This window comes from Aulonocara sp. 'chitande type north' Nkhata Bay, linkage group LG3 (genome assembly GCF_057382095.1).
Source record: "Aulonocara sp. 'chitande type north' Nkhata Bay isolate Kocher_YH1m ecotype deep benthic linkage group LG3, A_spYH_male_GT1.1, whole genome shotgun sequence".
Lineage (NCBI taxonomy): Eukaryota > Metazoa > Chordata > Actinopteri > Cichliformes > Cichlidae > Aulonocara > Aulonocara sp. 'chitande type north' Nkhata Bay.
This window is the reverse complement of record NC_141346.1, coordinates 43,116,708-43,184,701: the sequence shown is the minus strand read 5'-3', so window position 1 is coordinate 43,184,701 and position 67,994 is coordinate 43,116,708. Positions and strand designations below refer to the sequence as shown.

Genomic DNA, 67,994 nt, shown 5'->3' with positions numbered 1-67,994 from the left:
AACAAATAAATGAACTAAACAAACCACAGCTAGTCAGGGTGCGAGTAAAAGCTGATTGACTGCCCATCCTGAGCACTGGGAGAGACTGAGCCGAAACTGTAAAGCTGCTGCTGCAGAACCACAACAACATCCTGAAAGATGCTAAATAGCTCCATAGTGCATACAAGACATTAGTCAGTGCATTGTGCAAGAAAGTTTTCACAGGACTATGTAGCCCAGCGGCGCAATCGTCACTGCACTCTTACTACTTCCATAAGGAATTAAGAAGGTAACAAGCATCAGATGCTGATAATGAAATGCACTTGATTAACTGATCGTCAGCAAGTTTGAGAGCTTCTATAAAAGCAGACGTTTTCACAATTTGCAGATTTAGAGCATTTAGGTGTGTGGTAACACAAAACCACAGCCGTCTCAGGAGTGCACATCCTGGGAAATTTAGCCAATAGTCAGCACTAAAGTCAAACGTGAGGACATCCGTCTGACAGCTACAGCTAACCTGGGTCATACAGCACAACAACGATCCTCAGCATTTAAATCTACAACAGAATGAGTGAAAAAGAAAATAACTTAGGTCAAAGTTCACATCAAAACTTGACTGAAATACTGGAGGCTCACAAATCTGAAAGAACTGAAGGAATGTTTTATAGAAGAGAAAATTCCTCTGCAGTGATGTGAAAGACTAATAAAATCGTACAGACGAGCTGTTTCTACAAGCTATTGAATCACAGGGTGCACTTCAGGGAGTACTGGGAAAACTTCCTGTGTTGCAGGTGGATACCCAGATTAAACACGGCCAAAGTTTAAGTAAGGAGGTCAATATAAGGACAAGTAATCCATGTGAGCCACTGGATCACATGCTTTTCAAACCTTCTGTTTGCGAGTCACAGCCAATCAGAAAAGAAGATTTTTTAAATGAGAGAGGCACTAAAACGACACCGTAGGAGGGTATAAGATGAAAAGGGATTAATGTAAACTCTCAGGAATGCAAAGCTACTACAGCAGAATCCAAGAATTAAAATGTTTTTGTGGAAATGAGCTTAACGGGTTTTAATTTTTGGAGGATTTCAAAGTCACCTATTCTAAACTGGGTCTTTCCCCCAGTCCACACTTTGGCTTGTCACAGCAGGTAAAGCAAAAGTGTTACTGTTAACATTATTGATGGCCTGGTTCTATTTTTAGACACCGGGAGGTCACGACTGTATCAGTGAAACCCTGAAACTGAAACAACTACAGCAAATTCTGCCTCTTCTCTCTTCGATACATCCATGCGGCGCCTTCTTGCTTTCAAATGCGCGGCTGCGTAACAAAGCCGCAGGGTTCTGTTTTCCTTCCGTGCGCTCATGAAAGATTAACAGGATATTAAAAGACGTCATTAACGGCAGCATCTCCTCTTTCCTTCTCCGCGTCCACGTCTTGCAAATCTTCCCTCCTCCTTTTCTCGGGAAGCAATTGCTACCTAACTGCCGACTGTCCTCGAGCAGCCGGAAAAATTCTATCAGAAAATCTTGTGCTTATTAAACAGCGACACGCATATTTGTGGTTATTGCTGTGCTGTCAAAGGCGGGGACGTTGATTTTCTGGTGATGACAAATAACGCATTCCTAATGATCAAATCAAAGCTTTCACAGAGGCGAGGAGAAGGAAAGGCTCGATTTCTAATGTCACACGAACGTTAACTCAGCGTGACAGAGACGTCTTATCAAAGACGTCGCTTTGAGCGACTTCATTGTGGGAGCTGCAGAATTACTCCTACCAGCATGGGAGCCGCAGCATCTGTGTCTCACCTGGTAATCCATTCTCTTGATGTTGGGGACGTCCATGTTGTGAGTGGAGGGACAAATATCTTCATACTTCTTACCAGAGAATATGTCGATGCCAACCAAGTGCACCTGCGCACAAAAACACACACAGGATGAACAATCTCCTTTCTAATGGGCGTGCAAAGAGAGCACTTCAGCTACCTGCTATCCTCTAAAAGGCATGATTTGCTAGAAATAATATTTCCAAGTTTAGTACATGTAATTTTCCAAGTACTTGAAGAGTTGAAAGCTACAACCCTGATGAGGCACAATGTTTTTGAACAGGCTGAAAGCGTCAGTTCATATGCATTAATATTAGTGACCGTGACCGCGCAGTGCTAATTCACCGACTCTCGTCGCTAATTCTCCCTCAGCTGAAGCTCCAATGAAACTTCTTTCAGAACTGCGTTTATACTGTGTCCAGATTGGAGAAGACCTTTTTTTATTACAGTCATTATTCTTATTTTGCGGATAGATGTGTCCCGGCATGAAGATCCCCTGTGTAATTCTGTACATCAGGAATTTACCGACCTTGGCGTGGCCGTGCTTGCCAGTCTTGGAGGTGGACATCTCAACAATCTTGCAGGGTCTGCCTTTCAGGACAACAAAGCCGTTTTTGCGCAGGGCAGAACACTGCATGGGGTAGGTGGAGGATGCCCCAGCATCACCAGTCTGGAAATCCAGCTCTGCATCTGCCATGCCTGCTGCAGAGGCCAAAGAAAGGAGAGTAAGGAGGTGTTTGTACTTAGCATTTCAGCTAAAACTGAATCTAGTTTTAATCTTTACCAGCTTAACCGGTCCTACCAACACTAACAGCTAGAAGCGGGCGGACTGGTCCAAGTATCGGTGCTGGTATCGGTGTCAGATCGATACAAGGATGACAGGATCAATAGTTTGTTTCTGTCTGTAGTGTTTGTGTGAATTGTGGTTTTTTTTTGTTTGTGTGTTTGTTTTTTGGAGTGTGTGTGGTGGGGTATACTTCAAACATGATTATGAATAATGCCTGAATCTTTTTGTGCTGACTGTCATGTCTATTTTATTTGAGCCTATAGCGCATTTAAACAACGGAAGTTGACCCAAAGTGCAAAATGCGTACCCGAATAAAGAAATACTGATCATTTACGCACAATTTCTTACGTTTAACTCACGAATCCGAACATTTTAACTTTGGGAAATCTTTTTGTGCGTACAAATGTCTAAAACTACTCCTCTCGCATTTGAAATCCGTAAGTAAATCAAAGAGGCGTCTCCGTAGGGTGACTTATTAAACCCGCTTGTTGTGAAGCAAAATAAAAAATGTTTCGGTAAGTCACACCCCGGGTGGTAAAAGTCTGTGTGCTCACTCCGCAGTGTACTGCGGCCTAGAGCTCACAGGACGTGCCACGGCCCGTCGGCTGCAACGTCGCTGTACCCCCCGTATTCATGCGCACTGGCGGCTGCACTCTGGCCGAGGCCCTCCAGATGAAGGCGGACAGCCCGCATTTTATGACCCTTAAACCCTCCGCACCATTAAGGAAAGCTTCTGCATCACAGTGGCGCCGGGAGCCCACACGCCCACAGACGTGGAGATTTGACTGAATGTTGTGCCTGTACCTCACAGTAATGACTAAGCTAATACCATGGCTACAGCAGCAGTCCGAGGAGATGATGCCTGCGAGTTTTTCGCAAAGTTTGTGCGCTGACTGTGAGAGTTCACAGAGGCGGTGGCAGAGTCTGCTCTCATTGACAATTTCAGCAGTGCCTTTTTTTAGGATTTGAAGAGCAAAATAAATTATAATGATAATGGCGAAACGGCTATGTTTCGCTCTCCCCCCCTCCAAACAAGAAACAGGGAGGAAAGCGTCAGTGTAACCAGACTGTAGCAGGATGTGATGGGTTAGCGGAGGGTGTGCTGGAGCTCTGGGTAATTAGGCTGCTGCTGGCAGCCTGAGGTTGGGGTTAAAGGGACTATAACAGGGCTTCGGACGGACATGTGCACAGGATAACTGAACTGCTCAGGCGCAAACACGCCCCGTCTATAGGATGTTTTGATTAGGAACTCACCCTAGTGATAATGGGTCTCCTCTCCTGTGTCACTTGTCAGCCTTTCTCCCCTTATTCCTCCTCCTCCTCCTCTTTTGCCTCTCAGTGTCCGTGCTAACCGGTCGTCTGGCCCGGAGCCTGTTTCCTCCTTGGTGGCTCGTTTGCGATGTCCCCAAATGTCTCTCTTTTTTTCCTCCAAACAAACAAACAAACAAAAAGCTATTCGCTACCTCCTTTATTCCGCTTTCATTCCGGGTCTTTTAGCACACCTGTCCTGTCCCAGAGAGCAGTTTACCTCGTAAAGAGGTACACCGCCGCTAAACTCAGCCGCCTGGCCCAAAAGAATCAGAGCCCTAAACCCCGCTATGTATGTGCTGGCTGTACCCTGCACTCCACCTTCTCCGTCTCTTCCCTCATCCAGCTCCCCACCACTGTCAGGGCATGGGGAAAAAAGAAGTCTAAACTGCCCGCTTCCCTTTGGAACTATCAAAATAAAATCCCCATCCATGTTATTGCGTCTTTATTGCGCAGTTGTAACCGCTTTTCCAGGGTTTTAAAAATAAAATACAGCCTGAAGGTTTTTTTTTATGTGATTCTAATGTTTGCAGATGGAGAGAGGGCAAAGGGAGGGCTCGTTATCCAGTAACGTTAGCTAGCACTGGTTAATTAGTTACATGCAGTTAGAATAGAGTGTATACTGCAGTGTAGCTACAGTGTAGCACATTCAATGCAATGTCTACAGTATTTATGGCAATACAATGACATTTCACATCACTGCATGAGCAAGCCTTCTTGATAGGAAAAATATATAATAATAATAATAATAATAATAATAACAATAATAATAATAATAATAATAATAATAATAATAATAATAATAATAATAATAATAAATAAGACAGGGTACACTTTAAAACTAGATCTGTTAGAGATCTACTGTGGGCTCACTGTAAATGTACTGTCTGATGTGCAGAAGTCTAAAGCCACCCCTCATTTCTTTATATTTTGCTTCCAGTGAGCCACACTCTTTGAACACACCTTAAAAGTGGTCTTGAGCAAAAGTTCTCCCGACTCTCTGAAGGTCTTTTCTCTTTGGACATTGGATGCTTTTTCATTCATTTTCAGAGGAGTGCTTTTGTTCTTGTTGTTAACCCACTTCACACTGACCTAATCATTCAGGCATAAAAAGTCACCCAACAGACAACTTAGCAAAGATTGTATCTTTAGGGACTTTGTTACAAGCAGCCTGTAGCAAAAACAGAATTTATTTTTAGCTCCACAAAATCGATGTGTTCTTAAAAAATGGAGGAAAATGAACAAGTGGAGGACAAAAGAAGAAATGGGCTGGAAAAAAACCGTCTCCCACAAGTGACAGTACTTATATGTGCTGTATTACCCTGTATATTTGTATGCGTTTCAATAAATCACTCCAACTATTCCCCATTTGTCTAGCCAAAATACAAAGAAATGAGGGGTTGCACAAGACGTCTAAGCAGCACTGTGTATACTGCTACAGATACACAATCACACAGAATAACATGACACTGATTTTCATAGAGTGTGAATTGACCAGATTTTGAACCTTTTTTTTTTTTTAAATTTTCTGCTTCTCAATAAAACACGAAAGCTGTCTGTGCTCCAGTACTACAATACTACAATTCAATACTACAAATAACATAACTGCTCGTTAAAACGCAAAACCACGTCTCCTTTCATTATTACAATAATATGCTTTTATACTAAAGGGGAAGTTTTGACTTTTCCGGTCTTTCTCTGGCTAATTTATAGCGGCTTGATGCTACTTTTATACCAATGTCCACGAAACCTCGACAATTGGATGTATTCTGCGCATGCGTGGCTTTTCTAGCGCAGCGTGCATTCAGTCCTGCTCTTATTTACCTTGCCCGGTGGGGTGTAGTTCGTAAACGCTACGACCAATGTGTGTACCAAGAATTTTACAGCAGTTTTCAGAGTTCCATTTTTTTTTCCAATAGCAGAAATTATTCCTTAAAACTACCATCTGTTAAATTCCTGTTCCAGAGCTACAGTGCGTTCAGTAGAGCCCACCAGATACACTGTCCAGAAAGTGCTGGCCATCCTGCCAGTGTGCCTCTCTGCATCCTGCAATTCCCTCTGTTACTAATTATTACTCTTCTCATTAGCGTCTTTTCTCTGTCCAGAGACCCATGGCATCTGCGTATCCAGCGAACTATCTCGTTGAACTTGGCAGTTCTTGGAGCTGCTGGGTTAAATTTAGTGCTGTGAAATTAGAGTCCTATGACCTATGAGGGCTGCAGTTAAAGGTATACTGCAGCTTAACCCCCAAATTAAAAGGCTCTTATTGTTGCCCCTTTTTAACTTCATGGAAAGTCACAGCAACCTACACATCAAGGCAACAGTCCTCAAACGGGGAAAATACATGTATGGGTAAAAAAATGACTATTGAACCCCTGAAGAGAGCTCATCCACCAATCAATTACAATTTTAAAGTTGATCCTTGGCCAGGTTTTATTTGGTAGAGGTGGGTGGATTGATCCAAATATTGAGAGCATCGATACCAATGCTGATGTTGGTGCTTGAGCAATACTGGCACGATATGATCAATAGTTTGTTTCTCTAATCTAAGTTCAGTATGTAGCCCACAGAACATTGCTCTGTGAAAAATCCCTGAACCTTTTTATGTTCACTGTCACATCTATTTTATTTATAGCACACTTAAACAACAGAAGCTGACCCAAGGCGCACATTTACATTCCAGGTCTCCAGGTCCAGGAATATTATATTGTCTGGTGCACAGACTATCTATGTTGGCTTATTTTTTTTAAACATGGATACATAACTGGACAAACATTTATACCAGGTCATGTAATACACAGGCATTTAAATGAATGAAAAACACTTAAGACTCTTTATTGTCATTGTGCAAGCATAACAATATTACACGTATACTGCCTCACATAGCGCGCAAATTTAAATAACAGATAAATATACTAACCAAAAATGGTACAAAAGAAGTGTATATATAAGGAGTGCATACATATATATGCATTTATCAAGATCTGCTCCTTTTTCATAATAAAAAGTGAAACCTGAATGAATACTTTCAGCCTGGTTTACTGTCGCCTTCATTGACAAAAATGAAGACAAGGCTTCGTTAAAACACAGAGAGACAGCGCTGAGTGGAACATTACCTATAGTCATGCAATTTGTTTTTAAACAGATGACTGGAGTTATGATGTACTTTTTAAAAAAATGCTGTGATAATTTACAACAGTCCCTGGCTTGCCGAAGATAAGGATTCATCGCAGGTCAGGATTAAACATTTAAACTGTTTAGGTTGGCTCACCTTCATGTAAAATGTTTATTTCTGTTAAACTAATGTAAAAACCATCTGTAACCTATTTTTCTAGCTCACTACTAGAAAACTTAACGCCTGTAACTCCAACAAACACAACATAGTTGAATGGTACCAGGCTTCTACAGACAGTGGATGTCTATGTCTTGATTTGAATATCTTGAAAAAAAGTCTTTTCGACTTTATGACAGAAAGAAATTTCAAACCGCTGAGATACATAATAGAGACCCATGGACAACCCCCAGAGAAAATGTTAAACTGACTGCCCAGTTTTTCTGCAGAGCGTTAAATTCCTGCAACAACTACCACTCTAGGTAAACTCAAGGTACCTGCTACTTCACCACTGCTCTGGTTAATCCTGTATACCAGTCTTTACACTTATAAGCATATTACTTATTTTCTAACCTTTGATTTTTAACGTATTGTAAAACATAAATTTTGTGCTGCCCATTGGTCCAGTGTGCTAACAAGTTTCTCTATCTTTTCAGACGGCTAAATAATATTTCCAAGAGTTTGGGATTCAGTTCTTGGACAAAAGAAGAATAAATTTGAGTTCTCTGGATGACCTTTTACGTGTAACTATTTTTGACCATTGAGTGGGCAAAAAAATAAGAACTTATTTCTGTGGCGAACATAACACATGCAAATAAAAAAGTATCTAGAAGTGCTGATGGATATAAATAATCAGGGGTATAGTGAAATAAAGGACATTTTGATCAATTAAAATTGCACTCTTCATCCATCCAAATAGCATCCATCTATAACGTACCAACAAGCTGATTCTGCTACTGACTTTTGCCTTAAGCTTCTTGTACCCCAGATACTGTGACTCTGCTACCGTGGTCATTTGGTGTCTGATCCAAGCATGCCACATTTGACTGGTCTACATAGCATCCGTGCCATGTGGCAGAAAACTTAGTGTCGTGCCCCCCCCCCCAGTCTGAGCTTTTATTTTTTTTTATTTTTAATCAATTAATTAATGACATTTAAAAAATATATATTTTGAGAAATTTGTTGTTCAGGAGCAGAAAAAAATATCAGAAACTTCTCATTGCTGTATTTACATATGGGGAAAAATGCTCCCAGATCACTCAGAGTTCTTTTGAAGACCTGAAACAGTTTAACAGCAGGTAAAAATGCTAATGTGTATCAGACTGTATGTGTCTAACTTCTACAGTTTCACTGTTGCTGTTATATTGCTGGCAGCTATTGGCTGTCTACATGTTGTATATGCATATTGGGATTTTCACTCACCGATATAAACAGCATTGTATCACAAAGAGACGTTTACCCACTAGCAGCTAAGTTCTGCAGTTATTTATGTTCTGTGAAAAAGACACTACAAGGCTGTGTTTTTAAGCTATAACATATAGATCGATAGAGATGAATGGCCTCTCAAAAACAGACTCCAGTCATTCTATTTTTATATAAATAGAACCTGGCGATTGTCGATTCTATTTTTCTAGTAATATATATATATATATATATATATATATATATATATATACATATATATATATATATATATATATATATATATATATATATCATCATTTCATTCATATATATATATATATATATATATATATATATATATATATATATATATATATATATATATATATATATGAATGAAATGAAATGAAAACAAATCAGCTTCATTTCACTCATGTCTGTCCTCCACCTGACAATTTTCCGTCCCAATTGCCGCCCTCGCTTGACCAATCAGATTCGAGCTCGCGCTTTCGTGGAAACCAATGAGGGCGCGGCTTCCGTCCGGCAGTCCGAGGGGATGCCGGGATAAAAACTTAGCAGTGGCGCTTGGGAAAGTTTCGGGAAGAGTAGGAGGGAGGGGACTCGGGAGTGGAAGTGTAGTAACCCGACAGCGAGCATGACCGACGCCGAGGCGCAGAGCGCTCCACCATCGGCACCGGTGGAAGACAAACCACAGCCGGAGAGGAAAGTTATAGGTGGGTGTAGAAGTACTCTATCCGCCAAGATTTCTTGGTAAATATCCAGAAAACGTTTAAAGTTAGCGCCTTCTGACCGAGCCTGGGTGTGAAAAACAGAATGTGTGTGTTTTTATTTATATATATATATATATATATATATATATATATATATATATATATATATATATATATATATATATATATTTTTTTTTTTTTTTTTTACCCTTCCTTCTGTGATATTTCTTGAAGTGTGTGATCCAAGCTGGTTGAATTTGTGTTAATTACAGCAGCCTGGGGTGCCACTGCTGTCTCCGGTGTGGTACTTTTTAGGCAACACGTGTTTGAGGCTGAGTTTTTCAGGTTTTTCTGGGGACTATATTCCCAAAAAAAAAAAAAAAGCTTAAACTCGCGCTGTTGAAAACGAAGTTATTTGACTGTCACACATATTGGCTTGTAAAGCTCACGCCTATTAATAAAAGGCCTCGAGGACACAGGTGCTTTTTAAAAAAAAAAAAAAGTTTTCCCCACATGTCAGTCCAGTGGCTGCCTCTGGTTTAATCGCAGGTGTTTGTGTAGGTATGGAGCTGATTCAGACTGTATAGAAGTCCATGTTAACCGAACACTTTGAACGCATGACCCAATTGTTCTTCTTTATCAGCTGTCGTTCACGCGCTTGGTAAGCGAAACACGCGCACGCGCCCTCCCAGCTGCAAATCATTGCAGAAGGAAATTTGGCCAAATTGAACTAGTTTAGACTGCCGTAAAACACACAAACGAGCCGGCTTTGAGCTTGTCTCTGTGAGGAAGAATACATCGTTCAGGTGTCCGTGTGACTCGTCTTGAACTCCTTAATTGTCGGAAGTGTTCCCATGTCGCCTCGTGACCTAGTGCAGGCCTGGTTTCAAAGTCTTGCGGTTAATGATTGATCCATAGAGCTCTCACTTGCGAGCAGGTCACCGCTGATGTAATCAAGATAACGGTGTGAGCTCTGAATGACTACTTGCTCTATTACACTTCCTTATTCTTTTGATGTGCTCTTGTTGTAGCCACTTTGGTCCAAGGCACAGTGAAATGGTTCAATGTGCGTAATGGGTATGGATTCATTAACAGGTAAGGTGTTTCGAATTCTCCCTTATTTCTTTTTAGTATTCCTCACTTTTTTCAGTCTATTGTTTGCTAATGAAGTTTCATTTCTTGCAGGAATGACACCAAAGAAGATGTATTTGTTCATCAGGTAAGGTCTTTCTTTTTTCTTCATGGGAGTTAATTGTACCCACATTTTTAATGCTAGCCATGTCTCCTCAGACAGCAATCACGAAGAACAATCCCAGGAAATTTCTCCGCAGCGTTGGAGATGGGGAAATTGTAGAGTTTGACGTGATTGAAGCAGCTAAGGTATGGCAAGGACAAAATGTGACATTCTCGGCTGTTTAAAAAGGTATAAAAAAAAAAACTGCTCTTGGAGAAAGCATTTCAGGCATGTCTCTGTTCCAAAGGGCTCCGAAGCAGCTAATGTTACCGGTCCAGGTGGTGTTCCGGTAAAAGGAAGCCGCTATGCGCCCAACAAACGGCGATTCCGTCGACGGTTCTTTCCCCGAAGCCCTCGGCCCGGCGACCAGAACAAGCCAGCCGATGGGCAAGGTCCTGATACTGACCGATCGGGAGAGAGTGAGGGAGCGAGGCCTCAGCAACGCCGCCGTAGGCCGCGCAGGCCACGGCCGGAGACACAAGATGTAAGCTAAAGCGGAAAGACGGGTGTGAGGGAGACTACAACCTTTAGGATGATGCTGGACATTGAGATGGATTGTAGTTGAACGCTTATGTTGTTAATGGTCTTTTGTCTGTTTTTTTCCAATTTAGGGTGAAGTTGGTGAGCAGAAGGATGGAGACGAAGAGGGTGGTCAGACACAGAGTGATCAGACCCAGAGTGATCAGACCCAGCGGCCGCCACGACGCAGATTCTGGCGCCCATACCGCAGGTAACTTAACGGTCCTGCTTAGACATCCTGTTTGAAGGACTTCTTGATTCTTGAGGCAATTTAATGTGCTTTCCTCGGATTCAGGCCATTCCGTCCTCGCCCACCTCCCAATCAGGCTGTAGAAGACCAGCAGGCGGCTGCACCAGCAGAGAGCCTGGAGAAGAGTGAGCTAAAGCAGCAGCAGCAGCAGCCACAGCACGAGGTGGCGACGGCGGCGGCACCTGACAGCCCTCAGACCAATGGAGAAGCAGGGGAGGGCCAAGGCCAGAAACAACGCCGCCAGTTCAGACGACGCAGGCAAAGGAATTCAGAGTCCTCTGTCTCCAAAGTAAGATATTTTTGATCTTCAGCTATATCAAGATCACTCAGTGAGGAAACTATGCACAGATGAGCTGTTAGTGATGTTTGGGGAGGAAAAGATCACTACCCACATGAGCTTATTTTTCACTGCCAAGCTGTCCTGGTCACAGAAAACGATTATCAGAAGATATTAAGGCTCTAATGCAAGCAGTAAAATGCTGAACACTTATCGTCACCATGCCCGGCGGATGGGCTGGCGGGCGAAACGCACCTAAGTTTGAATACAAGAACGAGGTGATGTAATAATAGTAATAATAATAATGGATTTCATATATATAGTGCTTTTTGGGGCCCTCGAAGCGCTTTACAAAACACTGGTGGAGGCAAACTACAGTTGTAGCCATAGCTGCCCTGGGGTAGACTGACAGAGGATACCATGGGTGTGTCTACAAAAGTCTTGTACAAGTTCAAATCTCAGAGGTCACACTTTCTCTAAATCACCTAGGATTTTCAAATTTATAACTTGGTTGCATCTGATAGGGTGCTGGGGGGAGCACTGAGAGCTGCCATCATTTTTAAATATACTTGTACTGTAAATGTTTTTGTATATTTTACAGTCAATGTGGTGTTCTCATTGGCTTTAATCAGGATTTGAGTGGAAAAACTACAGTTCGCCTCATCTGAAAATATGCCTGATTGACAATGAAAACCCTTAAGTCCCTGTAATATTTATACTGTCTAGATGGTAGACAGGAGTCTAACTATTAGATGAATTTCTATGGTTTTGTGCCTGTATGATGGTTTAGCTGGATCTTCTGAAGTTCTAAAGCTTTGGTATTTTACTAATATTTTCACATCTTTTCCATGTATTGAAGAATGATACAGAGAAGTCTGCATCAGAGCCTAGTACCCCACCACAGACCTCAAAGCCATCTGATACAAAACCCACATCAAAGTCGCCAAAGACCTCTCCTAAAATCTCCCCCAAAACGGTAAAATCGCCTGAGGTAAGACATTAAAGTTGCTCTTTGCTTTCCCAGCTGGTTCATTTTTCATTGGTAGGTGTTTTGTTGACAAATCTCAGCTGTGTTCTTCACTTCAGCAGGCAGCTCCAACAACTGTCCCAGCACCAGCAGAGTGATGACCACGAGGATGGTCACACGACCCTTGGCAAGAGGTGGGACCCCACACTAAAGTGGCGCAACCTTGGATTAGACAGGGTGGGAGACGTGAGGGTGTAGGGTTGCACTTGTGCTGCATGTGCAACATTAGCAGTCTGTCACAGAGGGCCTGATGATGGACATTAACTCTTTAGTCAAGTAAATGGATTTAAGGCGGAATGATGGCATTGAAAGGAGTCTTTGAGAACGCTGCCTGTGTTTGGAGTCAGACTTTTGTTTAACACAGGGAAGATTTTTGGCTCAAATTCTGGGAAATTGGATTTTCTTTCAATATAATCCTTGGCTCGGGATTAAAAGTGCCCTTTTTATTTTTTTATTTTTAAATTAAAGGTCTTCTTTTTTTTTTTTTTTTTTTTTGGGGTCTTTCTTTCAATCCATCTCTCCTGCGCTTTCTTTTGTTTCTCATAGGTCCTAGGGTTGGAGGACTGGACCTATTTCAGACCACATGCACTGCTCTCCCCTCCCTGCACTCCCCCAATCCTCCATCCTACCACTTCTCACAGTCATCCTTCAGGCCCCTTCCCCACCCCCTCATCTTGTCTTGTCCTGTCCACACTGACATCTGGAGAGGGTGGGAAGGGAGCGCAGGTTAAGGGGATACAGGTAGTTGGTGGGTGCACATTTAGAAATTGAAAGTACAGCTTTTAAAAAGGGGGAGAGAGGAAAAAATGGGAATGTTATTCCACCCCCTTAGAAATATTTCCTTTAATAGAGCAGATGGGGCCCATCATGTAGTTTAATTTGGCTTCTGATTAATTTGGTTAAAGAGGGGAAAGCTAAGCAGGTCTGCGATTGGTGATGCATAATGGGAGTCTGTTTAGTTCTGTTAACACCTCAAATCAATTCTTGAAACGTACTACTCCCTTAATCTTCTTGGTTGAGGTTGGATTAGAAAGAAGCTTAATTTCCTTTTTATTTTACTTGTGTGTGCTTTTCTTTGGAGGGGATTATGTGCAATGTTAATACTTAAAATGCTAATTAATAAATCATGTTTGCAAATCAAGATTCATTCCCTTCTGACTGGAGTGCAGATTCACTGATGCCTTTGTACCTTTTTTTTTTTTTTTTTTTTTTTTTTTTTTTTTTTTTTTTTTTTTTTTGGCCAAAGAAATTGGATTACTTTTGTAGTGAAGAAATTGAAGGTGTAGAAATGAGGGTTCTTCAGGTGGTTTCATTAACAATATTTGCAGTACTTTCACTCTGGTTACATAACCACTGCATCAACATTCACACTATACAGATTACAGATCTCTGACACATTAAAGAATAGACTGCAAACGGCACACGTGACGGATGCAAAGAAAACACAACAAAAACTTGGCGATTGTGTGGCACAAACCTTGAAAGTCGGTGCTTGTACTTGGAAATTTCTCGAGTCTGCCTACAAAGCCGAACACCAGCTGGAGTGCGTAAAGAATTTAAAACCTAGACCCTCAAACACACTATGTACACATGAAATACAAAAGGCTTGATCAGAAGTAGCATTTCTGTGGTGCAGTGAGTTTCCTATTAGAGGAGTACTTTCACACTTAAGTTGAGAACACATGTGAAAACTCCAAAATATCAGCATTTTGGTACTGATGCAGAAAACGCTTTTGGTAACCTAACAACCAGAGGAGTATGAAGGCTCATGTTCAAATTTGAGGCAAAATTTTGTTTCTTTACTGAAACTCATTTCCCCAGAGCACTACCTATACTGAGCAAATCACAACCATGCATCCAACAACGATAGTTTGTTACGACAGTTTACACTTTCAGGTCACACCGTACTGCGTCACACTATAATCAGATTGGTTGCAGTCCAGTCCTGTCAACATGAACTTAGAATTACCTTTGCTGTAATTTGTGCAAATGAAATCATGTGGACAGAAGCTGGCAGGGGCAGACCATTAACTGTCCAGACTATATGAATGTGACACTCGTGTCCTGGGATGACCCCTCCATCGGCTAATATCTGGAGGAGTTCAGAGCAATGTCTGTGAAATCAACTCCAGAGGCATTTTGGTCCGCTTGATAATGCCCCTTGAGAAGTTTCAGACTGGTATTTTTACATTGATGCCAGGTTACACTTTGGATACATGAACATAGCACATAAAATCAGTTTCTAAAAGTATAACATGATTAAATGCATCTGTTACCTGTTCTTAAAGAACAAAAACACTACCTACCCATCATACTACCTTTTCTACATCTGCTTTGAGTAAATAACGGCTATAAATACCGGGTGTTACAGACACACTTCATTTGGCGCCAAAAAAGATTCAAAACCCACAGTATGTCGACGTGATTCCTGTCATTGGAGATCAAAAAATCAATTCATATGTTAATCTCTTAAATGTGTGTTCCCATCTTTGGTAAAAACAGGCATGCTCCATCACACTCCTGGCTGCTGATCCTATTGTTTCTATGCCTAAAAACTTTGAAAACTGTAGATATCTGTTTATAAAGTGCAGGAATCCCCAAGTCTCTCCACACCCATCTGTCAATACTGCAACTGATTGCCATCACCATGGAATAAAGTCTTATTGCACTGGCAGTCAATGCCAGACAGGCTGTTCTTATTAGCATCTTCTTCCCTTGAAACTACAGCAGTCGACCTTTACTCCACTGGTTCGTAGCCTTTCAAGTGAAGCCAGAATTCATAACTATTAACCCTGTACTGCAGTGCTACCACCAAAGGACAATTCCATAACACCCAAATTGTCACACACTTTTAACACTGCTTTTTCACCACAATCTATGTGGAAAAAAAATAAAGATCTCAATATACATATTAGCAAATAAAAGTTTGGTGTCATGCCCCTTTACCCAACTTTTCTCAAGCTGAGCTCAGTTCCATTTTTCTCAGTTCCATGGGGCATCTTCAGTTCATGGTATCCTCCCCCAAGTAGTCCATCTCAGTGATGGGTTTGTCTATGTCCATACCCATGCCTATGCTCATATCCATATCCATCATCCCTCCAGCTGAATGCTGGTGAAAATTGGCTGCAATCTGGTCAAAGGTCTTGCCCCGTGTCTCTGGTACCCGGAAAAATGTGAAGATGAGGAAGAACAGAAGAAGAGCTGCGAAGATCAGGAAGACATATGGCCCACAGAGGTCCTGCAGAAGGACGGGAAGAAGGTCGGATTATAAAGAGTTGAACTTGATGCCACGTGCCTCTATTAACCGGTCAAGTAGCGGTTTTCATGTTTTCATCTGTCTGTCCAGACTTAACTTTTCAAATGTGAATAAAAAATTTGATTTTGTAAGGTTGGTAACCTTTAAAGACCAAAATCTAATCAGTTTATCTAAGAGGATAAAAGATTGTCGAGCCAAAAAAGAATAACAAAACTGAAGTGGGTGAAAAATGGAAAAGCATTTGTGGACATACACAACATCCATTGTGGATACTCACAGCGACATACTGGAAGCACATGCCAATAATAAAGTTGGCAGTCCAGTTGGAAAAGCCTGCAACAGCCATGGCAGCTGGCCTTGGACCTTGAGAGAACAGCTCAGCTACAAAGAACCAGGGGATGGGACCTGGGCCAACCTCAAAGAAGGCCACAAAACCAAAGATAGAAAGCATGCTGATGTAGCTCATCCATGGAACACTGTCCTATAGAGCAGAAGAAAAGTGGGTTCAGATGTTTGTGGAGACTAGAAATCATATATAAAATACCGAAGTCTGGAATACCATAGTCTGGATTTTATTTATTTTCCTTTTTTTTGGATCGGGGCTTACTTACAAGTAAAGCAAGAGCCACGGTCATGATGACGGCACAGATGCACATTCCACCAAGTCCTAGCATGTGGAGCGTCCGTCGACCCGTCCTCTCTACCAGGAAAAGCTGTTAATATGAAGGTAAAGGGGGGATGGGGGGTTAACCTCAGCTGACATTTGGAGCTAAAGCATTTGATTTGGTCAGATTCTTTCTCAAATATGTATAACGTCAGGTCACTATAATGCTAAAACCACATTTACCATATACCTAACTGCAGTTCAGGACTTCTAAAACAGTGTTAACCATAGTTTAGCAGTGATTTTACAAGCGTGCGCTCATAAAACAATCTATTGTATCAAATTACAATAGTCAGTCTCTAACCCTGAAGCCGTGGCACTCTTACGGCTAAAGTCGTACATCTTTATCCGCTTGATGACACTGAAACATTTTGACTCCTCTTATCTTGTTTACCCTTTGATAACAGTGTTAAACAGTAATAGAGTGACTCTGTGACAGGGCGTGAATGTTTATTGTTCCAAATTCAAAAAGTTATTTAAACGCTCCCAAATTGAATTTCAAAAGTGCGATAAAGGCATGTCGGTGCGATTTCTCACCGAGACTACCGTGAAGGCACAGTTCACCACCCCGGCTCCTATGGTGGCATAAACTGGACTCTGGACTCCTGCTTTCATGAAGATACTGGTGGAATAGTAGAAGATCTGCCAGAGGAGTAAACAAATTTAGGTCAATGTTGAACAGCACTGGCTCCTGATTTTAAAGGACTGCTTGTTTCTGGAACTTTAGGTGAGTCAGTGTAATTTGAAGGACTCACTGCATTAACCCCCGACAGTTGCTGGGAGAGCTGCAGGAGGATGGCGATGATGATGGGCTGGCGGTAAAGCGAAGAGCGAAAGAGTTCGGGTATGGACACCTTCCTCTCCATGTCCATCCTCCGCTTCTCCTCCTTCATCTCTGCCAGCATGTCGCCCACCTCCTGTCTGCCTGTTAGCCTCCTCAGGCCTGCAGAAAGTAGAAATGTAGGAAGTTTTTTTTTTCATGTACAAAAACTCATCTGACATTTTAGCAGCTAATTCCGTAAGTCCAACTGATACTCTGTACATTGAGTCCTGTAAATGTCTGATAAACCCAGACATCATGAGTGCGGAGTTGATCTGACCGAGGAACTGGAGACACCACACAGTATGTAAAGGCAAGGCCAAATAGCCGTGGTTTAAACTATAACCTGATTTATCTACTATTTAACTCACCGTGAGACTATGATTTACAGAATTAGTTAAAAAATATTTTAAAGTAATTACTGAGGCCATAAACTCAGCAGAAAAAACAGTTTACTGTGGTCAGAGATAAGACTTTGGTAGAATCAGACTTCTTTTTGCAACCAGAGGAGTCTCCCCCTGCTGGCCAAAAGAAAGAATGCAGATTTCAGGCACTTCGAGTTAGTTTCGCTTCTCAGGTACGAACATTAGTATCCATCAGTTATATATAAGAACGTATAAAGTGATATGGGTCAAAGTGGGACAAACCCAAACACAGTAGCTGACTGCCCCTCGCTGAGCTTGGTTGAACTGAAGGTTTCTTCCTGTTAAAAGGGAGTTTTTCCTTCCCACTGTCACTAAGTGCAGTTTTCTCTTTATTATTGTAGGGTCTTTATCTTACAACATCAAGTGCCTTCAGATGACTGCTGTTGTGATTTTGCGATATATAAATTAAATTGAATTGAATTGAAATGAAATTGCAAAAAAAAAAAAAAAAAGATCCTACATTTCCCAAAATGCAACTCAGCAGCTTATTTTATAAGGCCCTATCTGCCTCCTAATGCTAAAAATCCAGTTTATAGTGTAGAATTTAAAATGTAAAACTTAGTTACATAATAAGAATAATAATAGTAAACCAAGACCTTAAAATAACGCAGCCCTACTTACCACTCTTGGCGTGGTGCTCCTGACACCGGACGATGTAGAGGAATCGGGGGCTCTCGGGGCAGAAGGGCAGCAGAGCCATCTGAAGTACAGTCGGCACAACAGTTAATCCCAGCAGAACAGGCCATAAGTGCTCACTGCCGAGTAGCGACTCCAAGCCGAGGACCTGCACAGGGAGAGGAAGCAAGTTTGAGTGTGTGACATTTCAAAAGATAATATGATAAAGCACCTAAAGACAATCCTTTATAGGTGGAAGTAAAGGAAAAGACGGGGAGGTGCACAGACAAAGAGAATGGATTTGAGGATTCAAGATGTGTTTTTTGTGAGCAGACTTTTTAAACGTGGCCTGGAAAGGCCCACTGAATGTCGAGGACATGGAGACAGAGAGAAGATGCCGATGCTATTTATAGACGGTCGTTCCTGCCATACCTGTGCGAAGAGAATGCCAGTGACAATAGCCAGTTGGTGCAGCGTCCCCAAAGCTCCTCTGAGACTCGTAGGTGCTATCTCACCCACGTACATTGGTGTCAAGCCAGATGCCAATCCTGCATCAAAGGAAGAGTTAAGGAAGCAAGAGATTGTTAAACCACTTATTAAATGGACACATTAATGGAGAGTAAAAGAGGGAAGAGACAGTGGCCAGCTCACCACAGTAGGCACCAATGATAAAACGTCCAAGGATCATCATTTCAAAGGAGCGGCAGAGCTTGGACATTCCCATCAGACTTCCTCCAATAAAGGCAAACAAGTTGTTTATAAGCATGGCTTTCCTCCTGAAAGAAGCACAGACCTGCATTTTTGAAACCATTTTGAAATGATAAAACAGCAGGTTTTTTGTCCAGCAGAGTTGTGCACATCTAGTTTGGATATGCACACTGTTTAGTAGTGAAAAACACTAAGAAGCCACTAGAGGGCAGTATCACACAAAATTATTCAGTATCGCACAGAGACACTGGTTTATTCAGCACTTTAACATTTGATCCACAAAATCCTGTAGAAGGCACAGAGGAGTATTAAAAAAAGTAACATTTGTGACTAGATTTTGCAGTCTGGTGTTATTTTACTTTACTAGACTGTGATCGGAACCAAAAAAGAGTCTTTCCCACCTAATTTAGAAGTAGCACGGTTCCTACAGCTCAGCTTACACTGTCAGGAATTTACTTGACACAAGCAACAAGGTACCTCACGTATATATTTTGTAACATTCTGTTAATACCTTGGGTTGAAAATGTTTTTTTAATATATATTTTAAAAGTCACTGAAAAGTTGCTTCTGATGAGGTTGTAAGCTTATGTAAGCTGCACATTCAGGACTCTGTTAAAATGTCCTTTCAGCCAGTGGAAGCTGTGGACTGCAGCCCAGTTTGCACAGACTCAGGTTACAGCGGGAAACTGGGTCATAACATCCCGGACAGAGCTTTCACTGAATGACTGGTTTTATTTTTGGGCTTATACAGAACTGAGAAGGAGATATTTATGTATCACAATGAAGGCTAGCTAGAGAAGGCTTTGGACTAGTATTGTCGTTTGCTTAGATTAAGGTTTTAATTGCTCTGTTTATAATGACGATTTATCATTTGCTGTTGAACACTGTGTGGTGTTTTGTCGTGTCTGCCTGGCTGTTTCCTAAAACAGTCTTGGTTATCGTTGTAGTGCATTAAAACTTGAAGTCTCTGTTTGTGGTGCTTTTTAAAATTGCTTTCTTGTTTTTCATTCACCCTTAAAACCACGTTTATATGGATCCACTCCCGCTGCATGCAAAATCCTACTTTCCTTACATAAGTGTGTCTTTTTGTGTGTGTTTGAGTGGACTGGGTGCTGCTTTCTTTCTTTTTTTAACTGAAGATACTTCAGACAAACTCCCTACCCACTTCACTCTTTATTAACCTACAGCTTCTATCCATTTACACATGAAAAATCAGACCTTTCATTTGTATGTAAGGAGACTGCGAAGTATGTGTGTCATTCAGGAAGAAGAAATGTGTACTTCTTAAATCTTTGCTCATGTATTCAGACTTTGTGCAGTTTGTTTCAGATTTCCAGAAAATCTTGTGGTTTGCTTTGAGTAATCTGTGCAACCATGGGCACAGACGGAAACCATCCTCTAAATGTTACAGTTAAAGCAGAGTGTAAGATTAATGAGCTGCAGCCTGTTCTATCTGCTCCATCTCATAAAACAGTATTTCATAGGCTTAGCTTCATGAACCCATCAGGATAAAAGCAACGTATCCCCTCGAGACCACTAGAAAAGGCTAAGCTTGACCTGCGTTGTCTCACCTGCCCAGCCATTCAGAAACAAAACCCACACAGAAGGAGGAGACCATGCCGCCGATGGAGAAGATGGCAACGGACAGCGACCAGAGCGAGGTGAGGGTCCCTGTGGGGATGGGCTCCCCGTACCGGTACATCCATGTTGCATTGTAGTCCCCCTCAATGATCTGCAAGGAGTGCCAAGATAAGTTGGAGCAAGTGACTAGAGGAGTGAGAGAAGAGCAGCACAAACTGCACTGAAAAAAAGGCCATGTTGGATTTACTTGATTCAATAGTGGACATTGGTTGCACACAAATGTTTTGCTTTGGCAGAAACTTAAACAATTGTGTTCAATCAACACAACTTTTTCATATTCAATAAACATGTGCATTTTGTGTTCATAAAACGCGATTGAAACATGTTTAGATGAAGTAAGTTGAGCCTTTGGAATATTTTAATCCTTCACAATTTTGTCATTTTATTTCAACACTATTAAATAACATTTACCCCAATACTACTTGCTCATTTAAATACTACATGTTGTCTTCATATTACATAATGTTCAACAAAGTCTAGAGTCTGGTTAACATAAAAATTTAATGGATCTACAACAACTAACATCCTATCTTTATCCTGGTTGCAGGGGGGCTGGGAAATAACCCTGAATTGTTAGGCAGGGTACACCCTAGACAACCATTTGCACTTACATTGACAGGTAATTTAGAATCATCAATTAACCTAACTCTAACAACTGCACAACTTTTAACTGTGGGAAGAAACCGGAATACCCAGAGAGAAACCAGTGCAAACTAGCCAGATTGTAGATTTGAACCCAGGATCTTCTTACTGTGAAGCAACAGCACTAACCACCATGCCACCAATCCAGACTTAACAAAAGTAGGAAAGCTATGATTTCAAGGCTTGATGCAGAATTTTTTTGTACGTTTTTGTCCTTGACAGGTTAATCCACAATAAATAGCAATAGCATACACGTGGTGTGTCGTAGTTGTCTGCCTCTTATAACGCCAGTGATTTTCCTACAGTTTGACATCTCGTGCGATCTTGTGAATTTCACGAGTTCAGCAACTAACCACTCTTACTAGATTGTATCATGTCATCTTAACAAGGACAAATTAAGTTGTTGAATTTCGTACAGATCCTTCATGATTTAATTACGTTCATAGAAGCATGAAATTATTGTGTTTAAATTACAAGTTAGAGTTTTTTAATGTAAAAAACACCGAATTTACTTTTTTCAGTATATCAAAAAAAGTAGTGGAGGCTACTCGATTTGACTGAGATGGATTCCTGAAACCACGATCCAAAGTATACGAGACTGAAAGTTATTGACTTACTTCACTCGAACATGACATGAACAATTTAATCTAGCCTCTCTGTAGATCATGTAGTTTCTACACTATGTAGTTACACTTAACTTTAAAGCATGAGGCGCTTATGTTAAATACACGCAAGATGCTTACGTAAATCCAAGAGTTGGCCAATCCCTTTTTTTCAGTGTGGGTAAAAGGGAAGGTAAGTTTGGAGCGAGGTCTTGCAGACAGGGCCCGAGTAGAGCTTAAAATCAGCTTTTGTAAACATGGAGTATATAAAATGGGCTGCTTGAAGGCTGGTGGTTAAGTCACTTGTCTGCATGGCTTTGGGCGAGATACTAAATACAGTGAACTACGACAGGAAAAAAAAGCTATATGTCACTTTAAATATGAACTTGGATTAGATAAAGGCTTGCAGCGTGAAGCGCTTTGAATGGCTGCATGGACCACAAGAGTACTATGTAAATCAGGCCATGGGCTATTTAAATAGACAAGCACACCGTGTAAGTAACAGCTTACTCCCATGAGTTCATATTTTCAGAATGCTTTCCTCATTTTTTTTTAAATATAGACTTATATTATCTCACATATACACACTTGTGCACATTCTCATATTAAAAATTGGGAGGTTTCAGTTAATGAGATCTTTGTATGTACAAGTAACCACCGAGAGCCAGAGGTTTCGAGTTCAGAGTGCTCTAAATACTCGGTTTCAGAGGGTTTTTCTCTGTTCTTGGATCTACATGATGTCATAGAGAGTGGAAAACCCAAACATGGTCACAAATCAGCCCCACCCAGCTGCTGTTTAAGTGATCGCTTTACGTGGGGCAGCCAATCAGAAGAAAGCAGGATTAAAAAGGCTTAAAAATAGAGTGACCTTAAAGGGAGTGTTGCTCTTTGTGTCACACTATTTGTAAGAAAGATGTATTTTGTTAAATCAAACAAGTGATCTGTAGATAATTATGCTCACATTTTCCCAAGTATCAGACAAGTTTAGTTGATAGCTGCCCTCACCCGTGCCAGGATTTTAATGATGGATGTCAGAGCTGAGATGCCCATAAATGCAAAAGGCTTTTCTACACAGCGTCCAAGTACCGTGGCACACAAATGAAGGGCCGCTCTGTTTAAAGAGATAAATGCGGATAAACGCACAAAATTTGCTTTCAGATGTGGGAAATGAATCATATTTCTCACGCCTTTTTCTCATCATGCAAACAGAAACATTTCCTTGTTTCCATGACACCTGGAGCAGGGATGTGTTGTCATTTTTGTGATGACACGTAAAGATGGAAAGGAGCCTCGCCCTGCTGTGTCTGTGTCACCTGACTTTGCTTCGGAAGGCTTCACATGACATAGTTTTATTCTTTTTGGTTTATTGTCTAAACATCACCAGGCAGCGTGTTGTGGTGTCAAAGCACACCACCTTGTGAAATCAGGCGAAGCGACTTTGTTGACGTCTGGTTAAATGACAGTGTTAGACTCGTGCATGACACCAGTGTTACATGTTTTATTCTTTCATTTTATATTATGTCCATTCGTCTTTCTTTCTTTTTTTTTACCTTCTGTGGCGCATTGATGACACCGATGTTATATCCAAACTCCAAAGATCCAAGGACAGCCGTGAAGACTGACAGAGCGAGGGTTCCAGTCACTGTCTGCAGCAGAAACACGCACACACACACACACATAGACACACACACACACAAAGAAGTGAATTACAAATAATTTGTTTTTCAGAACAGTGAATAATCCTGAAAGGTGTTTTCATAACTGTAACAATAAGATAACTGTTGGACAACCACGATTATCTTTTTAACTCTCACTCACTCACTCTCTCTCTCTCTCTCTCTCACACACACACACACACACACACACACACACACACACACACACACACACACACACACACACACACAACACTGCTGCTCAGCTAACGTCAACTATATATATAACCGTGATCCTGACTAGAGACAATCTCTGCAGTGCTGTTCATGACTTCTCTGACTACTTTCATGTCGACGCCTGAACTTTAGCTTCCCTCCAGTTTCCCATCAGCCCTCTGCCACCTGTCTGCAGGGTGACAGACAGGATGACCTTGGGGAAAATGAACTTCTTCCACTCCAGCATGGTTATAAAATTTTAAATTTCATTTATTTATAGGTCTTTTGTGCTTTTGGAGTTACGCCGCCTGTAAGATTTAAGTCTGTGATGAACTGTTGGATGAACACACAAACACAGACGGGTACTGTCGAAACAACGAGCTTCCTGAAAAGTTTTTTTTCCCATTTTGGTGACGTGGGCTTATGGACTGATACAACAGCAACATGATGCTGGTGATGCTGGTAAAATTTGCTGGACCTAATTTGACCCCGCAGTTCTGCTCAGCCACCTTCTGCAAATATGTTGTCCGTGTAAATCTGTAACTCTTGACCTTGCTGAGTTGAGCTTTTGATAAGTGCTGCTTAACATTCACAAACCACAACAAAGAGGTGTGTAGTGGTGAGCGTGTGCGTCCTTGTGGAAAAGGTAAAGTGCCAGAAGTGGCCACTAATGTTTCATTACACATCTCGCACTTCACTGCATGCACACTTTGCAGTAAATTTCCAGGCATTATGCATGAATCTGCACCTGCTTGTATTTACTGTGAGATACAACACAAGCCCAGATTAAACACAAAACTATCTCAGGTTGTGCAGGTTATCTCCGTCTTTAAGTGATTTCAATAGAGACAAGCACATGACTGCTTCTTCCCCTTTTCAGATTTTATGCTTAGGGGAAATATTTTTGCATTAAACACAAACACACACACACACGTACGTACGCACACACACACACCACATCCCAGCATAGTTTAGTCTGTTTCCAGTTTATTCCCAAAGGGGAAACTTTGGGAATTGTTGCCTTAATTCCAGCGTGGATAGCAGCCTATTCTTCCTATTAATAAGATGATGGAAATCTACATCAGGGGAAAGTCAGGCTTAAAACCAGCACTTAGAAACGATTTCTCCAATGGAGTTTGAGCTGGGCAGTAAACACAGAGTTTGTTTATGAAGGCGGTGGCCTGTCATAAGCTTGCAGTTACGAGGCCTGACTTGTAAACTCAGTTTTGGCCGCTCAAGGTCACCACTAAGGACAGAAAGGCTTCCCCCTCTCTTTGAAACAGAGTTACTCAAAGCTTCTTCTAGATTCATGACTTTCTCAACATTCGGATTTTGCCTTTAAAATTCTGTTAAAAGTGTATAACGGCTCATGGGATTATTTTAAAGAAGCGCACTACAATCAGGAGATATTTAAAGGTTTCAGGTCAGGAAAAAGTGCTGTGCGTAAAATCTTTCCATAGCTGAAAGTACACATTGCAAAGTTCACAAATAACGGCTATCCCTGCAGAAACTTTCTAAACAGGCACAGCTAGATTAACAAACTGTTTATAACAAACTCCAGAAGAAATTACCTCCGCTCCAAGCTGCTGAAACCCGGCCGGCATGATTTTGGCAACTCCTGGCTCCCAGTAGGAGTCTGGTGATAGATGCGTCTGGTGCCAAACGGAGACAAACCCGGGCGTCTTAAAACTGGAGCACTTTAGCACTGAAATCGAACCGAGCTACTAAATCCAAAAGAGAAGAACAAAGAGCTCTGGTGCGTTGTGCCCCGCAGGTTGTCCTCTCTCCTTTGAAGTTTGTGTTGTCTGTCCAGCTGTTAAAGAGTTGACACCGGCATACCCACGTGCACGCCTCTCAGGAGAGGGGCGGGGTGGGGGGTGGGTGGGGGGGAGGCAGACGCAGAGAGGCCCTGCAACAGAGGTCAAGACGCAAGCGGGAAGCTCTCCTGACCTAATCTATCTTGGGCCGCAGAGGTGGTGGTGGAAGGAGGGTGGGGGTGGGGTTATTTAGAAGAGGTGTCTGGTTTTTATTATGGTGCTAAGAGATGAAGAATTAAATAACAAAAGGTGTGATTACATTTTCAGATTCCTGTTTAAATCAACAATAATTTATCATTCTCTGGAGCCGTAAGCCAGAGCGACGCAGAGGCCCAAATTTGGTCTCATTTTGGACCGTTTTCATGAGCTTTGTTACGTAATGGCCATAGATCCCCACCCCCCACAAAGAACGATAAACTCAATCTGCAAAGCATGTGCAAAGATGCTTCTCCCTTATCACTGACAGCTCAAGGTTAATCACCTCATTTCTGGACCTGCAAATGGAGGACACACAGTTGTGGAGATGTTAAATGTCAGGTGACCTAAAAGTCGGAGTCCGCCATTATGACTCAACTTCCCTAATGGGAAGTGAAAAGGGGGCTCGTCTTTGCCGCTGTGGTCGCCATTGTCTGCCTTCCCAACAGATACAAATCCCTTTCTATTTCAGATCACATGCCAAAGAGGTCATCAGCCTCATTTAACCCCCCTTCCTCCCTTCTCTGTTGCACACAACAAAGCTAAATCCTCTTCCAGCAGGCAACAGGTGGGCCCTAAAATTGGGCCCTGCCACCTGAGTTAGGAGTGTACAGTAGGTGTGGTCAGGGGGAAAGTTTGGGGAGGGACCAGAGGCGTAGATTAGGGAGTGTGTTGTGGGAGGGTTTTGCATTGGGCGGGAGGAATGGAGATCCTGCAAGCAAGCTCAGTGGGAGAAAAAAAAACCTACTCTAGATCTCCCAATGAAATGAGTCATGACCACCCCTCGCAGACACACCCCCACCTCACACCACTCTCTGGTCAGAGCATGCTGCCCTCTCCTTTGCCTTTTGCTGCCCTCAAACAGTGGGAGAACCCGACACCCCTCATCCAAAGCCAGGGCCCCAAGCACAGTCATGTGCGACTCTGACTAAATGCAGAGAAACTTTACACCATCGGAATAGTGGCGTAGAGCCTCTTCCAGCACAGTTAAGGGGTTTATGTACGCAACCGGGGGGGATTAAGATGATGATATTACAGAGCCAAAAAGTATCACATGAATTCATTTGGAGTGAGCGAGGAAGGCTGAAGACTGGCAAATCGGTACAAACACACCTCACAGACTCAGCGAAGCGCCGAGGAGTTAACGTTTTTAATGTCACAGTGTCACCTGCGTGTGTGTTTTACTGTTATCCAACCGAAAAAAAGTCGCACAACCACAAACACGCACTCAAACACCACGTGACACAGCCAACTAACCCAGTGTGTAAATACTGTTCCTCCTTGTCGTGACCTATTTATGCATGCACAGGCATGTATGGGTGTGTGTGTGTGTGTGTGTGAGAGAGAGAAAGAGAGAGAGAGAGTGGTTGGTGAGGTCACCTGGTTCAAAATCATGCTACTGCAAATAGAGCTGCTGATTGAATGACAGGTGTGTGACAGGCAACAACATTTGCATTCGTTTTACAACATTCGTTTTATTTCTTGGGATAAAAAAATCTGGAAGTCATGATTTTAAAAAGACTGGAAACAAACGTCAGCGATAGAGTTTATCGTTCACATACCACGCATGTAGTTTTGGTTGAGTAGTCTCTTTTTACGTGTCACCGTCCTGGGGTAGAAAGAATGTGATCCAAATCAGCAAAAATAGATTTAAGTACACTTTAACAACCCCGATGTTGTATTACATAAAGGATTAAGGATAAAGATTTATTACATCCAACTAAGCAAAATTAAAAAATATTATTATAATATTATTATAATTAAAATATTAGCAAAAAAAAGTGTGAGGTTTTATAAACGAAACAGTAACTCTCATCCATGTGTATACCTTTCTTTAATGAAAGAGCCCGCAGTCAGAACAGTTAATATGCTGCAGCATTGTGAATGAATCCTCCACAAGTCTTCTCCCTATCTGCATTGCGCTGTTGCATTAGACCTCACTGTTGTATCTATATGCTCTCTGGAACTGATCCAGAGTGGACTCAGTGGCCCCCATCAGCGCATTCATTCAAAGGTCAAACGGCCACCTATCCCCAAAGCGGCACCAGCAATCACTGAGCGCTCGGAGAGATTGACGGCGACCAACATTCAGCGCGTTCTCTGACAGATCATGCAAGAGTCCCGCGGCGTAACACAAATCCTCCGGCACAGCTATAGAGGTTGAGAGCAGCCCCAGGGGCCCGTCGGTGCAGCTGTTCGTCTCGCTGGCAAAGGTGCGTCCATGATGGGTGATGAGAGGCAACATCGTCGGGTCTGTTAGGAGAGATTATGAGGGAGATTATTTCATAGTGTTTCTAGTTTAAACCTCAATGAATGTAACGATCAGACGCACGCAGGAGCATACAGTAGCTTTATTAACACTACAACTGCCAGCTGTTTTGATCCAGTACTGTGCAGTTACTGATGAATTTGGAATCTCATACAGTGTGTTCGCATGCTTAAAACACACTTCTCCAATATGTAATTATTTAGTTCCCTAACATTTTAGGTTATAATTGAAGCATGCGTTAACCACTTTGCAGTATATAGAGCCAGTCAGTTAAAAAAAACCCTAAGTATCCCAAATCAAGTTCATATATTTAGTGCCAAATTACAACAACAGTCATCTCAGGTGCTTTATATTGTCAGCTAGAGACCCTACAATCATATGGAGAAATCCCCAACAGTCAAACGACATGCTTTGAGCAAGCACTTGGCAACAGTGGGACGTAATAACTCCCCTTTAACAGAAAGAAACCTCTGGAAGAATCAGGCTCAGGGAGGGGAATCTACCTTCACAGTCAACCCTGTGAAGGTAAGACTATCTTTAAGCTTGTACCAACACTCGGATTGGTGGACTCAAGAGAAAGGCTCAAGCCGTGGAAGTGAGGCCAGAGGTGAGCTTCCACTGTGAACCAATAAACTTGCCTTTGTAAATGTACAGATTTACCCACAAATAAGTCACACCAAGCCACACAGGGTTACACACTTACAGACAAGATCACTGCAGATCAGATCCCAGGGAACAAAAAAAAGGCAGTTTGAGATGGCAGTCTTTATGCAGTGGCTAACGAGCTGCAACACATCTCAGCTATGGCAATAAGGCAGAAAGGATGAGAAAAAGCCCTCAAACATTAGGAGAGCTGCTAGAGGGAGTGACTGTAACACCACTAACACTACCAAAGCAAACATCATAGCCTTCTTAGCATAAAACCATGCTGCTTATCGTCACCTCACTTCTTAACCTTCATCAGCTTTATCCCTCTGTAGTTACTACATCTCTGCTTGAAAAGACTGTGTTTTTCAAGCTGGTAAAAAAGTCAATTGACCAGCCCAGCTTTTGCAGCTTTTGCAGCTATAACAGCTTCAGTTCTTCTGGAAAGGCTTTCCACAAGGTTTACGGCTGTTTTATGAGAATTTCTGACCATTCTGCCTGAGGTACATTTGTGAGGTCACACACTGGCCCACAGTTTCCGCTCCAATTCACCCCAAAGGTGTTCAATTAGGCTGAGGTCAGAACTCTGTGATGGCCAGTCAAGTTACCTCAAAAGATCTCATTCATGTCTTTATGGACCTTTCTTTGATGCACTGGTGTGCAGTGATGTTGGAATAAGAAAGGGCAATCCCCAAACTGTTCCCAAAGACTCCTGAAAAACAACCCCACACCATAATCCCTCCTCCACTAACTTTACATTTGGCACAGTACAGTCATATAAGTTTTCTTTTAAATTTAACCTTTAATTACACAGGTAGTCAGTGTGTTTTAAGCACAAATAATGTACTGGGATATGAGAAACATGCAAACACACTGTATGTAATGCCATGTTTGTGCAACAGGTAGTCCCATTGAAACTCAATGAGACAGTGATGATTTCACCAAAACATTTGTACGTCTTTTGAAAAGCACAGTGTTTAGTGATTGACTAAACTGTTTGCGTAACATGTACTCTGTTAAATAATAAGGCAGTAAACCAGTAATAGATTTATAGATAAAGTGATACCAATGAACCATCCTGTGTAAGGCCATTGAGGACAAGTCAACCAGAAAATATAGAGTACAGTGGTGTGTTAAAGGTTTACAGCCTGTTGTAAATCTTAATGCTCCATGATAGACAGAATCCAACAGATGAAGAGAGTGAGCAGAGGCATTCATGTAAATTACGTCACCGCAATAGGAGGAGGGGTAGAGAGGTGGCAGCAACTTATGGTGAAAAAGAGACATGATCCGTTTCTGAAAAAGAACCCTAACTTCAGCCTTAGTTTCTTTAATACATGGTTGATGTGTGGCTTAAAGGAAAAAAGGTCATCAATCACAATACCTAGGTATTTGTATGAGGTGCCTCAGTACAGTTCTCCTGGCAACCGCCAGACCCAGACTTGTCCATCAAATTACACGATGGAGAAGCTTGATTCGTCACTGTAGAGAACAGATCTCCACTGCTGTAGGGTCCAGTGGTGGCACACTTTACACCACTACATCCAACACTTTGCTCTTGGTAATGTAATGCTGGGATGCAGCTGCTTGGCTGTGGAAACCCATTCCATGAAGATCTTTTGAGCTGATCTGAAGGCCACATGAAGTTTGGAGCTCTGTAGTGATTGACTTTACAGGAAGTTGGCAACCCCACTTAATGCCTCGGTATCTGCTGACCCTGCTCTGTGTATTTACCACTTGTTAGTAAATACTTTGGGCAATACAGTGTATGTCATCTAGACCAACCACCTTTCCACTCTTCATCCTCTGTCCCCACTGCCTCCTTACCAATCCTCTGCACCTCCTCATTCAGTAGCTTTCTTTCTGTCCTGCTCTTTCTCTCCCTCTCGCTTTCTTAATTAATCAGTTCCTCAGAGTGTTCCTTCCATCTTCTAAACACGCTCTCCTTATTTGTTAGACTAGAAAGAAAGTATTTCTTATTTGTAAGTTGAACATACGGATAGCATTAAACTGTACTTTGACATCCACTCGTTTCTCTTTCCTTGTTATTATGATGTCATGATGTCACATTCAAATACTCATCAGAAAACCTTAAAACATGAGAAATCTGACTGAGAAGGGAATGATCCTTAAAACCAAGACAATTGAAAATGTATTGGCCCATAGCGTAGCCTCAGCCTTTACATTTGGATAACTTTGGAAAGTATTTAAACACTGCAATCGCAATTTTAGTGTACAATATGTGTTTGGTGGAATTTATTCAAATAAATATATATTAAAGATACATTTATTGAGATCTCTCTTGAAAACCAAATCACATCAATGAAAGCGTTGACACTTTTCCATTATAAGGTCAAGGTTTTGACCAAGTTTATCGCTTTTCCTACGAACGGTGCCGTGTTCACGATAGTTTTGAACACATCGTCATCGCTTCGTTTGCGTTTTGTCAGAAAAGCAGCTCTGCGATTGGACAAGCTAACTCTTAAGAAGAGCCATACCCCTCCTCCTCTTTCTGTGGGAATCCCCTCAACAACGTGTTTGGTTCGCAGAAAAATATTTTGACTTGTCGGCGGTTTTGACTCTCTGCAGTCACCTGTGACTCACCAGTGGGACGCTTAAGGTACCCGAGTGGTCGTACATGCCTCATACACTAAAGCAAATCCCCGAGAGTGACATTTATACGACGGGGAAGTTTTTACGACAGTTTCGCTAGCTAACGTTTAACCGAACGTCACGCTAGCGTAACTAGCTAGTCATGCTAACGCAGTTCGGCAACCTCAACCTATAAATGTGAGTCGGGCTGTGGATGCACAGTGTTTATTTACTTCGGGGTACGTTTTGACTCGAAATTAGTGTGTACGCGGTGTTATTACTGTTGAGACGTCGACACGGTGGCCATACGTGAAACGACGAGCTAGCTTCATTCAATTAAAAAGTCGGCCTACTACTGGAAGGTAGCTAATCATAGTGGCTGTTTGGGCCGCAAAGGCAGAAGTTGGCCTAGTCTTTAAATGATCTTTAAAAGCGCTATTAAGGAACAATTCTCTTATTATTCTTGCTTTTATAAAATCTATTTATTTTTAAGCTAACCGTAGTTGACTTGGCTAGTCAGCAGCTCTTCGAGTCAAAGGTCTGCTTGTTTTGAACTCATTTCCTGTGCGCAGAAACTGTTTTTACGGCGATCTTTGTTTACGACTGCTTTTCTCTGCTCTTTCTACGGCTTTTGTTTTTCTTTTTTTCGACCACAACAAATAAATAAATGCATAATAACAATAATAAAGCGAAAGTGTTGTGGTTTTTTTTTTTCTAAAAAAGTCGAACGAATGCTATATTTAGTTTGTTTTCATTAAAATTGTGGGAAAACTATTAAATTAAGACTTTGTAGGAGATGTGAGTTGTTGCATACCTCCATTAACTTAATCTCCCGTGCTCATTTCCTGTTGATATCCACAGCCTGCCTGCTTCACCACTGGGAAAGGAGGGGGAGAAACTATGGCAGAGCAGGGCTTTGAGGATTTACAGCTGAGCCAGAATCTACCCTTCAGCCAGGATTCATTTAAAGAGCTGTGGGACCAGCTACCGTGAGTAAAGTCTTCATTCCAGATTCCATTAATTTTATTATTATTATTTTTAAATGCAATTATTACTCCTACAGTGTGGCTGAATCTCTGTCTGTCAGTTTGGACACTATTTCCGCTGTGAACAGCAGTACAACAGGTCACGATGAAACCTGGAGGCCAGATGGCACCATGGATATGTTTCAGGTGTGATTACCCGACCTTATGCAGAATAGCATCTTTAAAGATTTGTCGAGATTCCTGTGACTTCAACATGCATGTTTATTCTTGGAAGCAAACTGACTTCCCTTTGTCTGTTTTCAGCTGATCAATGATCAGCAATTAGCTGAACACTTCGATGAAAAGCTCTTTGAGCTGCCAAATGATGCTTTGCAAAAAGATGGTGTTACACCTCCAGCCTCCACTGTTCCAGTCACAACAGATTACCCTGGTGAATGTGGGTTTCAGCTCAGATTCCAAAAGTCTGGAACGGCAAAATCGGTGACCTCAACTGTAAGTTATGGTTCATCTGACCTCGGAAAATCTTATAACTGTACTTGTGTTTTTTTTTGTTTTGTTTTTTCTTAAACAGGATGATAAATGTTATTTGTCTTACATCTGTTTTAATTGGTATAAAACAAACGACCAGAAATTTCACCAGGAATTTTAATATGATGGGCATTTTAACTGAATCCAAGTAATTAAACCAAGACGCATTATATATGTAAAGTTTGAAGGTGCTCTCAATCGATTATTCTGCAACCAAACATGACATGGAGCAGAAAGCTGCTTTCTGAGGCTTTCCTCACAGATAAAGAAGACTTTGAGAGCTGCTTTTAGTTTAGGCAGCAGTTGCTGAACTTAGTTTTGTGTGGGGTTTTTTTTTTTTTTTTTTTTTTTTTTTTTGAATGCAGAAGGGCATATTTTATTTGTTTTATAACTGTTTTAATTTAATAAAACAAGTTAAACTCTCATATAGAGTTTAAAATGTGGAGGCTTGTTAATGAAAAGGTCTTAAATTGGTAAAGTCACTGCTTTTAAGTTATCCCTTGATTTTAAGATGAAGAAAAAAACATCTTACCTTTTTTTATTAAAAATCCATTCTTTGGTATCGGTCATTGTGCCATTCATGTGGAATCTTTTTCATTGTGACGATTCGCTGAAATTTAACTTCCACAGTCAGTTGCTGCATTTGAAGAGCCAATAGTGTTGAAGTTTTCAGTGACTCACCATGTAGTGCAATGTAGTTGGCTAGCTCAGTTAAAGTTAGGGTGCTCTGCAGTGTAATCCCCCGCCACCCCCACCACTTGCTCTGGTCTGCAGGAGAAGGGCCTTCTGCTTGCAAAGCACTGCTCTGACATGACGGGACATGTTCCTGCACCCTCAGAACAGAAAGGGTTAAAATTTTATTCTGGTTCATTTTGCTTTGCTGCTTAGAAAAGTTAATGTATTTAATTTTGGATTATTTTGTTTTAGAGTCGAAAGACTAGTTCAGGGGTCAGCAACCTTTAACACCGAAAGAGCCATTTGGAGTCTGTTTCCACGCAAAAGAAAACACTGCGAGCCGCAAATACTTTTTGACATCTAAAATGAAGATAAAACTGTATATAATGTTTTTTACCTTTATGCTTTGTGTGAACAACTAAGGTGTGTTGCTTATGAAATCCATGAAGTGCTACAGAGAAAGGTCATGTCCAAATTCATGGGCTGGATCCTCCTGAGGACCCAGCCTTCGTGGTCTACGTGGGCCGGGTCCTCAGAAGGTCGGGTAGGCCGGAAGTAAACAGTTGGGGAAATTGGACGGTCTAGCCTCCTGATTAGCGTCACCGCTGTCTCGGTGGAGTTTAATAAACTCAGCCGTCTGCTCCTTGCTATCTAAAATATAACAGGATGCTGGCATAAATTCTCGACCGTCTCATACTTCTGTTTAATCAGTTTTCTGTTTTGACGTTTAGTCAGCTGTGTGAAAACCAAGGAGGAACCCACCCGGGGGATTAATAAAGTTTTATTTTATCTAATCTAATAACTTTAATCTCAGCCAAACCGATTTACTCACAAACAAACAAAACACATTTTTAGGTTGTCTAAGTGACTTATGTATTACGTTTAACCCGAGTAGCGAAAGTCCGCGGCGATCTGAAAATGATGTGCCGGGAGTTGTGCCGTTCTCGGTGGCTTCAGTGGCCCTCGAGCTCCCGGCTAGCTATCGAGCTGGTGGGTAGCAGACGTCTCCGAAAACGTCGAAGCACTTTTGCAAATATGCGATATCTTGATAAACCGAGCAGATATTTGATGTTTACACAGCTACTTTCTCGCCTGAAAATATGTTAAAAGTTTATTTTGTGACCCAGAAAGATTAGTATGAGTAATTTTAAAACTTAGTAGCGGCTGCCATTATTGGAAACTGGAGTTTGGCTGGGCCGCGCTATGAATTCTGGGATATGGTAGGCCACGAAGGACACACCCGATCCATCCTTCAAATTCGGGGAAAAGGAGGACTCATTTGTCGGAGGAGTCTACGAATCTGGACAGCCTTCGGTGCGTCGCTGTGACGTAATCGGTCTACAAATGCAGCCTCAGGAGGATGCAGCCCATGAATTTGGACACGACCAAAGTTACATTTTATTTATGTAATTAACACATTTTGAACTTTTAAAGAAATATAACAAAAGGAAAGCTGAACTAAAATGATCCATGTAGCAAAGAAAAACTGTTGTGAGCCGCCACCCTTATATCGCTTTTGGAGCCTTGACCTGACTTTTAAAAAAATAATTGGGGGGGGGGGAAGCACTATGCTGCTAAAAAATGAAAAATAGATATTTGCAAAATTCTGCCTAAATATGTATTTTACCTGGTTAATGTGTGTGGCGGGGCGTGGTCTGCAGTGCCGCTGCAGGGAGGCGGATGCACCTGAGCGGCACCCGCAATCACGCCTCGCCGCTTTTACATCTGTGCTATCTATGCTGTTGTGTTGGTGTGTGTCGGGCTGTGAGCTGAAAAGCTACAGCCGCCTGTATACGTCAGCAACTGTGTGTGAAAAGTGGTCGATAAAGAGATGCTGAAAAGCGTTTTCATGCAAACATCGTCGGGTCTGCTGTGATACGTTTACAATGGGACTTCTGCTCCTGAACCTCTGCGCACAGCGTCTGCAAATCGGGGCTGTGCGAAGTCACTTTCATCTTTACGCAGGACTGTAAGCTGTCATCTGTGAGGCGTGAGCGGTGTTTGTTTTAGAATAGCTGCTGACAATGTGGATCCGAAGATTCATAACTGGCCTACCTGGGGTTGAAAGTCTCGATAAATGCACGGCGTTTCGGCGGGTACACCGGCCTCTGCGAGTGCGACTCTTATTTTGAGCAATGAAAAAATAATAGAATATAATTTTATTTTTTTTATTTCAATATCACAATCTTCCAATTTAGAACTACAAAAAAGAACTAACATAAATAAAATACACTTCAGCTAAATACTTCTAATTTATTTTCCCAAACCACGCGGAGCCGCACCATAAGGACTAAAGAGCCGCAGGTTGCCGACCCCTGGACTAGTTGAACAATTTGGCTCTGTTTGAGATTAAAGATTTAAACAATTTTTTGGGGTCTTTGGTGAGCATTTGAATCCAAAAAATGTTATTAACAAAACTTTTTATTTTTATTTTTTTCTGAAGTACTCAGAGGTGCTCAACAAACTGTACTGTCAGCTGGCAAAGACCAGTCCCATTGAGGTGCTGGTGAGCAAGGAGCCTCCTCAGGGTGCTGTACTCAGGGCTACTGCCGTGTACAAGAAGACGGAGCACGTGGCTGATGTTGTTCGCAGATGTCCCCATCACCAGAACGAGGACCGTAAGGGACACTTTACAGCATTTTTTGGGGGGGAGGAAAAAAAGCAAATTGGTTGAAATAATATGACTGTGAGCAGAAGAGTTGGAGGTGGATTGAAGGGATGCATTGAATCTGAACATTAAGGATGATGCCAAGACAACAATGTGGCAAATTTCAAATTATTTAGGAGTCCAAAAAAAACCCTTCATTTATTACAAACGAGCCTTTGCAATTGTCATCACACAATATTTAAATAATTAACTAATGCAAAACTAACACAGACTACACAGTAAATGTAGTCTTGCCTAACTGTTGGTGCATCCCTGACTATTTCAATTTGTTTTAATCTGTAGTCTATTCAGCTGTGGAGCATCGCAGCCATCTGATCAGAGTGGAGGGCAATCAGAGGGCTCAGTATTTTGAAGATCTACACACAAAGAGACAGAGTGTGACTGTACCATATGAGCCTCCACAGGTATGACTGCCCAACTGTGTTCACTCTGAGGTGCACATCTCCGCTTTTTCTACACAACTTTGATTTGTACCCATTCATGTTTCCTCCATCGGTCTCATTAAATTTGTCAGTGGATGGATGAAGTGCTGCAAGAGCTCCAGACATTTTTCTTCTCCACATGAACACACCCCCACACAGTTCAGGGAAGGGGTACGATTTACACATAGGTTGAATGCGTTCACTTTTATACAGGTGTGCATTTCTTCAGTGGAGTTTCATACAGATAACATATAATAATCAATCATCCAAAAAAGAGACTTCATTTTTATGATCTTGCGATAACTTGATATATAATAAGTTGTACTTTTATAATATAAAAAATGTAGTCTTTCTTTTTTTACTTTGGAAAGAACGGCGCAGAAAAGTTTTTTTTTTTTTTTTTTTTTTTTTTTTTTTTTCCTCCTTGGATGTGTATCATATTACCTTTTAACTGTAGTTGCGTGAGCCAGCAGTACATTTTAATATTTATGCTTTTCCTGTTTCAGTTGGGCTCAGAGATGACCACTATCCTGCTGAGCTTCATGTGCAACAGCTCCTGCATGGGCGGGATGAACCGCAGACCTATCCTCACCATCCTGACCCTGGAGACTCCAGAGTAAGTCAGTTTTCTCTCTCGTGTGGCCAGAAGCGCAGCACAAACCATTTCTATGGTGATGTTGTTTAACAGGTCATCTTGGTTTTTGGCCTATTTTATCTTTAGAACTGCTCAAGAAAAGTCTCATCTTGCAGTTTGTTTGTGCAGCACAGAAAAGCCGTTTGACCCTTACTGCATTGCATGTGCTTCTCTAGGGGGCTGGTTTTGGGCCGGAGGTGCTTCGAGGTGCGCGTCTGCGCTTGTCCAGGCAGGGACCGTAAAACTGAGGAGGACAATAAACAGAAGAAGGAGAGCGGCACCAAAGAGACGAAAAAAAGAAGTACGTTTATGCTGGTTTCAGTTTTTGTTTAGTTTTCTTCCTGACCTCACTGATTTATTTATTTATATCTCCTAACCAGAGAGCGCACCACCTCCTGACACCACATCCACAAAGAAGTCCAAATGTACCTCCAGTGCTGAGGAGGACGACAAGGAGGTTTTTCTCCTCCCTGTAAGTAAATATGCATACAAGTACACTGAAATTCTCTCTCAGCCTTTCAATTTCATGACTTTCCTCTAATTTCTGCCGCAGGTTCGTGGGCGTGAGCGTTACGAGATGTTGAAGAAGATCAATGACGGTTTGGAGCTGCTTGACAAGGACAGGTAGGAGGCACCCTGGAAACTTTTATTGGATATGACAGCAGCTACTGTAGACTGACAACAACAGGGAGTCGGTCTCAGCTGGTTCCAGTTGTCAGGTGTGCCTTTGGCCTTCACTGTAGTAGAATTTATCCTGTTTTCATCAAAACCTGGAGTCTCCTAATCCTGACACTAGAGGTCGCTGTGTGTGGTTGTTAACCATGCTGCACAGCCTGTAAACTGAAGCACATACCAGCATAGCTCCACATTACGTATTGTTTATGATGATCACACTATAGCGAAACATAGCTTTTGTAATAAATTAGCCGTGTCGTCTTGATGGTCCGGGTGTCTGTTTTTCATGTTGTATGAAAACAAAGTTGACCCTCTGGTTTCACATTGTTTGATGTGAGCACTTTTAAACTACTGTAAACGTGGCATTGCTACAACGTAGGGTGAATCCCAGTATTATATCAGGTGTGTAAGTATAGGGTGACAACCCGTGTCCACGGTTAATGTAGAGATCAGAAATGGCTGCATGAGGGCTCTAATTTAAAACAAACTCCTTACAGGCAGCAACTTCAGGGTTATACAGATGCAGCTCAGTGCTTTGAGATGAAAACAAAAATGAAGCATCCAGTGTTGAATACCCAAAGGTAGCATAGAGTAAATTAACATGGGCTATTTAATTGGCCATGCCATGGTTTTGTGTTTGTGCTACCTGTAACCTTTTGGGTATTCAAAGTGGAAGTTATGCTTTCGGTTTAGCAGCTTGGATGAGTGCACTGGGATGTACATTGGTCCTAAATATGTTGCATCATTTTATAACCCTGCTTTCTCTCTGCAGCAAAAGCAAGTCAAAGGTCTCAGTGAAGCATGAGGTTCCTGTGCCCTCCAGTGGAAAGAGGCTGCTGCAGAGAGGAGAGAGGAGTGACAGCGACTAAGATGCCCATCACCTCAATTTCGAAAGCAAACGTCACGTTTTTGTCTCAGCCTTCAGGTTTCTTTCAGGTTTCAGGTTTCAGGTTGCCATCCTGCCTCAGTTAAACGGTTCCTGAAACTGTACTGCCTGATCAGTCAGTGTAGACTGACATACTCTTGTGTTCAGTTATGTTTTTCTTTTCTTTTAAAAAAAAAAAAAAAAAAAAAAAAAAAGTTTTTGAAAAAAACAACCCTATGTTGGTAATTGGGTTAGAGCCGTTCAGCATGAGATTAAGAATGATCCTTGTCATAACGAGTCACTGCCATTTATTTAAATAAAGTTCAAAGCTAGGCTTGGAAAACTTGAATGGAATTTGCCTCTGATGTTGCTGTATTACTGTGCCACAGTCCTGTCGCACAATGTCATTTAAAAAAAAAAAAAATATATATATATATATATATTTTTTTTGCATGATTGTCTGGGAAATGCAACCACCTCTGCGCAACCTTGATTCATATGCAATATGTAATCGTGTTTGTGTAAAACAGAACTAACCCATGGTATTAACTGATCATTCTTTAGTGGGGCTTTTTTTATTTTTTTATTTTATTTTTTTAAATAAATGCAGATGTATCAGTTTTCACCGTCACTCTTTTTGTTTCGCCTGTTGTTGGGAACATTTACTTTTAGTTATCAGTTAGATTTGGTAGATGAGGGGCTGGCTGGATCATCCCCTGAACAGTCTTTTAGTATAGATTTTATTACAGGAAAAAAAAAGACAAGTGTCTGATGTTATAAGTTAGTGTTACTTGAGTAGTCACACAGTAAATAGATGTAATGAGAACAAATTTTTTTTTTTTTTTTTTTTCTTCCCCTTTTGGACCTTTTTCATAAAAGGAAGTGAATGTGAGTTCTCACGTTTGCATGTAAACGTCATGTTGATGTCCCCGCTGACCAAACAGTTTTTACACTGCCAACAATGTGTTAAAAGGCATTCCTCTTATTGTTTTTGATTATTTGGGGAAAATAGTTTTGTATAAGAGGGTTTCTCTATATTTTTCTGTTATTTTTCACTTTTGTATTGTACTAATTACTTGTAACTTTAAGCTTTAACGTAAAATAAATGCGATAAGGATCACTGTGGTTTTGTGTTCTGTTGGACAGCATAAACAAATATTTTTCTGTGCTTTGCAAGTCTGAATTATAAATGCAAAACTGTTGCTATCTAAAGGCTCCTACAGTTGAATGGAGCCTTGTGACACCAGTCAAATGTGGGGTTTATAACCTGTTTTATTTGCCCGCATCACAAACCGAGAGGTCACAAGAGATGCGTCTGTAGACTGGGTGAGTGGTGAGCCATCAAATATTCACCTTTTAGGCTGTTGTTTTTGATTAGCTGGAGTTTTTAGTCACTTTGTTTTTTGTTTTTTTTTTTTTTTTTCCTTCTTCTAATACAGTATCAGTCTGGAAGTGTACAGAGCACCAATATGGGGAAGTTGCAGGTGAAATTTTGTATTTTTCTGTGCTGGGGTGAGTATTTGTAGTTTATTTTTAAAAATCTGATCTGTATGTCAGAAAATATTTTGTGATCCAGTGTACAAGGAGACATCAAGTCCAGAATTTTAGGAATATGATAGTTCTTTATTTTCATCATATGTGATAACTGACCAATAATTAATCTATTTGTCAGTTTATTAACCTCCTGAGATTCTGTGTCCTTATGTGGGAACATTACGTTTAGGCTTTTCTGCACCCTGTACTCAATTCTGCGTGGAAACCGATGTTTTAATTGAGCCATAATGCAGACCACTGCTGTTCAGTGCTGTGCTTTAACTTTATAACGCTTAGTTTTTGTAAAATCAAGTTAAACCTGAGGGTTGTCTTCCGATTTACAAACACACCAACAACAACAACAACAAAAAAAATTAGAAATGAGAAAAATAATTGTTGATGGTCACAAAGCAGGAGATGGATATATAAAAAGTTATGACACCTTTTTCCAAGTGTCAAGGACTGGAATGAGAAACATAATCAAGAAAATCAAAGAGAAAAAAAAGGTACACGATTGACTATTAGCAAGATGGAGGCTAATAATATTGACCCTGATAATTTTGGGGAAATAACAGTAAAACAATAAAATAATGTTAATATAAAAATTACGATGTTTGGAATACTAGTGTTAAAGATTCTATGCACTGTCTAACCACACCTGGAGATATACTTTAAAAATGTTTTAAATAGTGTGGATAATAATTCTGTCCTCATCTGTACTTTAAAACACTTACTTTTTGTTCAAAGATGATACTGAAGTGTGTGTAATAGGACTGGGAGCATGTTTGTGTGAAAGTGTTCTTATGGTCACCATTTAAAGGTATTTTAATCTGAAAATGTTCATGTTTCTTAGATCTCTGTTATTCCACTCACTACACTACATGATATTATAGTCTCTGTAAGCGTAGCGCAAATACAAGATGACGCCAGCGTTGCGAAAACTCTGGAAAAAAAGCTAGTGATGCTTCCTGATTGGTTGACTGATAACTTGGAAAGCCTGTAAAAAAAAACAAACAAACAAGCAAACCTTTGCCTGCCGTTTCCTTCCTCAGCTCTGACGTCGATGTACAGCGATGCACAGCGAGAGTATTTCATCCAGCGCAAAAATCTCACCTGGGTTGACGCCCGAAACTACTGTCAGGTACAGGCTAAACCTGAAATTTATGCACTAACGGGCTGAAGCATGAAACTGAGCTATACCACGTCAGTTTTATTCACTAAGGCAGATATGTGAGAGGGGATTCAATATGGAATTTAAAAAAAGGTTGGCGGTGTGGAAATGCAAGTTTGTGGATGCGATAACTCGAGAAGCAACTGACATAGGAGTTTGAAATTGATATCCTGGGTGTATCTACTAAGAATCTCAGTTTGAATCTCAGTGACCGTGAACTCAAGGTCAGAGGTCAAGTTTTCTGAAAATCTTGTGAATGTGATAACTAAAGAACAAGGCAACATAGGATTTTAAAACCATAGGTGTATCTACTAAGAGACAGGTGACCACCAGTGTTTTCCAACGTCTTTTCCTGGTGGTCGTTACTGGGTTTGAGATCATCCTCTGGATCAAACAGACCCTTTTTTATATTTTCCAATTACGGCCTGAATGGATTTGGGTTCCCTTTGATGAAAGGATATCAATACCTACAAAGTAGTGGCAAAGGAAATTTTACTTTTTGTACACTTGTATCACAGGAATAATAGGAACATGACTTGCCTAACATTTGGAAACCTTGGTTATGGATTACACTAGCAGCTGTTTGTTAACTTAGAATAGCCTAAATGCTAGCAACAGGTTTCAGTATGCAAAACTGACGTACCAGGTTATATTTGAAGCAAAAAAGTTATTTTAGTTGTGCTTGTGTCAACTATGTGCTTACCTGTGTGTCTAAATGCGGCGGATATATCTTTAGCACAGGTTGTATGTCTGTATCAAACATCATCTTGCAGTTTAGAGCCATGAGCCACATCTGTTGGTATATGTGAGCAATTTTAAACACTGGTCTAAGACTTAAGACAAAATCTACTAGTATATAAATTTGTAGCGCTTTTCCTGTCATTTTTCTCAACTTTATAGATTTAGTTTAATCTAAATTGTTAAAGAAAACCATCTCATAACATGAAATGCTCTCCGGTCTTTGGCCCGTCTGTAAAAGACTGACAGTAGCTTTTTGTGTGTGGCCAGGCCTGCTTCAAAGAGCTGGTGACACTGACTCCAGACAACATTCAGGCCCTTGCCCGGGACATCACCTCTGACCACTGGATTGGTCTTCGCAAGAACTTTAACTTCAAAAACAACTCTATCGACAACTCCACCGGCAACTTAACCAGCACTGTTGCAAGCTACACAGAAAGCTACTTCACCACACACTATATCAACAACAGTGACTCCAGCAGCCCCATTATGAACTGGACTCAGTGGGCCAACGGGGATCCCCTAGCCTTCCAAAACTGGTACCCTGGCTGGCCGCTGCCTAAACCTTCCCCAAAACCTCCCAACAAAACCGTGTGCTGCAGCTGCTCCTGCACATGCCCAGCAAGGCCAACAACACCCATGACTACAAACGCAGAATTCACAACGCCCAACACGACAACAACACAATCAGGACATAATGTGACAAGTTGGAGTGATGACCCGGCTGAAACAACTGAATTCACACCAGACTTCACTGACCAATCTGTTGTTACCGACGAAAGTACAACACACGCAACAAGAACGGAAAACATGACGACCCGAAGAACAACTCCATATTTCACCACAAGTGCACCCTGGACGACCGCTGAGATGCCATTAGCAGCGCAGTGTGAGAAGTCGCCTGTGCAGGAGCCAGAAGAACCTGAAGATGAAGACGACAGTGATGATGAGAATTACATTGAAGACTCGTGTGTGGCCATGCTCAGCTTTGGGCCGTGGATTGAAAAGAGCTGCCTGGAGCGTCTGCCATTTATTTGTTATGAAGGTAGGTCACAAACTGTATGGGTGCACAGATGCAGATACCTGCTAATTTATCACACAAATAAAATACTACAGTTAAAACTAAGGCCACGCTTAATGCTTCCATTTAGGAATTTAGAGGTTCAGTTGCAGCCAGATGCTGTGAGCACTTTAGGTGTGTCTAAACTCAGTGCTGCAAGTAGTGGACGTGAGGACAGGTGAGACCTAGGTGGCGATCTCTGGCTATAATGTACATCACCACGGCCAATCATCTCCACTTTCTTCTTTTGGATTAAACCAAACACCATATCAGTGCAAATAACTCATACCAACAATCAAGCACGGTGGTGGTGGGGTGATGATTCAGCTTGTCATGCAGTCACTGCGTCAAGCTCCTCTGAGCTCCTCTGTATATGAAAGTTTGCTACAGTCAAATATGAAACCATTTGTTTGGCAGCTAAAACTTAACTGAATCTGATTGAGAGCATATAAAACACTAATCACCTCACTTTGGTGATGATCTAGCCACTTCATCAGATTTAGGTTTATATGATTGACCTTTTTGCAAAATTACATATAACAATCATAGTTGCCTGTTTAGTGTGGTGGGTCAAGACAGGAGTAGGCCTACTAAGCCAGTCAAACACAGGTTAAGACCATAAATTCATGTATTTCTTATATCTAACCTCCCAAGACCTGAACTCCTTCATGGCATGCATTTTTAATTTCTCTTTGCTATTTGGGCTGACTGGGAGTCCTAGGAGGTTAAAGAATAGGAGTAGTTTTATTCTGTCATGTTCAGATATATGATGTTTTTATTCATTATAGGCTCAGAACATTGTATCCTAATGTCCACTTTATATTTCCTGCCAAAAAAAGCCCTTGAATATTCCTTATTTGATTTAACTGTAGGTGACTTTATTACACGTAGCGTAAACAATCATTTAGAGGAGGTAAGCTTTATACACCACACATTTTATTTTAGTATCTCCCTCCTCAACTCTTCGGGGCATTTGTCCTTGCCTTCACGTTGCTGTCTAAGTAATATTCTTCATCATGTTTTCAAACAGATCGCTTCATGGGACAAGTCAGCGTCACCAATATAACTTTTGAGAGCGCCAACCTGACATGGTTGGTTGCACCGGGCGATATCAGCCATTATCGGGTAGAGGTCGAAGGTCAAAAGGATAACAAAACATGGGAGTTTAACGTCACTGATTTGACCTGTGGCCTCTCCAACCTGACAGCAGGCACCTCCTACTCGGTCCAGGTGTTCCCCGTCAAGTGTAAAAGAGACCTCAACCCAGAGAACGCCACCTTCTACACCAGTGAGTTTCAATGGACGTGAGAAATATAGATTTATTTACTCACCTGTTCGCCTGCTTATAGTTCTGATAATATACCCCGAACAGCATCATGTAAACACCCGGAACAACACTCACGCTTAAGACCACGAATTTGCCGTTATTGCACTACATGGTATATTTTAAGTTTACCCAAAGTTTATGTTTTTCTTTTCTTTATGCTTTCCCCATCTGAGCCTGGTTCAGCCTGACGTTTAAAAAACATAAAAGAGAGAGACACTGATGATATCTGTGTTTTTTTTCAGTACCTAAGGCAGTCACAAACCTGACAGTCAGTTCTGTGGAGAAAAACTCTGTCTTTCTGAGATGGGAAAAACCAGAGGGAAACGTGGATTTCTATCGTCTGACTTACGAGACCACCCCTGTTAAAGTGACAACAGAGACAATAAAGGTTGAGGGTTTGATACCTGGAACCCCCTACAATTTCACTGTCGTCTCGGGAGTCAATGACGCATCTAAGTGGAGCTATGAAGCTCACGTCTCAGCGTATACCAGTGAGTTTTTGCTCATTCTTTGTCGCGTATACGTCTGTGCTACGCATGTAATATTCATACTGTATCTGTTTTTCTTCTTTTAGTAGCAGGAAGTGTAATATGTAATTGAAACCAGTGAAAGGTGCCGAAAAGCTTGTTTACGCCTAAACGAGGAAGCGGTTTACAGTTTGTCCTTTCTTGCTAACATAACATGAAATTCAAATCAGCAAAGGCAAATGAGAGCCACTGCTGACGTGAAGAGAGGCGCCTGGTGGATGTGTCTGTTTTGTGCTCATCTGTTTGTTCCTGATTTCAGAGCCTGATAAAGTTTACAACCTGACAGTGTCTGATAACACAAAAGAGTCGATATTGGTCAAATGGGATCGACCTGTGGGAAACTTCACAGATATCCTTGTGGTAGCTAACTACACGAATGGAGCGTATGTATTTGTAGAAATCCAGCCACACTGTATGCACACACATTTTTCTCTAAGCAGAGTTCATGTGAGGACAACGTTTTGCACCCCTTTGATTTATTGATTAACATATAGGAAGTTTGCCAAAAATAAAATAATAATATACACATATGTAGCCTGTTGTGTTGTTTGGTCATTTAGATTCCTTTGCTGTTTGAGTTGCCCAGCTTTTGTTTTTTTGAGAGATCAGCTGCAAAAATGACCTAAATGTTGACTTTAAATGTAAATTTTAATTCCTGTCAATGTTCCATGTATTTCTATTACATGTTTTTGATTGATATACATTGACTTTTTATATTTTCCTCAGTAATTAATCATTGAAATAAATAAACCTTTAAAGTTTTAAAATATAACTCGCTTGGCAAACTGAGAGAATCGTTTTTACGGCGCCTGTCTTTGAGGGCTCAAAGCCCTCCCTCCAAAATTCACGATGAAATAAAAAACCCGTGAAAGAGTTTCAACGGCAATTTCCAAAAATCACGATTTGGTCACTAGACCAACTGGTCACTGTTCGGTGTATGTCTCCTTCTGGACAATGATGCGGTGATAGGTAGCTTCTGATTTTGAGGTTAACTGTCCCATCAGGTCTTCTTATTACAGCTAAATAGATCTTCATGTTCAGCTGGATGAAATGAAGAGTGGAGTTTTGGGTATGAGCTTTAGTAACAGTTTCTCTTTGTGACAGGAGCCTGTTTAATACAACTGTAAAGTCCAATCAGCAGAACGTGACAGTAACAGATCTGCCACCGGCCACACATATATTCATCTATGTGACCGTGCGGGTCAACAACGACCTGGTGGGAGAAACCAAAATGATCGACAGCTTCACAAGTAACTCTTTCTCATTGTTCAGATTGATTTCATTGTTGATGCACAGAAACAAATAAACGGGAACTGTCCCACGCTACACTGATCGCCTCTAATCTGACTGCTTGTCTGTTTTGTAGCTCCTGGACCGATTTCAAATTTGATTTTGACTACAACTAGTGATTCCCTCACCGCTACCTGGAAGCCTCCTGTTGGTAGCGCTTTAAATTACACAGTCGAGCGCTGTCTCGACCGTTGTGTAAACGAAACAAGTGTAACAACAAACATCGCATTCAAAAATCTGAAGAATGCTGCCAATTACTCTGTGACCGTCTATGCAGTGAGTGGACAATTTACCAGCACGCCAGTGTCCGCCTACAAGTTCACCCGTGAGTCACTTTTGTCATCTTCTGTGGTCAGAGTTGTTTGGTTGCCACCACCAATGTTTACAAGCAGAAATATCTCAATTCTTATTCTAAAAAGCAAATCTGTGAATGATTGTTACGCCACTGAGAAAAAAGATTTCCACGCAGAGCTAAGTTAAAATTTTGATGTCAATGTAAAAAAAAAAAACTTCAGTGGCAGAAACGATCTATTTCATACAAGTCTGATTTAGCACAAAAAACATTACTTCATTACTCTTATGTCAGGCTGACTTGACTGCAAAATAGTAATGAGAAATGGCTTTCTAATTTTCTCCATCTTCTTTGATTTTAGTGCCAAATTCTCCTATTGATCCCAGAGCCACTAGTGTCAGTAAGGACAGCATCACCTTTGCCTGGAATGCACCTAAAAACACATCAGCACCCACGTATGGTGTCACACTCAACTCCAGCTTCTGGGGTCAGAGTTGGAATTATACAACCTCTGACACCACGTTTACATTTCTTAACCTGACATCAGGGACCAACTATTCTTTCAGTGTGTACGCAATCGCTGACAGACAGGAAAGTGCCTCAGTATACTGTGCAAATTTCACAGGTAAGATTTTTAGCTTGGAAGAAAAACTGTTAACAACATGATAGGTGACACTTGGCAGGAGTTAGCTCGTCACTTGCACTTTTTTTTTCAAAAGGTGAAATCCAGACTCGAAGTAGAGGACAGATAGAGTTAATATTATCTGATTTGAAATTTGATGATTGCATTTCATACCAGGCCACTTATCAAAACTGGATAAACAGTTCACGGAGACTGGCAGTTTGAAAATCAGCAAATTAAGCCCTCTGGTCAAGTTTTGCAAAATAAAGTAAATAGTAAATAAGTGATTAAAAAAGGAGGTAATAAATGTAAAGGTACTTATTTAGATCTCTTTTTTTTTTACTCAATTTGAACACCAGGCAGTCCCAATTTTTTAACCTAACATGATCGATGATAGATGGATTGGACTCTAGTAAGTTGGAAAAACTACGCTTTGACACCCCAGGAATCAAACCAGAGACCAAGAGATGACCCGCTCTACCTCCTGAGCCACTGCTGCCACATGCACTTTAGTCGTTTCTGGTTTCAGTTAAGATATTTATGTCTTAGATCTAACCCAATAGCGTATCATGAAAACAATTTTAATCACCTTCAGCGACCCAAAATTTCACAAAGAGCAGAGAAATGCTTACAGCCTCTGCTCACCTGCTGGGTGAATGAGGCAAGTTGTGTAAACCACTTTGAGCGCTTAGAAAGTGTAGAAAAGCACTAAATAGCAACCAGTCCGTTTACCGTTTACAGTGAGTGTGAGCTTTTATATGACTGATAGAAAACTCGCTTGGCAGACTGAGAGAAAGAAAAAACAAGATGCTATACGAGCAAAAGGTGACGGCTGCGAAAACATATCGGACCAGCTAGTCCAGGATTTTTATTTTTCTGTCCATAGCTGTATTTATTCCACCATATGCAATTTTTACCCATGAATGGAAGCATGCCTTTTTCTTTCTTGTTTGCACATCTCACAGTCTCTGTTCGTTTCCCAGTTCCAGACCGAAAGGAAATCAGCCTGTCGATGCTGTGCTCCTCGTCCGAGGCTCTTCTGTGTGATGAGAACTCAACAAGGACGGAAGTATTTAATGAGGTGAATCTGTCACCACTTGGACATAAGCAGCATTTTGATTAGCCAAGTGTGCTGAGCTGTGGCTTCGGTGAAAGGTCTCAGCTTTGTGTTTTCGATTGTGCGTTGTTTTAATTGTGTTGTTTCTGTTTGTGCGTTTTGCTACAGCTGAAGGAGAAATTCAAAACGCTGTTGGACGGACACATGGACTGGCAATACTGGGGACAAGGATAAGCCACTTGGTATTTCCTGCTATTTAGTCATAAAAACTTCAAGGTTGTGCTTCAGTAAAATGTACAGCGACTTTTCTGATCAGAATTGTGATATGTGATTACTATACCTGCAGATATATTCATTTATTGATTAATTTTTATTTTTTCATTTTTAATAGGCTATAGGAATAAAGTAGATGACCAATCATTATTAAAATCAGCATTTTATTTGTTCTTGTTTTCACATCACCTTCTATTTTTTTTCTTCTCGACCTGAACTTTGTACGCCGAGGATGTTTTAAATAAACACACTATAATCTAAATGTGGTCTGGATTCTGTCACTGCATGTCACTGTAACACAGATATTTGTGTAAGGTTGACGTCACACCTTAAAGCATCTTCCACGATACCAAGTCGACTAACATAAATCATATTACACATAATTGCTGATGATTGTCCAGCTGTTAAGATTTTATCAACATCAACAGTAAAAAAAGAAAAAAAAAAACTCAGTCTGTGTATACTTGTTCTCTTAATTCTACATGCATGCAGACACTTCCCCTTTTTCCAAAAAACAACTCTCGTTGTTCAGTTTTTGAACAATAAATATGTCAACGGTGAGGACCTGATGCCCTCGAACATACTGCAGTTTTATGAGGTCAGGTAATGGCATAAAACCAAACACAAAGCTTAATGTCTGCGGTGCTTCTGCGCCTGCATATGTAACATCTATAACACTTCCAGGGTGTGAGCTGGTCCCTGTTAAAAAACACTTAAGTTACGCTCTCGTATAAGCTGTTATTCTCTGCACAGCTTCCTCTGCAGTGTGTCGGTAATAACTTTAACACTCCAGAGTAAGAAAGCAAACTGCAATATGAGGAAGGGGTGGAGTGATCACATTTTTTTTTAAAAATAAGCATGTAAATGTGAAAAAAAGAAGCATCAGAGAGAAGAAAACGTGAGCCAAAAAAGCTTTTGAAACTGCTTAAGCAAAACCACAGTCGAGCAGCAGCAATGGAGTCTTCACAAGGACACGGAGACGGTGAAGCTAAGAGGGAAACACTTGCAGGTTAGTTTTTAAAAAAGCAATTAAAGGAAAGGCTTTAAAACAGGACACGTCTGATGAGTTAATATTGAAAATAAAAATGATCTGTTTCTTTGTTTCTGCAAAGGAGATGGGCCTCGGTGTGATCAGAGGCACATTTATGTTGCATCCTTTCATGATTGAAGTTCTTTAAAACTAACAGGACCACTTACTGTGGTCTAGAAAGTGAAATGACCTCCTGTTTGTGATTGAAACAGGATTTCAGTTTTTTCCTTGCTGTATTTTTGCCTCCACGCTCCCAATGCGTTCATCGGCTGAAGGGCCCACAATATTTTGGACAAAGAGCTGGTTTTTTAGTTTTTTCCTCTGGGGATTTTAAATCAAACAACACGTACCTGAAGTGTAGACTTTCACCTTTAATTGAAGGGGTTTAAAAACTGTTTTCATTTTTAAGAAGATCCGACATTTTTATACGCGGTCCCTCATTTAGAGTGGCTCCAAATTCACTGGACAGACTAACATAGTTTTACAATTATGGATTGTTTTTAGTATTTGGGTGAAAAAATCTATTACAGTCACTGACTGCCTGAAGTTTAAAGCCCATCAACACCACGCAACACTGTGTTTCCTCCCTTGAGGTGCCCACCGGGCCTTTACTGCAGCTGCATTTAGTTTTGTCTTTAGTAACAAGGCACTGTAAAGCACGCTCTGTTGATCGTGACAGATAGCTCATTGAAGAATGTCACATTTTTTGCCTTGAGAAGTTCTTGGGTTGCTTTTGCACTACATGCTTTGATCCATTTGCCGTGTGGGGCACCGTCTGATCAGGTTTGGCTGAATCTGAGCAGAGAGTAGAGCCCTGCTGCTTCTATCAGCAGTCACATCATCAATAAACACCAGTGAGCCAGTCCTACAGCCATACTACCATACTACTACCTCCACCATGTCTGAGAGATAATATGGTATGCTTTAGATCACAAGCTGTTTAGCTATCTTCTGTGGTTTTTGAGGTCTTTTGGTGTTGTTGTGCTGGTCAGTGTGTTCCTTATCAGATTGCTGATTTGGTTTTTATTATCTCTTAGGCGTATTTTTAATACATGTTTATTTTCAGCCTAATGGCCTTATATACTAACCCCGATTTGGTCTGTAATTCATCCACTGTTGGATCGAAAGCACTTACATAGAAAGAGCATAGATAAAAGTGTCTGTGTGAATGGGTGAATGAGGTGAGTTGTATAAAGCGCTTTGAGTGCTCAGGTAGGCTAAAGAAGAACCAGTTCATTGAGCTTTTATCATTACAGGTGCAGGATCCTGTCAGTTTTGTCATCTAACAGTTGGAGTGGCTATTGTTATAGCAGCATTAACCCTGATCGCAGGACTCCTATTGTCCTTCATTTTATTTGGTGAGTCTAAATATGCGTGCATAGAAATGATACATGCATGAAGTATTTCATCTGTAAACACTTGGGGAGATTCCAGGATCAAACCTTTGCTCATAAGGTCGTGCATACAGCGCCTTGAAATGATCATTAAAGATGCTGGAGAATCACCCTGCTGCTCCGTGTACCTGGACAACAAGCAAACTGAAAGTAGTTCATACATACAGAGTTCATACAAATCCTCCCTTTATTGTGCAGACTCAGCACAAATCATCATCATGTACCCCAGTGGAGAAATAGATCCGGAGAACTGTATAAAATTCATATCAATTCATATCAACACGTTCTGTTTCGAACAAAGTGGTGTGAAAAGCTGTTCGCCCCCTCCCTGATTTCCTCTTTTTTTTAAATGTTTGCCACACTATAATGCTTCAGATCACCAAATATTAGAAAAAGATAACACAAGTAAACTCAAAATGCAACAAAGTTTCGAAATGAAGGTGTTTATGATTAAGGGAGGGGGAGTGTCCGGGCCTACATGTCCATGCGTGAAAAACTGTTGACGTGTGTTAACTTCGCCTAATATTTAAATGTGTTTGATGATCTGAAACCTTTAAGTGTGACAAACATAGAAAAAAAGAGGAAATCAGTACACGCCGCTGTGTGTACTAACATTTTTTGAGTGTGTTACTATAAAGCACACATCGCTTCCATAAAAAATATCTAAAAGCATTTAATTTAACTTTTTTATTTTTTCAGCAAGTATTCCTTCTTCGTTCTGACAACCACAAGCAAACACATTGCATATAACTAGAAATGAATAGAATAATATAATTATATAATAATAATAATTAATATTGTCATTATTTAAAAAATATATATAAAAACACTTAAGATAATAAAGTAAACCACCTCCTTGGCTGGCAGCTATGGCAGCAGGCTGATGGCTTTAAAATATAAAATTAGCTGATAATGTCCAGACATTTAGCCTAAATAATCAAACATACATAAGTAGACACTTTATAAGGCACAGCAGTGCCCCCCCCCCCCCCCCCTCATTGTAAGAAGCATTTGCAGTTTTTCCTATATCTCAGGTAAAGAGTATCCAGTACACAAGACGGCAAAATACAAAATTTGAAGACAACGTCAGAAAATAAGACTAAAACACATTATTATTACTGTGATTACTATGGTTATTTTTAGGGGTCCTACGATGGAACTTTGGGGTACTTGAGACCCCCCCCCCAGAGGGTATAACCTGGCAGAACATAATATATAACATACTTAATCTACTATTTTCTGCTGTTTGTGTTTGTCTCTCTAAACCTGTGGTTTCCACCTCCATGTTCATCCCTTCAAATTTCCTCCAAATGTGAAAAAGAAATATTAAAAATGCAGTTATATTAATTTATTATAAGAAAATTGGTTATAGTATGGTTGCATTTGTCTTTCTCAGCATTTAAAGTAGCTTAAAAAAGCAAAAGTAATCCTAATCTGCTTTTTAGCTTTAGTTTCTGGAAGCATCTGGAAGACATGATGTTTTTTTTTTTTTTTTTTGTTGCTGCCTGTAGTGGACCTTCAGTGCTCAGCTCTTATCTTTATATTTATATTTGTCAGTCATATTGGCAGCAGCACCAGAAGCAAGTCAGACATCAAGGCAGGAACTGCTGGAGCAGCTGCAGCAGTGCCAGAAACAGCAGCGTGACGTGAACCTGATGCTTCACACTGTCACTCAAGGTGATTTACATGATCTCAAACACAGTGAACACAGGTGATCCGCCACAGCACTCGCTGCGTGTTTCTGGTTACATTTGTGATATGCTTCACACACAGAGTAGTGAAAGCTGTGGGGCTCCATTTCTTACAGGGTTTTATCTGACACTTAAATCAGTGTTTCTTCCTCCTATGTGGAGACTCAAGGTGCAGTTTGTGCCCTGAAAAGTGGCTGTGGTGGATGGGACGTTGCTACTTCTTCTCAGTCGGACTGCAGGAAAATCGGCAATGGAATGAGAGCGCCGAGTTCTGCCGGCAGCACAACAGCAGCCTGGTTGTAATCGAAGACTCTGCAGAGATGGTAAACGCATCATGCACAAGTCATGTGAATCACACACACTTACAGTTCTGAAGTTGTACGTATCAGAACCACTTTAAGCTGCTGAGGACGTTCGGCCCACTCTACTTCACAGCGTCGCTTCAGTTCGTTGAGATTTGCAAGCCTTTTTTATACACAGCTTAAAAATCAGGTTGGGCTATGACCGGGTCATTGCAACACCTTGATTCTTTCCTTTTTCAGTGTTCTGTTGTAGATTTGCTGCTGTGCCTGTGTCCTGTTGCATGACTCAATTTAGTTTTATTGTCACACAAGTGGCCTCAAATTTGACTTTTGAATACTTTGGTGGGAGTTCATGGTTGACCCAGTGACTGCAGGGACCCCAGGTCACGTGGCTGCGAAACAAGCCCAAATCATTACCCCTCCTCCACGTGCACTTTGTTCAGATGCAATCCTTTCCAAACAAGCCACGCTTGTTCCATCTTTTTCTAATTGTATGTCATAAATATTTACATTTAACACGCTAACTGAGGCCTTTAGAGTCTCAGTTAGCATAAAAAGAAGTTTAAACCCCCCCCCCCCCCCCCCCCAAAAAAACCCCCAAAACAAACAAATTGCTAAACTAAAAGTTGGAACTTTGCTAAGGACTCCCACAAGACATTCCCAGATGTATCCCGCAGCTTCTGCCCACCTCGACTTTCAGTCACCCCAGCTTGTGCTATGGACCACTGATGAAATGTGGGCTTTCTTAAGTAACCAATGCATAATGGCCCAACCTGGGTGGATGTCAGCTTTCTGTACCAGCACTTGTTTTATTCATAGTAACAAACATAAATAAAATGGTAAAATTTCTGGCAGAAAATTAATCAGGGTCGTCAAACATACTGCCTGGTGGCCAGAATCAGCCCGCCAAAGACTCAAGCCCATTGGATGGCTTTGGAAAATGTCAAGAAAGGCATAGATATTATACATTTTATACATTTCTTTTACAGTTTTTACAGCATTTTCTACTAATAAAATCCCCAGAAGTCATTCATACTACACTAAAGTTAATTAAGTAACAAGTGAACATTTAAATGACAAAAAGTTGAAAATGTTGTGCTATCTACAACAGAAATTTCTATGTTTTACAGCAAGTCCGTGCAGTTAAAAAAAAGAAAGAAAGAAAAGAAAAAAGCAAATACACTTTTTATTATTACAGGACAGTCTGGGACAGTTTATTTTTTCTTTCAATTTACACATTTATTACTTACAATTTAGTCTTAAACAGTCGTGCTGACACATTTCTTGCATTTAACATAGAAACATTTCTTTATTGTGTAGAAAAACTCAGACATGCTGTTGAAAAAAAGACTTTTTCATAAGAAGTTGACTGAGGGATTAATCTTCTCTACCTTACAGAAAGGGGCGTGTCACTGCTCTGGCTCACTTCAGTGGGCTGTGTGTGGTCGGTGATGATATCCCTGCTCTAAATGTTGCTTCCACCACAGGATTTCATCCAAGGAGTGATGAGGAACTTCTCCCAGGTTCCTTTCCTGTGGGTGGGACTGACAGATGCCAAGCAGGAGGGTCAGTGGCTGTGGGGCGATGGGAGGGCAGTCCAGCACTACATGCAGTAAGTCATATCACAACAACAAAATAAAAATAATAAAATAATACGGTATAATTAAGGAACTCATTTTGGAAGAATTAGAAATAAAAGTGCAAGGAGTAAAATATATAAAAAAAGAATAATATATAAAATAATAAGTCTTCCTATTAAAAACTGGAGTTGCAGAACACTTTTGCCTGCTGCAGCGACTGCAAATGCAAAACAGTAGTTATTTGCACTGAGGGAGTAACAGGCAGCAGGGTTAGAAGCTGCTGGAGGCTTTTTGTCTGACTGCAGAGTCCTCTAGAGGCGGGAGTAGAAAATGTCAGTGGGCTGTGCGCTGTCGGCCCCCCGATGACCGTGGTAATGTAAATGCACTGATGAGAAGGCTGTTCCTGAGGTACACTGTGCACATTTATCTTTGTAAAAAGAAACAAACAAAAAACTGTACAGTACAGTGTCAATAACTCCAGAAATGTCTCTCAGAGTATAATAAATATTAGTAGGATGCTGCTTGTTTTAGCCACTAAAACGTTTTTATTAAATGAAAAGTGATCTCTTTATCTAATGTATAGGCAAATACAAACAGAACACAATCAAAAAATGAAAACAAACAGAAACATTTAAGGTTAAGTTGATCTTTATTACAATATTATAACAAACAATATACACGTATACATGACACACATATCCAAAGGCAAACACACACAAAATGACATCAACTTGACTGTATGTAACGTGACCATATGTGACTGTACATATGTTTATTTATGTAACATATTTACAGTTTATATTTTTTAATGAGGTTTATTGTCATGTACTGCTTTAAACACTGAGTTTTCACTCCCACTGTGTGTTTCAAAGGGTGATGGTGGAGTGGGATTCTGATCACAGGGACTGCGCAGACCTGAGGGGAGGCGCGAGTCTGTTCGCCGCTGACTGTGAAGAGTACGGACCGTGGGCTTGCAAGAAGGAGTACTGACACACAATTACAATTTATTTTACACACAGTTTACTTCCAATGTCAATTTGGCACGATACAAAAGGTAAACAAAAAGCTGTTTACAACTCTAAAATCTATGAATCTTAGGAAAAGAAGCCAAAAGGGATAGGAATGCAAGACGTTAAGTCAGCCATATAAAACATTTATTGCCATCTGAAAGTGCATTATAAAGTGCATTCATGTACGAAGAGGCAAAATGTCGAAAAAATAAGCAACATGTTGTTGCCTTCAGTTTTGGACAGTTAGCTTATTCTTTAAATTGCAGGTTTTAAAAATAAATCTATTTACCCATTTCTGCAGTTGCTGTTTGTAGCTGCAACATCGGAATTGTCCTGAAATGTATTTGCTATATTTAGCACGCTATGACTGAAAATATCAATAAAGTCTTCCTGCTGTTTACATCATTAGCATTGTAGCTTATAGCTTTTTTTAAAGCTCAGTTGTTGAGCTAAAGTTTTAAATATTTTAAATTCTTTTTTTTTCTTTTTTTTAGGTTAATATTTAAGATAAACTTAGCAAAATTAAGTTTTAACTATTTTGTTTTGAAAGTGAGAACACGCACTTTTAATTTCAATAATGACCTACTTTTATACTTTTAATGCATAATCTGGGTTTTTCTTTTCTTTACAACCGTGTGAGGTCTGAGTAGCTATGACAACAGTCAACCCTAACCTTATGTACGCTTAGGAAAAATACAAGAAGCAATTGTTTTGACACATCTCAGTTAGAGTGATTTTTGTCCCCCTGGTTGCCAAGAAAAGACACTTTTTTTTAAAGCCAAAAAAAGGCACAGAGGGTCAGAATTATCACCGATTGTGGACTTAGACCTCACAGGTGGAGTCAAATTAAAGTCCAGTGAGATTTTCTGTCTCTCATTTCCCTGAGATGTTGTTTGGCGGGATGATCGTCATGAGTGTGCGTCCATCCAGTGGGGCGAACAGAGGGTACAGTTTCTCTCTAAAGGTTCCAGTGAAGGTGTAGATGTGGGACTTGGTTTCAGCGTTGTAGAAGGAGATCTGCCCTTCCTCGTAGTCCAAGTAGACCCCCATGCGCCTGGGCACGAGGCTGAGGGGGAGCTCTTTTTCTGGCTTGCTGCAGGCGTAGAATTTGTGCGTGCTGCGCCACAGCACCCAGTAGCCCTTCTTTGGCATCATGGTGAACTTCCCGTGCCGCTCAGAGTCAGCGGTGGTCACGCCCACGCGCCAGTAACCGTTATTGGCTATGTTCACCTCCCAGTAATGGCGGCCGCTGCTGAAGCCCTCCCTGCCGAGCACACAGGGCCATTCGTCGAAGCGCTGGGAGCTTTGAGGCTGCTCTGACACTACAGAGGACTCCTGGACTTTACGCTGGTCATCTGAGAGAAGCAGCCATGGGTGGTTGGTCATGGGGTCAAGAATCACATCAGCTGTTGGGAGAAAGGAAATCAAATTGCTAATTAAACCACATGTTCTTTGGTGTTTGTTGGTTGATTTATGGGATGGAGATAAAGCTGAGGCCGTTGTTACCTGCTGCGCTGCAGATCCACCCCCAAACTGAAAACACAGATGAAGAGTTTTATTATAGTTGCAGAAGAGATGAGTTTGGCTCTTAAAATAGTCCCCTCCACAAATTGTTCTGAGCATCGGAATCATTATTCATAATAAAAGCTAAAGAAAAATCCCAAGGTTTTTTTTGGTGCAAATTTTAAAATACACACCTGAGTTGGGGATGTATCGAGGAATTCCTGCTTCCCAGGACTTTTGCTTTGCCAGGAGCCACAACTGTGGGACGATTTTCTGATAAGGAAAAACATAAAAATGAAACTCATACTAACTTATATTCCTTTGCTTTCTATTTCCTTAAGACTGACTAACCTATGCCATGCTTAGTCACTGCATACATAATTCAGTAGGTACTCATAAATTTAGGTCCAGATAAAACTCAATTACAGCCTCAAAGGTCACGGCTCTGCACAAAAAACTGCAAGTAGTAGTGACAGGTGAAATCAGAGTCAATCAGAGCTGTGATAAAACAGCACGCCATCATCTATAAATGTGATGGCGTGCTGCAGTTAATCTGCAGACTGCCCCGTCGTTCACGGGGGACATTGACACGCGTGCTATCAGAGCAGAGCCCGATTAGGGTCGTTAAACTGAATCACTGAGATCTTTCATTGATAGATGCGGGCAATGAAGGTGCAGAGTTCACTTGGATCACACATGGCATAAAGCTGTTACACAACCTGGCCACGACTGCCCTTCGTGACATTCGAAATGAACAACTGGTTTATTGCACACTGGTTTATTTGTGTGCTATCAAACCTCTAAGATATTTATCTTTCACTTCAAACTTACATCTTGCCATCATCCTCATCTCATTTTCAAATTTATGCCAGAGTTTCTGCATTAACATGAATTGTTTTAAGGATGTTTTCAAGGGCTGATTCAGTAGAAATGCAGAGGTTTCTCACCGTGCTTCCTTCCTTGAGCAGCGACCAGGTGATGAACTCCAACAGAGGCATCAGCCTGATCAGCCGGTTCTTCTTCAGAGTCAGCACACGCAGCACCTTCCCCAGCTCATCGCTCTGAACGCCACAACGCTGCAACACAAACAAACGCTTGAGATTTGCCTCCATTTACTTTGAAAAGCGTGACACCAACCAAAACTTAAACGACATAAAAGTAAAACACATTTGAAGTTAGTTGTCTGGTTAGTGACCCCCTGCTCACCTCGCTCGCCTCCTGCAGCTCCTTTGCCCACTCCATGATCCTCATGTGTGCCACCTCACTGGCATCCTTGTCTTTAGTTTCGTGTTCGTGACTGTCAGATAGCCAGGGAGTCTCCTTCAGGAGCTTTAAGGACATTGAATTAATCACGACATTGTTAGATTTTAACAGTTTTCGTTTCACCTTGCATATCAAAATAGGATTTTCAATTTAATTCAATTCAGTTTTATTTGAAGGGTCAATCTGATCTGGTCTGATCTCACATCAGCGTCTGTAAATACTGACCCTGTCAACATCGCGGAGCTCATCGGCCCACTGCAGGATTAGCTTCCTGCTCTCCTCGAGACTGCGTTCGGCGCGCCCCTGTGAACGCTGGGCGTCCTTCGTGGTGCCTTCTCCTGGATCCAGAGCTTCCTGCTAAAAGACATCACACTGTGTCAGGTGGTATGTCACACCATGAAACTACAGAAAGATACAGGAAGATTATATCGGATTGTATATCTTAGGTAACGCCCATCCTACATATGCTATAAGGTGAAGGGTGTGAGCTATAAAGAGTTAATGAATAGCTGCGCTATCAGCATCCATACAGTCAGTGCTGTTGTGTGATGGAGTTCCTGCATACAATAAATATTTTGTTATTGTGATCTTTATCTGGTCTGTGCACTCTTAAATCTGGCTATACTAAGAGTCTGCCAGTTTCTACCTTGCACACTTGATCCACCTGTTCCTTCCACTGCTGGATAAACTGCACGCACTCCTGCAGGCTGCGGAGATCTTTCAGGCCGTTTTGGCGAGTTTGTTGCTGCAGGAGACAGAGGTGGTCACAAATAGGCCAAACAGACACTGACCAACTGAAGAGAAAAAGCTGTTTGAAGCATGTGGTTTACCTGTGACTGTTTATTGAGGCTGTTGGTGGGCCTGCTGGGGACTGAGCTGTGAGGCTGGCTGCTTTCATCATGGGTGGGCAGGTTCCAGCGTACGGCCCCGATGGAACTGCTCTGGGTGGCGCTGCCGTCCTCCCCAGACAGCAGCATGCTCACCTCTGCAGGGGTAAAAAAAAAAAAAGCTCTTTTAAGTCTCAGTTAATGTCATGCTGCTTTGCCAAACTAAGAAAAGCAGCAGGAAATACAAGCTTTAGATAAAAGCTTTCCAGCAGAGGCTGTGTAAATTATAGTGATAGATTTATGGCTCTGATAAATGGAAACACTTTAGATACTGTATCAGTCCGCACAGTATCGCATCACGCAAAGGTTGATAGTTATCAGATGGGCAAGAAAAGTGTGCTAAGTATCACTATGAAACACAAAGGAAGAAAAAGACGTACTTCTTTTGGGCTTTAGGATACTTTTCATTTCCATCATGGCTTCCTCACTGTGGAGAAAAAACACGCCACATGAAAAAGATAAAATATGAAATTATAGAACTAAACACACACACACACACACACACACACACACACACACACACACACACACACACACACACACACACACACACACACACACACACACACACACAGATATATTTGCAAGTTTTAAAACTATATCCTCCTAGGACCTGGCGTCAGGATATTATACTGCCTCTGTTCTATCGAAATTTAAAGCGAATGTTCTCATGTGTGGATCAAATTTTTCTCAGAAAGAAAAATCAGGTAAAAAAAAATCTTTGTTTTTACATTCATAAGGTCCCAATCAGCCCAAACAGCAAAGAGAAATTAAAAATGCCATGAAAGAGTTCGGGTCTTAGGAGGTTAAATATGTGATCCTGTATATGCATATACAGGATTACAAGTAATCAAATACAAAATAATACAATTACTTTAAATTGATAATAATAATAATAATAATAATAATAATAATAATAATAATAATAATAAATATAGAAAAAAGTTAAAGCTAGATATAAAACAGCTGTAAAAAGAAAATCAGCATTAAAAAAAGAAAAGAACAAAAACAAGCAAACAAACAAAAAAAGCAACACACCACAAAATTACAACACAAACCTGCCTTATGTGAATTCATAAAATAAAATAATGGTTCATATTTGAAATTAAACCATCTCCCACAGACCTCAGGTATAAAGAGACACACTAAACTAATACACAAACTATGAGCTTATTATGTCGTACCTGTCGCTGGTGCAGCTCTGCTGGTGGCGAAGACTGGACAGCCACTGCTGTTGGTCTAATCCTTTTGTGTCTCTCTCGGTTTGATCTTTGAACTTTATGACAAGGAAATCTGCATGCAGAATCCCCTGACACGAAACGTTTCCTGGCAGCTCCGTAACCGAGGGCGCCGTGAGGGTATAATGGCGTGATTTTTTCTTTTTATGACTACAGTAAATTTCAGGTTATGACTGGGAGGGAAACAGATACTCTGTGTGGCTGTTGGTAAACTGTATATGCAGCAGGAGTGTTAAGAGTCATTTACAGTATCTGTGCTTTATAAACTTCAGTTGTTGCAAAAAAATCATAAAAGATAAAGATTCTCCAAACAGTAAAAAAAAAAAAAAAGTGATTTCACTTCTTACTGCATCACTGGACTCAGTCTGACTGTAGTGAAACTGAATCCTAGCAACTCTTATCTTTGCCTTGACACATATTACACAAATGTGATATATGACGCGCCACTGTTTACAGTAACTGGTCCCATCTTGTCTATAACACTCATCATGTGGATGAATTTCATGGTCATCACTGTTCTTTTTCTGGGCTGGACTGATCATCCAGCATAGATCTTTAACGACTTTCAAATGCACACATTTCAATCTATTTAGGATTTTCTCTCATCCACACAGGCTCTAATATTTGGTCACATGTTCCTTAGCAAGTTGCACCTCAACCAGATGCTTCTTGTAGTCATCAACAAGCCTCTGACTTTATTCTAGCTGCATATTTAACTGAATTGGTAGAGTTTGTTTAAATTAGTTGGTTTTCTGGCATGAACACTGCTTTTAAGATTAGTTCCCAAAAGTTCAGTAAGTTTGGCATCAGCGCTCTGAGAGACGTCAACATGCAAAAGACACCACATAACCGTCAGCCCCGCTTATTAAAAAGACTTCAGTGACTTAGTATAAAGCCATCTTTCAGGAATGACTATATTACTTTTATTTCATTATTTTTGTTGTTTTTAAGTAAATCTTCATGTGAAGCACTTTGTAACTCTGTGATGAAAGGTGCTAAATAAATACTTATTAGAACTGAAAAGACAAAAAACCACACACTACAGTTCTACATCTACATTTTACATAATGTGGGATTTGTTTTTATGTCTTTATTTCCTTTTGCTTAACAGCAGATTATGAGTCGAAGAAGTTACTGATTATGTCAAAAACATCCATTGACTGGACTCATAACGTCCCGAGCGGGTGCAATTTGGAAGGGTATTGCATGGTGTCAAAAAAGGCCGAAAAATAGGAGCTTCCATTGGAAATGACTCAAGGCATGCACATCTGGATGTCTTCAGCATTACATGCAGAAACGTCAGAGAAACACATGCTTCCCTGTATGTATCATCAGCTTATTCCTGGAGTTTTTGCCTAAATCGTTGTGGGTTTCTTCCACCGCCTGGTTATCTGTGACTTCAAGGTCATTATGCAAGCTGCCGAACCTTACGCTGTTTCTGTTTGTATACAATAAAACCAATCTAGTGTAAACTATTAGCCGCTGAGTTTTTTCCCCTTTTGAACAAACTTCAGTTTGCCTTTTAAAATCGAGTCAGGCGGAGATTAAACCTGAATAAATCATCCTGCAAGAGAACATTCGTGAATTTTCTAACCTTCAGCAGCAGTGTAACCAAAAATATGATCAAATGTTTCCACAGTTGGTGTAAGAGAACCAAATTCAGCGATTCAGTCCGACTTTAAAAGCATACTTGACTGAAAATGAATCTCTGCATTAAAACAACAACAGCAAAAAACAGCAACCTTTCATAATCTCCTATAATGAGTTTGAACATCAGCAGTCTGCAGTAAGAAAGACTGGGTACAAATCAGGGGAATTCAAAATACCTGGTCCTTCCCTGAGAGTGGCTGACCAGCACAAATCACTCTGAGAACAAGACGTGTGATAGCCTGGGAGGCCACACAGAGCTCAGAGTAGCTTCTAAGCAGACAAATGAGAAAGCTGTCTGAGTAACATTTAGTAGCTGTAGTTAAATAACTAAACCAAAGGTTTTTGGTTATAGCAGAATAAACATCAGCATCAGAGGCTGATCCCCTCTGAGAGACATCTGGAGGTGGGAGATTCTTTGGGTCTGTTTCAACGCGCCTGCTGATTATTAAAGAAGCAATGACCTTTGTGCTATGCCAGGTAGCCATTAAGAGAAAATGCCAGGGCATGTTAATCTAAGTAGGAAATAGGTCATGGAACCACACAGGGACTGGTCAAAGAGGAATGATGACAGCATTTTTGGAAGTGAGTGAAGGAAACAATTACTGGCATTTTTTAGTCCCACAGCTGGTTTATTGTGAATACTCCAAGTCACGGACATGGAATAATGAAGGCCTGATAATATTGTCCTCTCAGATTATTTAGGGTTTCCTCTTCACCCCCTTTTTAATAGTTGCGTGAAAATAATCTCGACGTCGTGTTTGTGCAAAAATACTAATTTGATTTCCCTGCAGCTGAAGCCGAACAGGCAAAAGGTAAAACAGTATATATAACTGTCCTTTCAAAAAGTCCTTTATGTAAAAGTATGCCACATATTACTCAGCAGTAAATGCAATGCCCCCTGTGACCGACTTAATAATGCCAGATTGTTTAATCGCCAATTATTGTGGTCTATAGTTAATTATTAATAGTGTGTTATTATACAGTCGGGTGTAATATTTGTGCAGCCGTGGCAGCAGTAAGGGCATAGTTTAGAATAAAGGTTATATAAAGTCCACAGTTGTGGGTGGAGACGTGACTGATAAGCATCAGATAATTTCTCCACATGATGACTGGGGGGGGTAAAAAAAAAAAAAAAAATCAGCACAACTTCCTCCTGTATAAACCACAGTTTTACATTTATTTTTGAAATGCAGGCAAAGCTGGGACACCATTGAACCAATGTAAAAAAAAAAAAAAAAAAAAAGCACATCTCATTTACTTGAGTTATATCTAATATTTCTCCTTATATCCTTTCTCTGTTGCTACAAGGAACTTTTTTTTTTTTTTATAAAAGTGGCATCCCATCTCTGATTCTACCGAAGTACAAGGCAAGAGGCAGCTTACTGTCAGCCTTACAAGTATGTACATACAAGTCAGTATATATGTATCTTTAAAAAAACAAAACGATGCATTTTGTAACAGGTGCTCTCTCAAGATGCGCAGCCTCGTCTCCATGTGCAGGATTCCCAGCGAAAGGCTCAGTTCCAGTTTTTGAAGAACTGCTTGAAGATGATGGTCTCCTTTCCCTGTGGCAGGATTTCCACCTGTAGTGCAACGCACATAAAACTTTACTGCTTACTGCTTATATAAAAGACCTTGCAGTTGACATCATAAACTCACACGTCAGATCTGTGGCTGTAAAAATAGAAACAAAGAGGTTGTACGAGCTTTCCTGTCTACAGTAAAGAAAGACGCTTGACTGGTTTGCGGTGTTTAACATGAGCAGCTTTTAGCAGCCGTACCTGTGTTTTCATGTGAGGGTAATTCATTTGTTTGATGAATTTGTCCGCCATCTGCAGGGCCATGTCCTTCTCCTCATCGTTGGCTCCGTTACCTGATGATTAAACGAGCTAATGTTAATTAGCAGCTCTGTTTGAGAGCTTTTTCGCACACAGAGTAACTTTCAGGGTAACTTTCGATATCAGGCGTGGTGTCCCTGCTACAAGCTACCACGATGAACAAATTGTTGAACAAAAGGTCCCTGAGCACATTTACAAAAAATACTGACCCAGATACGAAGCAGCAAACAGCTCGTGGTGCTTTTACACCACAGCAGCCCTTTTCTAAAGTAAAATCGTACAGAAACACGGGTGTTTAATGACTTTAATAAGGTTTTGATTGCATTTATTATTTTATGAGCTATAATAGTTAATGTGAAAGAGGTCAGTTAATACAGTCTGATTTTCACATGCATCAGCCAACTTGGTGACCTTAATAGCTACTTTATCGCTCTGACAGTTTTTTAAAATCAACCTTGGAGCTGCTCTCACTATAGTTGTGGCAGAAATTTGGGGCTTCAGTTTTTTAATGAGTTTTTTTTTTGCCGTTTGCTGTGTGTTCAGAGATGCTCTTCTGCTCACTTTGAACTTTAGCAAGTAGCTTTGATCATCTTTACACCCCTAAATGCACTGAGTTGCTGTCATGCGATTCACCGATTAGGTGCACCTGATGAGATGTTGGGTGAGTGCATGTTTCTATGATGTTTATTTGCGTTTGGTGTGTTGTCTGATCAGTTCAGAGCTGACAGTGTGAAGCTGTAGAAACCCCGCTGTAGCTCTTTAAGAAACCCTTACTCCGATCACATGTAAGCAGGTCCTCAGACTCACGTCCTCGTGAAACTGCCAATCATTATTTCTGACTGCGTTCATTACAATTTCATTTCATCAGATATCAAATTTGAGGAGGTGGCGAGTTTGCCGCTTGGAGTTTGAGTAGCAGCTCCTCACCTTTCCAGACGAAGATCTTTCCGTTGGAGCCGTTGTCCAGGATGAAGCAGTCGTCACGAATCAGCAGCTCCTGGAGAAACGGGCTCTTATCGGACACTTTAGTTGTTGTCATGGAACCGGTGGCATCAGACACCTGATGAGTGAGCATACAGTGAACAGTGATGGAAAAGGTGGTTTTAAAACGTCAACCTTGTGCATATAGTTCTGCATATAGAGCTTACCTTGTAGAGGGAGGCTATGTTGGAGGCGTCTGCTTTGCTGTCCTCTTCTGGCGTGCTCTCTGGCAAAGTCGGAGTCTGTCCTAGGACCTGCACAGCAGCACAAAAACATCTTATAAGGACTACAAAGAGAAGCTTTTTAAAAAAACAACAACCCAAAAACCAAACCAAAACAAATAGATTTTTATGTAATTATTGACTTGGAAATGGAAAAAAAACAAAAAAAAACATCCATCCTGAATAAAACAATCGGATGACAAATCAGGAAAACTTATTTACTCTGATCATTTCCTCCGGCTCTTCCCCCTCGTTTGCATCCACAATGCGGGCTTTACCGTGTCGGTCTATGTCGCGGATCAGCGTGGCGATCTCGCGCACCTTTTGCTTCTCGAAGATGTTGGCTTGCGAGCCGGTCCAGGACACAATCGTCTGGGTACAATTATCAACATTAGATCAGCACAACGTGGTAAAAGTGGCACTTTATTTTATTGGCAGGTTGCAGTAAAAAAGCGAAACAAACTGGTTATTGTGTAGCGCGTTAGTGTATAGCTCTGACACATTTTAGAAGAGCAAATGATTCGGTGGCGTTTGGCTGCACCTCTCCCCGGCATGTCCTCCTTTTGATAGATTATCTCACCGTTCCGAGATCGAGGATGAAGCAGTCTCCCTTGTTGAAGCTCTTCCAGGACAGCTCCACCTCTTTGGCACGGATGTTGCGCTTTCCTTTGATCTGGTACAACCTCTGCACGGTGCCAGAGCCCTGAGCTCTCCTGAAACCTGACTCCACACCACCCTCCTGTGAGGAGAAGCAGAATCATCACTTGGACTGAACTTTCATGGTAGTTTATTTTTTTAACGTTTTACGACAGTTGACTTTTTGGACGAGCGATTTGATTCATTTTAACAAGCTCAGATTGCTACCTGTAAAGAAGCCACAAGAAGCTGTAAAATGATAAAATCTGTTATTTATGTAACCAAGGATGTACCTGAGGTGGCCAAATCTACACAGACCTGACCACCTCAATCTCCTAAAAATAAAATAATAAAATTAAAAAGTCATACGGTACAGAATATTGTATTTTAAAGCTTGCTGTTGCTGGTTTTAAATGGCAGTGCACAGTTCAGTGCAGCACAGGTATGCTGTGGTAATAAAGTTACAGGTATTTTCAGTTTTAGGCATCCAAACACGTCGCTGTTTCCAGCACCACCTGCTCACCTTGTAGCTGACCCCTCGGGGGAAGAGCTCCATGAACTCCGGAGTCTCGAAGCCCTGAACGTGCCTGTGCTGAATGGGGTCTCCACCCAGAAAATTATCCAGCTGGGTGGCCAGCATGGCACAAGCTACCTGCTCATCTCGAGACGATTTTTCACCTGGAACAGGGGGGTGGAGCACAGGTCACTGAAAAGCATGTTCTTCCTGTACAAAAACTCAGTTTATTTATAAAGGATTGGGGATGTGAGAACTTTATGGCAGATTTCCCAAAGCATTCAGTAAGATATTAATACGTTCGACCAGCTGAGGTGAAGTTTGTGATGATAAAGCCGCCTCAGTGCATCCAGTAGGAGCTGCTTCGACTACTTGAGTCACTTTCTGATTATAATTTGAACTCCTACAAATTCAAAACGTATTTACTTCTGTATTTTGTGATGTCAGAGTTGAAGCTGACCTCTCATTATACTAAAGCTAGGAGACGGTGCAGAAATTAGCCTACAGAGAGTGGTGCCACACATTTTCCTGGACATTCAGGTTATCTGTGGACCTCTAGTGCATCATCTAGCCCTACGGCCACAAAGCACTGTTAGCTCTGCAAATAACATATGAGTACTGCTACATGTGCTACCAGACTTACAGACAGTTTGTACCACCAGGCCAATCAGGCTTCTTAACATATCTAAATATTACACACTGCATATTTGCTTTCTTGCTTCTCTGCACATTGTCTTATTTCTTGTACTGCTTACATAAGACTGATTGCTCCTAAACCTTTACTCCTACTCTAGACTGAAGCTAATTTTAACTTCACCAGTAAAACTAAGTATTAATACTTAAACAGGGGTCAGGAACAACTGTGGGCTGGCCAAACAGCTTTAATTAAAGGAAATAAATCTATAATCTAAAACGGTTCTTCCAAAAATAGCTGGAGCAGAGTGAATTTATTTTGTTGTCTCTGGTTTCCTGTGACAAATAAGCACGAGGAGTTTTCAAGAAAGCCACAGTCTGCCTCTTCTTCTGCAGAATTACACTTTAACATACAGGACATAATAAAAAAGAAGAAGAAAAAAAACCACGAGTTTCTTACCAGGTCTTCAACTAATGTCAATACAACTTCAGATGTGCAACAACACATTACTCATTAGACTGTGTCATTATTTATTTAACAAAAACTGAGCCAAAGTGTAGAAGCAGTGTGTGAAAAACTTAATCCACCCAAAGATTGGGTAGTTTGTCGACCCACCTTTAGCAACAGTAACTTGAAGTAATGGTTTCTGTATGACTATCAGTGCCTCACATTGTTTCCATTCTTATTTGCAGCATTGCTTCATTTCATTGAGGGCGCTCAAAAGCATTAAAATAAGGTTGAGGTTTGCCTTGCAGCACCTTAATTCTTTTGTTTTCCAACCATTTTGCTGTAGGTTTGCTGCTGTGCTTGGCATCATTGTCCTGTTGCATGACCCAGTTTCAGTCGTGCTTTAGCTGTCAGACAGACGGCCTTAAGTTTGACTCTAGAATACTTTAGTACACAGAGGAGTTCATGTGTGACTCAATGACTGCACGTTGCCCAGTTCCTGTGGCTGCAAAACAAACCCAAATATCACCCCTCAACCACTGAGCTTCACAGTTGGTATGAGGTGTTTGTGATGATCTTGCTTGTAATTTCTCTGAACTTGTTTCCAGTTGAATCTAAAT

The 67,994-nt window shown here is 41.0% G+C and overlaps 8 protein-coding genes and 1 long non-coding RNA gene across 22 annotated transcripts in view; 4 read left to right on the top strand and 5 right to left on the bottom strand.

The window, feature by feature from the left end:
* LOC147335787 (eukaryotic translation initiation factor 5A-1) overlaps positions 1-6,010 on the bottom strand; it is a 10,881-nt gene extending 4,871 nt beyond the window's left edge. The window contains exons 1-4 of one of the 3 annotated variants that reach the window (XM_086282171.1): positions 5,721-6,010; positions 3,843-4,014; positions 2,331-2,503; positions 1,785-1,889 (exon numbers count right to left, since the gene is read on the bottom strand). In XM_086282171.1, coding sequence (XP_086138297.1) covers positions 1,785-1,889; positions 2,331-2,498 — 273 coding nt within the window. In that variant the 5' untranslated portion in view covers positions 2,499-2,503; positions 3,843-4,014; positions 5,721-6,010. Of the gene's footprint in view, positions 1-1,784; positions 1,890-2,330; positions 2,504-3,842; positions 4,278-5,720 lie in introns of those variants that run through there. The other 2 variants (XM_086282180.1, XM_086282161.1) reach the window with 2 other exon arrangements.
* Positions 6,011-8,985: 2,975 nt separating this feature from the next.
* LOC147335786 (Y-box-binding protein 2-A-like) lies at positions 8,986-13,591 on the top strand. 4 transcript variants are annotated; one of them, XM_086282111.1, is made up of 10 exons: positions 8,986-9,146; positions 10,175-10,238; positions 10,329-10,362; positions 10,434-10,523; positions 10,625-10,861; positions 10,989-11,107; positions 11,192-11,435; positions 12,283-12,414; positions 12,513-12,584; positions 12,997-13,591. In XM_086282111.1, exons 1-9 carry the CDS (start codon positions 9,068-9,070, stop codon positions 12,546-12,548), a joined length of 1,035 nt encoding a protein of 344 aa, XP_086138237.1. In that variant the 5' UTR covers positions 8,986-9,067; the 3' UTR covers positions 12,549-12,584; positions 12,997-13,591. The 4 variants fall into 4 exon arrangements, with proteins under 4 accessions (XP_086138237.1, XP_086138229.1, XP_086138223.1 ...); XM_086282097.1 differs by having other exon boundaries at positions 8,987-9,146; positions 12,510-12,584; XM_086282103.1 differs by having other exon boundaries at positions 12,513-13,591.
* Positions 13,592-13,666: 75 nt separating this feature from the next.
* On the bottom strand, positions 13,667-25,523 carry LOC147335785 (solute carrier family 2, facilitated glucose transporter member 4-like). Its single transcript, XM_086282060.1, has 11 exons — positions 25,266-25,523; positions 23,374-23,469; positions 20,510-20,670; positions 18,882-19,006; positions 18,663-18,778; positions 18,237-18,399; positions 17,126-17,313; positions 16,908-17,012; positions 16,318-16,419; positions 15,984-16,187; positions 13,667-15,688 (listed from the first exon to the last, which is right to left on the bottom strand). Exons 1-11 carry the CDS (start codon positions 25,296-25,298, stop codon positions 15,452-15,454), a joined length of 1,530 nt encoding a protein of 509 aa, XP_086138186.1. The 5' UTR covers positions 25,299-25,523; the 3' UTR covers positions 13,667-15,451.
* Positions 25,524-25,719: 196 nt separating this feature from the next.
* On the bottom strand, positions 25,720-32,159 carry LOC147335784 (uncharacterized). 2 transcript variants are annotated; one of them, XR_015127100.1, is made up of 3 exons: positions 32,027-32,159; positions 27,535-27,959; positions 25,720-27,315 (listed from the first exon to the last, which is right to left on the bottom strand). It is a non-coding gene; the product is annotated as an uncharacterized LOC147335784 (long non-coding RNA). The 2 variants fall into 2 exon arrangements; XR_015127099.1 differs by lacking the exon at positions 25,720-27,315 and having other exon boundaries at positions 27,522-27,959.
* On the top strand, positions 31,109-39,785 carry tp53 (tumor protein p53). Of its 3 annotated transcripts, none has more exons than XM_086282084.1 (11): positions 31,109-31,240; positions 32,074-32,201; positions 32,300-32,384; positions 32,502-32,690; positions 35,845-36,019; positions 36,352-36,473; positions 36,998-37,107; positions 37,302-37,426; positions 37,506-37,597; positions 37,679-37,749; positions 38,573-39,785. In XM_086282084.1, exons 2-11 carry the CDS (start codon positions 32,113-32,115, stop codon positions 38,667-38,669), a joined length of 1,155 nt encoding a protein of 384 aa, XP_086138210.1. In that variant the 5' UTR covers positions 31,109-31,240; positions 32,074-32,112; the 3' UTR covers positions 38,670-39,785. The 3 variants fall into 3 exon arrangements, with proteins under 3 accessions (XP_086138210.1, XP_086138198.1, XP_086138206.1); XM_086282072.1 differs by having other exon boundaries at positions 32,276-32,384; XM_086282080.1 differs by lacking the exon at positions 31,109-31,240 and adding an exon at positions 31,261-31,410 and having other exon boundaries at positions 32,276-32,384.
* A 102-nt stretch (positions 39,786-39,887) lies between these two features.
* LOC147335782 (receptor-type tyrosine-protein phosphatase eta) lies at positions 39,888-48,941 on the top strand. 4 transcript variants are annotated; one of them, XM_086282018.1, is made up of 12 exons: positions 39,888-39,991; positions 40,105-40,177; positions 41,251-41,339; positions 42,378-43,152; positions 44,198-44,455; positions 44,737-44,985; positions 45,281-45,404; positions 46,126-46,271; positions 46,388-46,636; positions 46,965-47,228; positions 48,209-48,306; positions 48,451-48,941. In XM_086282018.1, the coding sequence occupies exons 2-12, from the start codon at positions 40,135-40,137 to the stop codon at positions 48,514-48,516; spliced, it is 2,361 nt and encodes a 786-aa protein (XP_086138144.1). In that variant the 5' UTR covers positions 39,888-39,991; positions 40,105-40,134; the 3' UTR covers positions 48,517-48,941. The 4 variants fall into 4 exon arrangements, with proteins under 4 accessions (XP_086138144.1, XP_086138152.1, XP_086138163.1 ...); XM_086282026.1 differs by having other exon boundaries at positions 39,945-40,177; XM_086282037.1 differs by lacking the exons at positions 39,888-39,991; positions 40,105-40,177; positions 41,251-41,339 and adding an exon at positions 41,460-41,593 and having other exon boundaries at positions 48,451-48,939.
* Positions 48,942-50,841: 1,900 nt separating this feature from the next.
* LOC147335781 (natural killer cells antigen CD94-like) lies at positions 50,842-56,016 on the top strand. Its single transcript, XM_086282004.1, has 5 exons — positions 50,842-50,943; positions 52,537-52,656; positions 52,833-52,993; positions 54,460-54,584; positions 55,425-56,016. Exons 2-5 carry the CDS (start codon positions 52,635-52,637, stop codon positions 55,540-55,542), a joined length of 426 nt encoding a protein of 141 aa, XP_086138130.1. The 5' UTR covers positions 50,842-50,943; positions 52,537-52,634; the 3' UTR covers positions 55,543-56,016.
* Positions 55,189-60,906, bottom strand: LOC147335780 (butyrophilin subfamily 3 member A1-like). 2 transcript variants are annotated; one of them, XM_086281990.1, is made up of 10 exons: positions 60,400-60,906; positions 59,596-59,642; positions 59,159-59,313; positions 58,975-59,073; positions 58,554-58,682; positions 58,272-58,394; positions 58,013-58,141; positions 57,260-57,338; positions 57,069-57,095; positions 55,189-56,968 (listed from the first exon to the last, which is right to left on the bottom strand). In XM_086281990.1, exons 2-10 carry the CDS (start codon positions 59,630-59,632, stop codon positions 56,436-56,438), a joined length of 1,311 nt encoding a protein of 436 aa, XP_086138116.1. In that variant the 5' UTR covers positions 59,633-59,642; positions 60,400-60,906; the 3' UTR covers positions 55,189-56,435. The 2 variants fall into 2 exon arrangements, with proteins under 2 accessions (XP_086138116.1, XP_086138107.1); XM_086281981.1 differs by having other exon boundaries at positions 58,554-58,685; positions 60,400-60,905.
* Positions 60,907-63,254: 2,348 nt separating this feature from the next.
* The window catches only part of LOC147335779 (macrophage-capping protein-like), a 15,704-nt gene continuing 10,964 nt past the window's right edge, over positions 63,255-67,994 (bottom strand). For both annotated transcript variants that reach the window (XM_086281961.1, XM_086281970.1), the window contains 7 exons: positions 66,303-66,457; positions 65,724-65,882; positions 65,366-65,515; positions 65,090-65,176; positions 64,869-65,001; positions 63,885-63,976; positions 63,255-63,686 (listed from right to left, as the gene is read on the bottom strand). In XM_086281961.1, coding sequence (XP_086138087.1) covers positions 63,621-63,686; positions 63,885-63,976; positions 64,869-65,001; positions 65,090-65,176; positions 65,366-65,515; positions 65,724-65,882; positions 66,303-66,457 — 842 coding nt within the window. In that variant the 3' untranslated portion in view covers positions 63,255-63,620. The remainder of the gene's footprint in view (positions 63,687-63,884; positions 63,977-64,868; positions 65,002-65,089; positions 65,177-65,365; positions 65,516-65,723; positions 65,883-66,302; positions 66,458-67,994) is intronic.

Coding starts and splice junctions, on each gene's coding strand:
- tp53 (XM_086282072.1), top strand. CDS start 32,113: ATGGCAGAGCAGGGCTTTGAGGATTTACAGCTGAGCCAGAATCTACCC. Junction 32,202..32,275: donor GAGCTGTGGGACCAGCTACC/GTGAGTAAAGTC, acceptor TTACTCCTACAG/TGTGGCTGAATCTCTGTCTG. Junction 37,108..37,301: donor CTGACCCTGGAGACTCCAGA/GTAAGTCAGTTT, acceptor GTGCTTCTCTAG/GGGGCTGGTTTTGGGCCGGA.
- LOC147335782 (XM_086282018.1), top strand. CDS start 40,135: ATGGGGAAGTTGCAGGTGAAATTTTGTATTTTTCTGTGCTGGG. Junction 43,153..44,197: donor GCCATTTATTTGTTATGAAG/GTAGGTCACAAA, acceptor GTTTTCAAACAG/ATCGCTTCATGGGACAAGTC. Junction 44,986..45,280: donor TCACGTCTCAGCGTATACCA/GTGAGTTTTTGC, acceptor TCCTGATTTCAG/AGCCTGATAAAGTTTACAAC.
- LOC147335780 (XM_086281981.1), bottom strand. CDS start 59,632: ATGATGGAAATGAAAAGTATCCTAAAGCCCAAAAGAA. Junction 59,074..59,158: donor GCCTCAATAAACAGTCACAG/GTAAACCACATG, acceptor TGTCTCCTGCAG/CAACAAACTCGCCAAAACGG. Junction 57,339..58,012: donor TGCTCAAGGAAGGAAGCACG/GTGAGAAACCTC, acceptor TTTCCTTATCAG/AAAATCGTCCCACAGTTGTG.
- LOC147335781 (XM_086282004.1), top strand. CDS start 52,635: ATGCTTCACACTGTCACTCAAG. Junction 52,657..52,832: donor GCTTCACACTGTCACTCAAG/GTGATTTACATG, acceptor TCCTATGTGGAG/ACTCAAGGTGCAGTTTGTGC. Junction 52,994..54,459: donor TCGAAGACTCTGCAGAGATG/GTAAACGCATCA, acceptor CTTCCACCACAG/GATTTCATCCAAGGAGTGAT.
- LOC147335786 (XM_086282097.1), top strand. CDS start 9,068: ATGACCGACGCCGAGGCGCAGAGCGCTCCACCATCGGCACCGGTGGAA. Junction 9,147..10,174: donor GCCGGAGAGGAAAGTTATAG/GTGGGTGTAGAA, acceptor CTCTTGTTGTAG/CCACTTTGGTCCAAGGCACA. Junction 10,363..10,433: donor AAGATGTATTTGTTCATCAG/GTAAGGTCTTTC, acceptor ATGTCTCCTCAG/ACAGCAATCACGAAGAACAA.
- LOC147335785 (XM_086282060.1), bottom strand. CDS start 25,298: ATGCCGGCCGGGTTTCAGCAGCTTGGAGCGGAG. Junction 20,671..23,373: donor TCATCAATGCGCCACAGAAG/GTAAAAAAAAAG, acceptor CACTCCTTGCAG/ATCATTGAGGGGGACTACAA. Junction 18,779..18,881: donor TATCATTGGTGCCTACTGTG/GTGAGCTGGCCA, acceptor CCTTTGATGCAG/GATTGGCATCTGGCTTGACA.